At 33.1% G+C, this 60,948-nt stretch overlaps 4 protein-coding genes and 1 pseudogene across 14 annotated transcripts in view; 2 read left to right on the top strand and 3 right to left on the bottom strand.

The window, feature by feature from the left end:
- Positions 1-1,345: 1,345 nt before the first annotated feature.
- Positions 1,346-4,106, bottom strand: LOC123229280 (pentatricopeptide repeat-containing protein At1g12300, mitochondrial-like). 7 transcript variants are annotated; one of them, XM_044654976.1, is made up of 4 exons: positions 2,626-4,097; positions 2,416-2,445; positions 2,327-2,358; positions 1,346-2,239 (listed from the first exon to the last, which is right to left on the bottom strand). In XM_044654976.1, exons 1-4 carry the CDS (start codon positions 4,010-4,012, stop codon positions 2,066-2,068), a joined length of 1,623 nt encoding a protein of 540 aa, XP_044510911.1. In that variant the 5' UTR covers positions 4,013-4,097; the 3' UTR covers positions 1,346-2,065. The 7 variants fall into 7 exon arrangements, with proteins under 7 accessions (XP_044510911.1, XP_044510908.1, XP_044510910.1 ...); XM_044654973.1 differs by having other exon boundaries at positions 2,416-4,100; XM_044654975.1 differs by having other exon boundaries at positions 2,327-2,445; positions 2,626-4,099.
- A 17,064-nt stretch (positions 4,107-21,170) lies between these two features.
- LOC123229290 (chalcone synthase J-like) lies at positions 21,171-27,595 on the bottom strand. Its single transcript, XM_044654997.1, has 2 exons — positions 27,418-27,595; positions 21,171-22,165 (listed from the first exon to the last, which is right to left on the bottom strand). Exons 1-2 carry the CDS (start codon positions 27,593-27,595, stop codon positions 21,171-21,173), a joined length of 1,173 nt encoding a protein of 390 aa, XP_044510932.1.
- Positions 27,596-44,875: 17,280 nt separating this feature from the next.
- On the top strand, positions 44,876-48,802 carry LOC123229295. 2 transcript variants are annotated; one of them, XM_044655004.1, is made up of 7 exons: positions 44,876-45,011; positions 45,107-45,143; positions 45,228-45,301; positions 45,705-45,849; positions 47,390-47,512; positions 47,625-47,849; positions 48,400-48,802. In XM_044655004.1, the coding sequence occupies exons 1-7, from the start codon at positions 44,911-44,913 to the stop codon at positions 48,538-48,540; spliced, it is 846 nt and encodes a 281-aa protein (XP_044510939.1). In that variant the 5' UTR covers positions 44,876-44,910; the 3' UTR covers positions 48,541-48,802. The 2 variants fall into 2 exon arrangements, with proteins under 2 accessions (XP_044510939.1, XP_044510937.1); XM_044655002.1 differs by having other exon boundaries at positions 47,604-47,849.
- Positions 48,803-51,662: 2,860 nt separating this feature from the next.
- On the top strand, positions 51,663-56,939 carry LOC123228718 (annotated as a pseudogene).
- A 1,906-nt stretch (positions 56,940-58,845) lies between these two features.
- The window catches only part of LOC123229283 (pentatricopeptide repeat-containing protein At1g12300, mitochondrial-like), a 2,596-nt gene continuing 493 nt past the window's right edge, over positions 58,846-60,948 (bottom strand). The window contains exons 1-3 of one of the 4 annotated variants that reach the window (XM_044654980.1): positions 59,909-60,948; positions 59,699-59,728; positions 58,846-59,641 (exon numbers count right to left, since the gene is read on the bottom strand). The exon at positions 59,909-60,948 is cut by the window's right edge and continues 493 nt beyond it. In XM_044654980.1, coding sequence (XP_044510915.1) covers positions 59,349-59,641; positions 59,699-59,728; positions 59,909-60,948 — 1,363 coding nt within the window. In that variant the 3' untranslated portion in view covers positions 58,846-59,348. Of the gene's footprint in view, positions 59,729-59,908 lie in introns of all 4 variants that reach the window. The other 3 variants (XM_044654979.1, XM_044654982.1, XM_044654981.1) reach the window with 3 other exon arrangements.

The raw sequence follows: 60,948 nt of genomic DNA, 5'->3' as shown, positions 1-60,948 counted from the left end.
TCAATTACCCCCCAACATAAAATATCCATACCCCCATGCAGTACATAATGTAAAATATCTATAGGCCCCCACACATAACACATTATATACCCTATATTTTCAATTAGAGTTAGATTCGAAGCAAGTTTACAAGCTTTATTAATAAAACTTAATGATTAAATGCTTGTGCTGCTGAAATAAATCGAGTTGTTAATGTAATGGTGTCAACTTAATAATTAAATGGTTGTGCTCTTGAAATAAATCGAAGAAGAAAAGTATTGGAATAAATGGTTGTGAAAGTATTGTGGTATCCATTGTCAAACTTCACTTAACTGAGGAAGAAAAACCAAAAAACAGAAAAGGTGGATGCCTTATGGTTCACTGACAATGGAAACTAAGAGTGGTTCTGGTTTAGTTCATTAAAGTTAACATAGTAAGATGCAGCTTTTCTATTTGAGAAAAGTACCGCCTAGAAACAAAAAAACATACGCTACTAGTGATGTTACGAGCTCCAATGTCCAACTTGGATGAATTAGAAGTAGTTAGAACTATTGGAATCATAGGGACAAAAATTAATTTAATTGGATTATGTTTTTTTCTTGTTTTTTTGATAGGTTTATTTGAATTATGTTACTTTTAGGTGTTATATACATTTTAATAATGTTCTGTCGTTCTCTTCTTTCACTTTATTTTCTACTGCGTTTCAGGGTTATGGAGTATCATGTTATTCAAGTGGATGGATTCTGATTTAACCTTGCTACTTTGTCAGTATACTTTGTCGAGATTCTGATGGTGCTCTAGTTAGTGCTCCACCACTTAAGGGATTTGTATGCATCTTAAATTTTATGATTGCCATTAACATAATTAGTGTGAAATGCGGCTTTTTCTATTGGTGGATATATGTATAATTGAAGTCATTTTTATTATTTTGGAAATGTGAACTTTATAATTTCTTTTTTATTTTTCTTTTTGGTGTTTGGTGGGAAAAGTTAGTAAATACTTTATAACATCATGCAAAGTGAGAAACTACTTTATAATTTGTTGCACACAAGTGTTGTTGACACCATAATTAATAGTTCCTCATGTACATATCTAATTGTTGATGATGCTGAGAAGAGAGACTCTAATTTTGTCACAAGCCTCAAAGACAAGCCCTATTTTCAGTGCATGAATTAAAGCAGAAGGCTAATTTGTGTTGTGTGATAGCAGTAGTCTTCCTCTCGCAATTTGAAACTCCATTCTGCTAGCAAACTTTAAAAGCCCATTTTTGAGATAACTGAACTTAGGTACCAAAAAGAGCAAAGAAATCAAAGGATGTAGAAGAAAATCGCCAAATTAATCAGAAGAATTTTGTTGCCATATAGAATATCCAAAAAGCACCACAACTCTCTTAATCACTAACCAGACTTGAATCTTCGTGTACTTGTTTGGCAGTTACTATTAAGAATAATTATTCCACGTAAACAATAAATCGAGAAGTAAATGTATCGAAACCTCTCAAGGACCCTCTAGTGATGGATCACAAGAGAGATTCCCTTCTACCAGGAAGGCAGCACCATCATCGAGGTTCAACTTAGCATCAGCTACCACCAACTTCTTACTAGAGACTTCATCAAGGGGATTCATCTTTCCAAAGAAATAAAGATTCCTACTAACATTGATTGGTAAAAACGAACAAATGTAGAGACTATATTTATGTATGTATATTACAAGTAGCACTAAGAGTACACAGATGAGACATTCATGATCATACCATTTCTCAATAGCATCACTTTGATCAGTGGCCTTAGGTGCTAAACCATCAACACCCTTACGAGCATCTTTGTCAGTATTTTCCTTTGAAAACAAAAATAGGCAACTGTCAGAAACAAAGATGTATACTAATATAGCAACTTGGTAGTCAAGCCAAATCAACAGAGACGAAGACAAAATCTATAACTTCAATTATATGACTTCTTTATTAATGGATTCACATAAATACAATCACCACTACAATGGTGGCACACAACTTTACATGGAAACTTCAACGTTTGCCAGGGCTCTCTTGATAAGCTACACTCCCCTGGAAAATGCACTTACTCAACAATCAACATCCTGTTGGTTCTTGGGTTGAAAAGGATGGTAGCAAATTCAGGACTTCACGATAATCTTCATGCTTTCCCAGTAAATCTAATATTATTGAACCTATGGATGCATCTGGTTTCACATTTCTCTCTTTCATTTTGTGAAGAAGTTCCACCACTTTTAAAGTCTCATTATTCTGCAAGAAACCAGACATAAGCATATTGAAAGTGACCAAATCTGGCGCAACACCATTTTGCTCCATATCTGAGAAACATTTACTTGCCATTTCTAACTTTCCTTCCTTACAAAATCCATGCATTATAATGTTATATGTAATAACATCTGGAACAAAGCCATTACTATGTAATCTGTTGAACATTTCCCAAGCAATATTGAGTCTCCCTGTTTTGCACAACCCATTAATGAGACAATTGAAAGTTGTGATGTCAGGTTGAATGTTTCGATTTATTAAAGTGTAGTACAGTTCAACAGCCTCCAAAACACAACCATTTTTGCAATAACCATCAATAAGAATACTATACGTAAATAAGTCGGGAGGCAAATTACTAAGTTGCATCTTACCAAATAGCATTTTTGCATGTCTGACATTACCGTTCCTAAAAAGCCCAGATAGCAAGGTATTATAAGCAAAAACATTTGGCCTAACTCCCACGGAAGTCATTTCCTCATAAAGATTCAAGGCTTCATCAATTTTTCGATTCTTGCAATACCAATTGATCAGAGTATTGTAGCTAACTACATCAGGTGTGCATCCCATACTCAACATTGAGGCTAAAAGTTCCTTGGCATCATCAATTTTATTTGTCAAGCATAAACCCTCCATCAAAATATTGTAGCTAAAAACATCAGGCTTACACCCCACACTTGCCATGGAATCAAATAGCCTTCTAGCATCATCAATTTGACCTGCCAAGCAAAAACCACTCAAAAATCTGTTATAAGTTCTTGTGTTGGGACTAACACCTCTATTAATCATTAGTTGGAACAACCCATTGGCTTCGTCCATCTTTCCATTGATACAGAACTTATCAATTACCACGTTAAATGTCACCACATTAGGTTTTACACCTTCCTCCAACATCTCTATAAACAAAGTTTTAGCCTCCTCCCAATTAGATGTATTACACAAACCATAAATTAGAGTGGTGTAAGTAATCACGTCTGGATTAATGCCCTTGGTCTTCATTACTGAAAACAGTTTCTTTGCCTTGTCTACTAACCCATATTTGCAAAGACCATCAATAATTGTAGTATAGCAAACAATATCAGGCTTACAAATGACACCAAATTCACCATTCCCGTTATTCATTTCTTCAAACAACTGAAGGGCAACAGTGACATTACCAGTTCTACACAACCCAGTAATCAAAGTCCCAACTGTAACCACATCCGGTCTACAACCAACCGAAACCATTTTCCTAAAAAATTCAATGGCCTTCTTAATCTTGCCCGCCATACAAAGACCATTAATCAGATTGTTAAAAGTCAAAGCGTTTGGGTAAAAACCCCTCCTAAAAATACTCCCAAGAACTACAAAACCATCAGAATCGCGTGCCATTTTTCTTAAGCAATCAATTAAAATATTCAAAATAAAGAAATCCGGCAACAACCCAGCTGAAATGAATCTCGTGTACATCACAAGAAGTTGATCAAAATGTTTTTTCTTAACAAGTGCAGAAAACAAAATACTGAAGGAAGACATAGCAGGAATTGGGTGCATATGAATCATATAATTGAAGGAATCAAAAGCTTCATCAAGAGAAAAGTTACCTGACCTGCAGTTTACACGAAGGAAATTATAAAGTTGAGAATGGTGCTTAAGAGTGGAGATGTGTTTGGGTGGTGATTTTGTGTGTTGATTTTGGGAAACTGAAGAAAGAATAGATGAAGATGAAAATCTAACATTGAAAGATGATTTTGAAGAAACAAGTGAAGTTTTAAGAAACATTTTCAGAGGACTTTTGAGAATTGGGAAGAAGAGTGTTGAAAAAAAAAAACCCTAAATTCTTTTTTGAAACAAATCAGCTCGATTCGGGTTTATCAAACCATGAACTACATCTATAAGACATTTTACTGTCAAACATTTCTTTTTCAATATATAGTTTCACTTCAAATTTCCCTCTGAGCAGTTCTACAAATTTGCATATTTAAAAATTATAAATACATACACCAACACTATTTGTTCTTGTTCAACTTTAATTTTCATACATAAATATCACAACAAAATATAAGATAAGATAATTGTTATCAATGGAATGAAGGAAATATTTTCATTATTAATTAATAATATATTAATCAAAATTTAACATGTAAACTACCTCACTGTTAATCAAGAATCAAAATTTTTCTATTACATACATTAATAAGGCACTTCATTTTGCATATTCACAGTTAGTAATATATTTAAGGGAAAAATTACTATGTCCCACCCAACTTTTAGTCTAATTTCAAAATCATAACTATGACACATAGAAAACCCAAACACCCAGCCATGAACTAACTACCATCCAAATATTCAGTTAAGGACAGGGGTAAAATCATTATTTTACCTATAAATGTCAAAACTTTGAAATTGATATCATTTTTCCCCCAGGTTTTAAAAACTAACATTCAATTCATCCTCAAAGTGTGAAAAGTTTAAATTTCACCTCTAAAGTTTGTTTTCTTCTCCAGCCACCATCATTCTGACTGACGACTGATACTTTTCATCTTTCTTCGAGATCTGACTATGAAGGACGATGAAGTACAGTCATTTAGACTCGATGATAAAACATCATCCTTCTTTTTGAGTCTTCCCATTCTGGATGACAAGAGTTATCCTTTGTCAAAGAAAACTTTCGTTTCTTCCCATCATCTACGAGATCCCTAAGCCACCAAAAATGAAACCTGGAAAGGGGGAAAAAGTGAATTTTTCAAAGTTTAGTCATGAAGGGTGAATGTGAGTTTTCTAAACTAAAGGGTGAAAATGATATAAATTTTTTAGGTTTTAGGGTTTATGAGTAAAATAATGATTTTACCCTTACTTCTAAGTGAAAATTTGGACGATAGTTAGCCCATGAGTGGATGTTTAAGTTTTTCATCTATCGTGGATATAATTTTGAATTTGGACTGAAACTTGGGTAGAAAATTGTCCTTTTCCCTATATTTAATAAATAAAACTCTATGTACAAATAATTTTATTAATTTATTTATATATAATGATGTGATGTTATGTGATTAAATGATTAAATTGTTTATTTTTTATTTTATTTCAACTTTATTCAATAGGAAAAGGACAATTTTCCACCAAAGTTTTAGTCGAAATTCAAAATCATATTCATGGCAGATATAAAATCCAAATAGCTATTCATAGGCTAACTGTAATCTAAATTTTTAGTTAGAGGCAGGGGTAAAATCGTTATTTTATCCATAAATCCTAAAACCTAAAAGCTTTATATCATTCCACCCTCAGTTTAAAAAACTCACATTTACCCCCATAATTAAACTTTAAAAAATTCACTTTTCCCCCTTTTGAGGTTTAATCTCTAGTGGCTCAGGAAACCAACTGAAGATCAAGAAGAAGTGTAGGTCTTCTCTGGCTACAAAGGATAATGAAAAATGACCCTTCATTGTCCTAATCTGAACAACGAAGTGTCGTTTAGATCTGTAAGAAGAGACGAAGGACGAAGCTTCATCGTCCTTCGTCTCATTGTCTAAACATGACGAAAGATGATGCTTTGTCATCCTTCGTCTCTTCTTATAGATCTGGACGATGTTTCATTGTCCAGATCTGGATGATAAAAGGTCGTTCTTCATAAAAATTATATTATTGATTAATTATATTTAACCCCATAACTCTAATAAAAAATTTTAATAGAAGTTGAATGATGAATGAGCATTTGAATTTTTAAAACATTGTGAGTGAGAGTTTGAGGATGGACTAAATCTTAGGTGGGAATAAGTCTTTTGGCTTTTAATTTATTATGAATAATATTTTACTTTCTCTTGGTTTCTTAAGGGAAACAGAACAAACAAAGTGAGACAACCTTTAATGTAATCATACAAACTTCTAATAAATTTTCAATGTGTAAATATAAATAATTGAGAAAAAGAAAGTTAAAAAAAAATTATCGATTCTCAAATATTTAATGGTAATTAGTAGGCACACTTGTTAACAAATAATCATACTTTTCTTAAATTTTCTGCCACATAGATAAGAAAATTAAAGCATTGCATGAATTTCATCTTTGAGGAAATATAATTTTGATTTTTATTCATTATAAAAAACACCTACAATTTACAAGTCATACTTTTTTCTTTTCCCTCTTAAACACGCTTGAGCACTTTTTCCTTTAATTAAAAGGACACAAACAAATCATACTATTTAAAAAATTAAAATAAAGGCCAAAGGACTTTTTCCCACCAAAGTATACTAATTTCTCAAGTTTCCCCTCGTTAATTTTATAAAATCCTATTTACCTACTTACGGATGGTTAAATTTAAGGGTTTCAAAGGTAAAATCATCACTTTATCTGAAATATAAAAAAATAAACTTAAATTTTATTTTATTTTCTCCCCAAACCTAAAAAGTAACATTGTCCTCCAATCCATGTTTTCAAAAACAACATTTCCCCCAGTAGGATTTCCAAACTTTTAGATCTAATTTTTTCGATAATGGCCAAACATCTACTCTTTCTCTCTGGCGCCTTTTTCTTCCAGCCGTGCATCTTTTGACACTGTGTGGCGTCGTCGTCGTTAACAAAGACAATGCCACATGACGTCGGAAGATGCATGACCAGAAGGAGGAGGCACTAGAGAGGAAGAGTAGGTGTTTGGAGATCACCGGTCGTCGTCGAAAAAATTTGATTTGAAAGTTTGGAAATCCTAGGGGGGGAAATATTGTTTTTGAAAACTTGGGTTGGGGGACAATGTTAGTTTTTAAGGTTTGGGGGGGGGGGAATGATATAACTAACGAACTTAGTTAATTTTAATCGCCGATAAGTGGGTAAATAAGATTTTCAAAGTTAACAGAGGAAAACTTAGGAAATCAATATACTTTGGGCGGGGTGGGGGTGAATAAGTCTTTTGGCCTAAAATAAAAAAGAAAATAATGCAAAGTATATCAAGTATATGGAGGCTCAAGCAATGTAAACACTATGGAGAAGGGTGGATGACTTGTGCTCAACTTGCACCTATAGTGGTCAACTCATGATCGAGTGATGCCAAAAAGAAAAAAATGAAAAGAGAAATCGTCAAAGAAGAAAAAAGAATCAATACCGAAGAAAAAGAATATAAAAAACCATTAAAGAAGAAGAAGCATCGACATGGTGAGATTAAGTGTTACTACACTAGTCAGATATCAATCTTGGGTAGAACAACAATCTAAACTCAAACTAGCTCATATCACATCCACCTTAAACTATGAGAGACCATTTTCTCAATATTGCCAACACCAATCTCGAAAAGCATTCCCCATTCCAACCTTTCTTTTGTTGTCTTTAACTCAATTCTAGTAAATTTTTTCCTTAATTCATCCAAGACAAACTTTAGAATGATACTTGACATGTTACTATACTTAGTGAGCACACTCTATAGTCACATGTAGCTTTCTAAGGTTTAAAACCCAACTTCACTTCAACTTGGTTCAAAATCGTAGGCCCACTAAAATATGCAACTCAAAAGACTGAGTTCCAATTTGACATATCTAAACATTGGAATACCTATATTAGGTTGTTGTCAATATGATTCGAAATAAGGTTGGTATCTTGCTTTCTAATATGAAAGGTAAGCTCATGCTCATGAATACTCTAACTAATAGTTTCAAGAAAAATGACCATGTTGGTCATACATTGTTTGTATGTGGAGATGAATGATGATTAAGACATAATCTGTTGACTAAGAAAATGTTAAGTTTAGGATATCCACTGATTTGATCTAGATTTGATTTCGAAACAAATGTCAATAAATATTTGAAATTAAAATCTCTGGCCAAAGTATAATGTAAGTTATATGAAGGATGTTCATGATCAAGTGTTTTGAATATATCAATTGACGATCTGTATAGAATTAAAATTAGGGTTTTGATTAACCATGAACCTAAAATTGATCAGGATTAGATGATAGAAAGATCTTATCTACACGAAATGTACGATTGGAGATATTAAGTTCAATGGAGTGTTTCTTCATCTTGGTTTAAGGGCTACGACACATTGCTAGATGTTTACCATAATCGTTGAGTTTTCAAATGCACTTTTGGATTGTCCGAAAAAAGACTTAGGACTATGTCATGGTGAACTTAAAATGTCACACTAATAAACCAAACTTTTGAGAGTAAGGAGTAAATTATCTAGGGTTGGCTAGCACCTTCTGAAGAATAATTAAAATTAGTATTAGATAAAATGTTATATGGGTACAAAAGTAACATTTTAAAATTTAAAATATTTGTGAAGTGGAATTAGGGTAACTAATATATATAATTGATATACATATATGATCGTAGTTTAAATTAAAAATTTAAAGAAACTAATTAATAATTTCATAATTGTTAATTAGCCACCAACATAAAAATGGCTCATTAGTTTATCTTAAATGAACTAAGCTCATTTGAAACAAACTTTCTGTCACAAAAACAACATTCCTTTCTCTTCTCTCTACCCCACGGGTTTGGGTGTTTTTTGGCTTGGAAGTGAAACTTTTTTGAGATTCTTTAAAGTAAGAGACTCCTTCCATCATCCTACATCAAGATTAAAGCAAAGGAGTAGGTTATCTTCTAACCTTCTCATATATGTTTCTTTTCATGCTTTGATTCTTGCTTTTATGTACATGCATGTCCACTTTGCTTTATTCTTCTTCCCCATTTATTTCAAAAACTATGTCACTGCTGATCAAGAATTAAAATTTTCTCATCACATAGATTAACAAAACACTTCACTTTGCATATTTACAAATAGCAGTATATTTAATAAATAAAGTTGCGTGTATAAACAAATATTATCAACTTATTTTTACAAACTGATATAATAATTTGAAATTGAATAATGTGCTTGTTTATTTTATCTTGTTTTAAAATTATCCAATTACATATTGTTATATTTGATTATACGAATAAGTTAGTAAAATTTATTTGTATATATATTATTACTCATGTTTAATTACTAAAACTATAATGTGTATTTTAAATCTTCATACATTGAACTTGAAATAGTATTGATACTAAACATAGTTAAAATTCAAAAAATTTTAAAAATATATAGAAGAATAAATTGTTGAAAATGTTATTAGTAATACATCCTTAAACAAATTTAAACTACAACCTACAAGAAGAAACAAGCCAAAATTATCTAATTTAATTTATTATAAATGTTAAAATATGAATAAATTATATATTTAGTATATTAAAATGTTTAAATAATAGATAAGTTTATACCTATAATAAATCTTATATAAGATAATAAAAATTAATACAAGCAATATACAATAATATAAAAAAAGAAAACATATATTTAGAATATTTGTTAACTTAGGAAATAAATTATTTAGAATATATTCGAAATCTATTCAAATATATTATAACCGAAATAATATATTTGAAATATATTCTAACACCCTCCTCAAACTTAAATAAGCAAATAATATAAAAAATAATACATATTTTAGTTAGGCTCGCTCACGCCCTCGCTTTCATATATGAGAAAAGTGGAAAGATGAGTTTATTAGTTTGAATACGCTTATGTCTTCACTTATGTAGAAAGTGAAAAGATGAGTTTTTAGCTCGAACATGGTCACGCCTTCATCTGTGTAGAAAGTAGAAGGATAAGTTTAACAGATTCATGTATTCACTTATGTGGAAAATGGAAATATGAGTTTACAAACTTAATGTTTGTTTAATTGAGTTTGCAAACTCATCTTTCTACTTTCCACTTATGTGAAGGCATGAGTGAACTTGATAAACTCATCTTTCTACTTGCTACATAGATGAAGGCATAAGCGTACCCAAATCTTTCCACTTTCTATATAGGTGAAGGTATAAGTGTGTCTAAAGTAATAAATTCATTTTTTCACTTTCCACAGACATGAAGACGAAGACATAAGTGAGCCTAACTAAAATGTTAGGAGGATACTCATCTCTAATACCATGTAAAAATATGAATAAATTGTATTTTTTGTATATTAAACTATCTGAATAATACATAAATTTATACCTATCATAAATTCAATATAAAGAAATGCAAATCAATATACAATATAAAAATGGAAAACATATATTTAGAATATCTATTAACCTAGGAAATAATAATATATTTAGGATATATTCTAATATATAAAATAATATATTCGAAATCTATTCAAATATATTCTAACCAAAATAATATATTTAAAATATATTCTAACAATAAATAATATTTTCTTTTCTAGGTTTTCTAAGGGAAATAAAACAAACAATCATCTAATTTAATTTAATTTAATGTAATCACGCAAACTTCTAGTAAATTTTCAATGTATAAAATTAAAAAATAATTGAGAGGAAGAAAATTAAAAAAAAAAATTATATTGATTCCGAAATATTTAACGCTAATTGGTAAGCAAGCTTGTTAACAAAGAATCATACTTCGCTCAAAATTTCAACCACATAGAAGAGATAATTAAAGCATTGCCTAAATTTCAACTTAGAGTAAATATAGTTTTGATTTTTATTCATTATAAAGAACACCTACAATTTTCAAGGGGATATTAATTAAAAGGCCAAAAGACATATTCCCACCCAAGGTATAGTGAAATCCCAAAGTTATACCCTCAAACTTTCAAAAACCCAAATACCTACCAATGCAATAATTTCTATTAAAAATCTCAGTTAAAGTTAAGGGTAAAATTGTCATTTACTAATAACTTTAAAAAAATTAAAGTTTTATCACATTTTCCTCCCTCAAGTTTTAAAAACTTGCAATTTCCCTTTACCCAAAGTTTGAAAAATGACAATTTTTCTCTAAGGCTTTTTTCTCTTTTCCCTAAAGAGGATCCGCCGTCTTCGACCGTCGATCGTCTTCCCTCTTGGCCTTTCTCCAACCACCAATTGAAGAAAATTGTTTGGAAATCTATACGAAATTCGTCTAAAAATCCAAACGATTTCATTGTTCAGTGGTCAGAAAGGGGTTGAAAGGGAGGATGGTCAATAGTCGAATATGGTGGATCGTCACCAAAGAAAAGAGGCCACTTTCCAAACTTTGAAGGAAAATTTCAGGAGGGAATTGTGAGATTTTCAAATTGAGGGGGGAATTGTGATAAAAGTTTAGTTTTTTTAATTTTTTATTAAATAACAATTTTATCTTGAACTCTAACTAAAATTTTTAATAAAAATTACTTCATAGGTGGGTATGTGGGTTTTTGAAAGTTGGAGGGTATGATTTTGGGATTTTACAATACTTTAGATGGGAATAAGTCTTTTGGCCTAATTAAAATAGACACAAAAATTTATGCCTAAACCTTTTCAGGCAAACTTTTAATGAATTTACTCTTTTAAGAAAACTCAATTTTTATTCCAATAATACCCTTATTTGGTAATTATCTTTTTCTTCAATCATGTTTTTTCTCTGGCAACATTTTCTTCTATAGCATACTCTAGCATCATTACATTGATTGTAAGTTTGGTAACTTATGAATTGAAACATTCATAAACTTGTTTAGAAACAAGTCAATTTTTGGTTTGCTTATTGATTTGTCTAGATTAGAACAAAAAATAGAATAGATCTGAGTGTGAATGTAAGTGCAAATCGTACGGGTGTGAGTGTGAAGAGTGTGAGATTTCAGTATTTCAAAATTGTTTGAGTTTTGAATTAAAAAATTGAATGGAAACAATTGCTTGTCATTAATGTTTGGATAGGGTAGATCTGGAGGCGGATGAAATTATTTACTATAGTTTGGCTTGACCCCTTGATTTATAAACAAACCAACACTTGTTTGTTTCAAGAAGTTAATTGATTTAAACAAACCTGTGCACTTGTTAGTTTCAAAAAATTAATTAATTGATTAGAAAAATGGTAGGAGTGATATACATGCTTGGATTTGGTGGGCAATGACTTGATAAAAGTGATAATATTTTTAAATATATTGGTGGAGTTTAGACATTAGTTTCAGTTCATAAGAAAATCAATTATGATGGATATGTAAAAGTAGTGTCTTCTTATTTGAGTATTGATTAAAGTTATAATAAGAAAATCAGTTCATAAGAAAATCAATTACTACACTGGGTTCTTGGTGAAGAACTTTGTAAGGAAATACCTTTGAAAATATAATACTTATGTGTTAAACCTAGGTGTATGTTTATGTGTTGTGTGCGATAATTTGCTGCTTGTTTTCCTAGAGATTTTGGCCAGCTGTGATAGATGTTTTTGTTGGCTGTGTTACGGGATTTTGGTACATATTTATGGAAGGAATTGTGGCCAAAATCTTGATGCTTTGATACAGCTAATGCATGCAAAATTGTGGGATGATTTTTCATGGGTGAATGTGCTAGTGTGTAGGTTTTTTTTACTATGTAAGTGATGTTTATTAAATATGTTATAGGGTTGTTCCATGAGTGGGATGCATGGGCTCATTATGTGGCATGAATTATTGAAGTCGTAGCATTGGTAAAGTTTATGTATTTTGGGATTATTCATGAGGAAAATTGCTAATAGATGAAAGTGGCCATTCCGTGAAAATCATAGACATTTTGTGTATTGCATGCTTAAAAATTTTGAGAAATTTTCAAGTGTAACCCAAGAATTAATTAAGTAATGGGTATTTGGCTCTTGAATAGAAAATCCACCCAAGCATCGGCCTAGTTTAGGTCGTGAAGTTTTGTCTCCCGAGGACACCAACAGGATTTTGAAAGGTACTCCGTGGGATCACTTCATATGTTTTAAATGTAAGACATTCGTTCTAAGGTTGTAGGGTGAGTGAACATAAAAAGGGTTATTTGGCCAATTAAAGGTGTTACACTATATGAAAGGCAACATCAAACCTTATTGAGTCAGATCCAAATCAAAAATAACAAAAGTTTAGAAAAGCATATACAGTTAGATAACCACTAGTTGTATGCATAAGTGACAAACTATGTAAAAGCAACAAGGTTATATGAGAGATAGATATTCATGAGATGTATTATGCACTTGATGTCAAGGCGTATGTGATAAGGGAGGGAATATGATAAGGGGGTAGCTTTAAAGTTAGTTTTTCACGTGGTTAATAGGATGTATCACATATGTGTTCGTGGTTGGGGTCACTCGAGGGGGATTTTTAATTAGTGGTCTCGTAATTATGCGTATGTGACAAGGGAAGGAATATGATTAACTCCGCGTGTGATAAAGGTAAAGTTATAGCTAGTTGGTCTGATAGTTCGATCGATATATGCGCAAAACACAATAATTAATGGACACTCGAGATGTCAAATGCTTTCACAAGATGTCAGATAAATGAAGTTTAGGTTAGGTCTTATTAGACTATGTGAAATGACCTATCTTTAAGGCATGAGGGTGTCGAGTTATAAGCACATAGATTTTCTAGCATTGAATGCCAATTTCAATTACGTTTTGCTAGATGCCAAGAGACCACCTACTAACTGAGTGTTCTTTTACTTACACATTTCTTTTCTATGGTTTTACAAGTAGAGGTGAATAATGGTGCATGTAAAGGAGCCACTAGTTCAACTCAGTTGGTTACATGAGACAGATGGGCAAGATTTCTATTTTCATAATTTATGAATCAGACATGTTATTTTAGTATTGCAATTTGTGGTGGATTTATATTGAAGAAGCTATACTATGACTACTTTATAAGTCAAAGGATTCATTCTAATGGTGTAGTGCAGCTCAAGAGGCTTTTGATAAGCTTAAAGCAACCATGAATTTAGCTCTAATATTAGCCTTACCTGACCCTACAAAAACCTTCTTAGTGGAGACGAATGCGTGTGGTGATGGAATTAAAGTTGTCTTTATGTAAGTGGGGCACTTTGTAGCCTATATTAGCAAGGCTTTATCTCTAAAAAAGCAACTTCTCTCCATTTATGAGAAAGAGATGTTGGAAATGTTATTTACTATAAAAAAAAAAATAGGAGCCTTACTTGATGATTAAACACTTTGTAATTAAAATAGATCACCAAAGCTCTAAATTCTTATTCGAATAATATATTACCACTCCATCTCAGTAAGCTTGGGTTGTTGAACTCATGCAATATGAGTTCAACAATTCAATACAAAAAAAGGAAGGAGAATTTGATGGCAGATGCACTCTCTAGACTGCCAAGTAGCACCGAAAGAGAATTTAATAGTTTGCCTACTATTTTACTAACATCCAAATTATTATAGAGAATTGAAAATTCTTGGAGTGCAAATGCTCAACTTCAAGCAATCATACCAGCAAAGTAGTAAGGCCTCAACACATATAAAGATTACTTTTGGATACAAGGGAAATTAAAATAGAATAGGAAATATGTTTTTTGTAGAGACCCCACTCTGAGGCAAAACATCATTGCACTCGTCCATGACATTGTAGTTGGGAGCCATTCTAGAGTCTATGTGATCATCAAGAGGTTGGCATCTATGGTCAATTGGAAAGGTATTTAAAAGGATGAATGTAACTATGTTAGGGGGTGTCAAGTCTGTCAAAGGAACAAACCAGAAACATAGCATGTCTTGGTCTTCTATAATCCCTACTAGTTCCTACAGATGTGTTTGGTGATATCACAATGGGTTTTATGGAAAGGCTACCTAAGTCAGAGGGAAAATCAGTTATATTAGTGGTCGTGGATTGGCTAACTAAATACGCACACTTTGTTTGCCTTGGCCACCCTTTCTTAGTTTCAACTATAGCTCATACATTCGTGGACCATGTTTATAAGCTTCATGGAATGCCAAGTACCATTACTAGTGATACGGGATCTATCTTTGTGAGCTGAGTATGACAGGAGATGTTTTAAATATAAAGGGTAGGAATTCAAGTGTCCACTACCTACCATCCTCAAACAAATGGTTAGACAGATGTTGTGAATAAATGTATAGAGAACTATCTAAGGTGCATGACTAGAGATTTACCACATAAATGGAATCAGTAACTGTTGCTAGTAGAATTTTGGTACAATACTTCATACCATTCTAATATTCACATGATATCATTTGAAGCATTATATGTATACATCCCCCCCATCCATATTCTATACTTTCCAAATGATGCAAAAACAGAGGTAGTAGACACCTTCCTAAGGACAAAGGAAGTGACATTGCAAACTCTAAAGCATTATCTCATAAAAGCTTAGCAAAAGATGAAACTGATGATAAGTAAAAAAAGAACAAAAAGGAAATTTCAGATAGGTGACTAGGTATACCTCAAATTACAGCCTTATTGACAATTGTCAATATGTCAAGGGAGTCACAAGCTTCAAGCCAAATATTTTGGACCCTTCCAAATACAGGATACTATTGGTCTTGTAGCCTATAAGCTGAAACTACCACCAAATATAAAGATTCATAATGTTTTTCACGTATCACTCATTAAACCTATTCATACTCAAATTCACACTTCACCAGATATTCTTAGAATGTTGTCTTTTCCTAATTTAATTCCTATAGCAGTTCTTGACAAACAAATGGTAAAACGACAGAGTGTCATAGCTACCTAGCTCCTTATTTAGTGGCAAGGGTTAGCACTATTAGAAGCAACTTGGAAATATACAGATGAGTTACAATTTTCAAATTTTAGATTTGAAGACAAGTCTGTTGAAGGGGGGAAAACAGACATGCATTTAAATCAATAACAATAAAACAATGCACAAGAGTAGAAGTCAATATTGTCTTTTGGAAAGGAAATATACAAAATATATATGAATAAGTATTATGCTGTAGCCAATTGCCACCTTTTGATTGTTTTTGTTGGATAGTGAAAACATATATAGACATAATAAGGTTGTAATAAACATTACTATGAAATAAATAGTATTTTCCACCTCCTTCTTTTCATATCTATGTTAACTTTCCCTCTCTAGATTCTTTTTAATTATGAGTCTCTACAATCTTAATCTCAATCTCCCACAACACATCAATTGGTGATATTTTATGTTAGTTATTGATAATGGGTTTGTAAGGATAGGTGAAGATGAAATTGTAGTTTGATCCACTTTTTAGTTTCCATGGCTACAACTGGTACTTTGGATACATTGTGGAAATGGTTGAAGAATTAATAATGGAAATGATAGAAAATGAAGGAAATGTTAGAATGATACAACAAAACCTAAATGAATAGAGAGATATTGGTGAGGCCAAAAAACCATGTTCCATCCAAGTTTTAGCCTATTCTAAAAACATGTGTGATATTTCAAAAACCTAAATACCTACCCATAGGTTAACTTCTATTAGAAGTAGAGTTAAAATCATCATTTTACCTTTAAACCCTAAAATTCTTAAAATTTATATAATTTCCTCCTTTAGTTTAAAAAACTAGAAATTTTTTCATGATTAAACTTTGAAAAACTACATTTTTCTCTCAGGGTTTCAATTTTTCATGTGAACCTCTCCTTCTGATTGAAACCCTAAGGGAGAAAATGTAACTTTTTAAAGTTTAATCATGAGGAAAAATTGCTAGTTTCCTAAACTATGGGGGGAAATGATATAAATTTTTACAGTTTTAGGGTTTAACGATAAAATGATGATTTTACCCTTGCTTCTAATAGAAAATTTCAATAAAAGTTAACTCATAGGTGAGTGTTTAGGTTTTTGAAATACTATGGGTGTTTTTTTTAGAATAGGCTAAAACGTGGGTGGGAAATAGTACTTTGGCCTATTAGTGATTGGTTGTGATTTTGATTCAAAAGTAATAAATGAACCTGTAACACCCTAGCGAGAAATGGTGGTGATATTTAAGGAAGGTAAATAAAGAAAAAAAAAAGGTGAAAGGTATTGGATACATAGAACCATTTAGATAGATTTCAAGTAGGAATCTATCCATGTAGGTTTTAGTTCCATTCTTTTGATTCCTAAATCTTAAGAATTGGTTAGTTCAAGTTTGGGCTCCGATTTTTGCTTTTTCAATAGGATACCTAAACGTTTTCACATTTATGTGCGACACGTGAGATGTGTTTATGAACATTTTCCAATGTCCAAAGTATGAGGGGTTTGTTTTTATACCATGTGGAGGCCTTACTGAAATTTTATCATGCAGGGTGCACAAGGGTCTTATTGATATTATATTATGTGTGATGCATGAGTGGTTTTGATATTTTACAATGCAAAGGCCTAACTGAAATTTTATTATGCAAGGTATGTGGGGGCTTATTGATATTATATTGTGTGATATAAGGAGTTTGAAATTTTACCATGTAGGCACCTTTTGAAAAATTTTGCCATGTAAGACGTGAAGGGGCTTATTGATATCATATCAAATTTTACATCACATATTGTGCAAGGGTTTTATGAATATTTTATGATGGCATAATTGATTTTTTTAACATACATACCAAATTACACTATTGACTGTATGCAAGAAATGTCAAGTGAAATGAAAATTTTTGGCCCAGTGCAATTTTTTTTTTGAAATAATTAACTTATATGCCCATTTCAAGGTTGATTATAATATCAAATTTGATTATTTTGTTCTAGTTGGATATAGAGGGTGATGAGCAAATACAAAACATAATGGATTACAATGGCAACAAACAATAATTGATTAGAATTCAATCGGTTATGACTTATGAGGGATTTATTGGGTTATTGCATAAGAGTCTACATATTGATCATAGATGAAACTTTATCCATATAGCCATAAGACCAAAAATTATATCAATGAGATGTCTTATGACATGGAGGATCATGTGACCACTATTTCTTAGAAGATGTCCCAAATAGTTCTTGTATATTTGATTGTCGCTCTAAAACTAACAATTGTACCTCTATTAAGGATTGACATTAATGTTTAACAATTGCAATATAATGTGGATAAGGTTGTTTTTAACATGAATAAAACCCATCATGATATTGATGAGGATGATCTCACATATGTGCTCGATATTGAGTTATCATGTCAACTATAGAGTTGAGTATGAGGATCTATAGAAAACATTCCAACTTAGGATGCATTCAACTATGGTGATAAAGTGGATGATATATTGGTCAATGAACCTATATTTGAGGATACAATGAATGTTAATAATGATACCAATGGTATGAGTAGTATTCAACATGCAAATTTGATTAACTTTCATGTACCACCCTAGCCTATGACTAATCTGCCACAATTTGTTGTCATTGAGAATCAAATTGCCTGTGATTCATTTCATTCACTTACCTCACCGTACGAAGGACAAATCAATGAGTGCTCCTCTTATCATAGGATGTTAACCATCGCATATGTCTTGGTATCTTTGAATAAAAGTCAAGTTAATTTAGTTGAACCTACTAAACTAGATTAGCATACTCTAATCCCTAAATCGATTACATGGATAGTTGAGCTTACATAATATATACATTGCTTGTTTTAAAGATTTACTAGCGAATCTTGTAAAGGGGATACCAAAATCCTTATCCTTTTGATTTAGTTATTTGTTTACCTTATGAAAATGTCAAAATATGATAATACTAAATCATACACATTAGTAATCAATCTAGAATCCTCTCCTCAAACATACCCAATATGTGATATAAACCTGATTCAGTGACAACAAATGAGATAGAGTAGAAGGTCTGGGGGTTGTCTTTACCTCATATGTATGTGGCAAATCATCCTTACTATATGGACTACCTATGTTCAAAGACAACAGACCTAACCTAGGTGATCGTGGAACATAAAATGGGTTTTATGTCATGTCTATGCACTTCACGACGTCTTCATTCTAATGAACATTCTTTTCCAAGAGAGCTAGCACAAGTTTTGCATTAACATATGTCTATTGATAGGTATTCGTTAGTTAAAAATAAATGGTCGAGTAGGTGGCAACATGAGGTGATGGTTGTGGTGGTCGAAGGTTGGTCATGTGGGTGGCAACAATCAGTGATGGTTGACCTAGTGGCATTAGAGTGGTCAAGTGGATGGAAGGTTGACCATATGGGTGGCGACAGTTGGCTATGGACATAATGGTGGAAGGCTAGTCATGTGGGTGGTGGCATTTAGTGGTGCTCTTACTAGCATCAAAGTGGTTACGTGGGTGGCAATGGCCACGGTGATGAAAGGTTGGTTACAGGGGTGGTGACAATAAGTGGTGGTCATGTTGGTAGCAAGGTGATGGGTGGGAGTCAGTTGGTGGCAATAGTTATGGTGGTTAAAGGTTAGTCATATGGGTGGCGACTGTTAGTTGTGGTCATGTTGACAATAGGGTGATGTATAGGTGTTAGTAGGTAGCAATGGTCGTTACAATGAAAGGTTGGTCATGTGGGTGGTGGCAGTTAGTTGTGGTCTTGGTGGCATCAAGGTGGTTTGGTGGGTGGTGGCTAGTGGTTAATGGCAATAACTATGGTAGTGGTGGTGGAAGGTTGGCATACATGATCGTGTCATCCTCTTTTATGTATAACCATCCTTCTCCTGTCATGGTCAATTCTAATCTTAGGGGTAAAATTGTAATTTAGGTCAATAAACGACCGTGTATACCACATCCTAAGTTATGGAGTATGGATGGTCATACATGACCTCTACATGGGCTTGCATTGTTGGGTGCATGACTATACAAGGCGTACAAAAACGTATATTTCGGACATGTCACAACCATAGCTTGGAACAACTGTGCATGACATCTTGAAACCTATTTTTTTTTTCTATTTCAAGTTTGATTGAATGTTACTTAATTTCTAACAATTCAACACTTAATCTAACATGTTTCTACCATCATAAGTGCACTAAATTAAGGCTCAAACATCACAGATCGGAACCTCTTACATAATAGATAATTTTATACGCTTCTACTGATCATGTTCATCACACATCAATCCCAAATTAGCATGTTTTCTCTAATCATCAGCCTATATATTTTCATATATGCTTTAAATATCAGTGTATGGCATACCTAATAAACCAACCTTAACACACATACAATCATATAAAATTTCCTATATATTTGCATATCACCATGTTTCGATTAATCTCTCATAATTTCCCAAAACCATATTTTATATATATATATATATATCTCACAACAAGAATATATCATTTAACAAAAAACGTAGATTGGTCATCTTACTTGTGTGATTGTCGAAGCTGGACGATTTAATGCAGTCTTCTTCTTTTCTTCTCTTCCTCCTTTTCTACCCAAATTGCTTCCTGTTGTTGGCAACACACAAGTTTTAGAAGCAACTCTCTCTCTCTCTCTCTCTTCTAGGGTTAAAAACACAATCAAGAATTATGGATAACCTCCATAATTGTGGTAATGTGTTAGATTTAAAGGCAATTCCATAACAAGCTGCACGGGCGAGCACTTTTTGTGTGCACTATTGTGCATGTAGTTTTAAATTGTCTATGTGAGTTTTGTCTAAAATACTGATGTGGTACGGACGTGCATCTTTCATGCATGATAGTACATAGACTTAAAATCAAATACTTCATTTAATTTAACCACTATTTGAAGAAGTAATCCAAAATAATCATGCATATATGAGAAATGACCATTTTACCCCTGAGTATACTCATCCATGTTACAAGAAACTAACCAAAATTATATAATATAATTTATTTTGTTTCTCTCTATGTTTTTTAAGGGAAACAAAACATGAGAAACAACCCTTAATGTAACATGCAAAAATCTAATTTTTTATGGAGGTATAGCAATAAATATAACTGAGTTTAAGAAAATAAAAATAATTTCTTTTGGATTGATTATCAAGTATTTATTATTTAACGGTAATTGGTAAGCACGCCTGTTGACATATAATCATACTTTGCTCAATGTTTTTTAACTACAGATATAAGAGAATTAATGCTGGCACAGAATTCATCTCTATTGAAGAATAACTTCGATTTTTATTAATTCTAAAGCACAATCTCCAATTTTCAAATCATAATTTTTTTTTTTCGAACACACTTGAACATTTCTCCTTTAAGTAAAAGGTGTAGACATATAACCTTATTTTAAAAAAGAAAAAACTCACAAGAATGCAAAGTATTTCAAGTTCATCGAGTCCTTAAGCAATGTTATCACTGTGGAGGACTAAGGTCTCGATAGTAAGCCCTGGACCAAACCCGAAAAGCACTCCCCATTCTAAAGCCTCTCCTGTTGTCTTTAACCCAGCTTTAGTTGACTTTTTTCTTAATTCATCCAGAACAAACAATACAGTCGCACTTGGCATGTTGCCATACTTTGCAAGCACGTCTCTAGTAGCATGTAACTTCTCAGGTTTAAGACATAACTTGGCTTCAACTTGGTCTAAAATTGCAGGCCCACCAGGATGTGCAGCCCAAAAGATTGAGTTCCAGTCTGAGATACCTAGAGGTTGGAATGCCTCAATTAGTCTACTCTCTATATGATTTGCAATAATGTCAGGAACTTCCTTCCCAATATGAATGGTAAGTCCATGCTCACGAATACTCCCACAAATTGCCCCAGGACAATTAGGCACTAATGTTGGGGCTGCAGAGACTAATTCAAATATTGGCCTTTCAATATTTGGAATTGGATCAGCACCAACTATAAGAGCTGCTGCACCATCCGCAAACAAGGAATGACTCACAAGAATGTCAACATCAAATTCAGTAGGGCAATGGAAACCAGCAATAGTTATTTCAACACAAACAATGAGGACACGTGCATCTTTGGTGTTCTCGGCTAGGTTTTTAGCTATACGAAGTATAATGCCACCTCCATTACAACCTTGTTGATACAACATGACTCGCTTAATAGATAGGTCAAGGCCTAAGAGTTGCACAAATTGGTAGTCATAGCCAGGCATGAATGGTCCCATGGTGCTACAAAAGATTAAATGAGTGATTTTTGATTTGGGTTGGCCCCATTCCTCAATGGCCTTAACTGCAGCTTGCTTCCCTAGCTCTGGTATCAGTGTTGCTGCCATATCTTGTCTAGTATCCAGCGAAGGTGCCTTGTATGTAGCAATGTTTGGGTTTTCTTTGATAACTTCTTCTCTAGTATATGTGTGCCGATTTTTTATAGTGGTTCTATCACCTGAAATGTCGTTATTTTCTCTTTTTGAATCTCTTCTGAAACAATTAAACTGTTAGGTGCCACCATTTGTGGTAACTTACCACTTACTCAACTGGTAATATGGATTGACTCAGTCTACTTTAGTTGTTTGCTAGTTCCGCATCATAAGCCACACTCAACTGCACTAGCTGGAAGAAAAATATGGATAGTTGTTGTTTCCGTAAAATAAGCCATGAAAGCCATAAAGTGTTAGTGGATAGCTTTGTTTTCCTAATTCTTAGCACTATTTTATTCTTTACAGCATTTGTAAGACTATTATATATAGTCAGCAAAATCTGTAATAAAGGACAGTTTTTAAAGGCTAATAACTTCCTCTCTTATTTTCTTCCATCTCCTTTATCAAAATTCTCATATCAGTGGTATCAGAGCCAGGCTTCCACAGGTCTCAGCTTTCTACCATGGATACTCGTGGTAAAACAAATACAGAATTTCGCAATGAGGTCAACGAAATATTGGCCCGACATGAATCAAGTTTTGATCAGGTTAATACTACCCTGCAAACAGTGTTAACAGAGCTTTAAGCTTTACGAGCCTTGAGAAACTCACACACTAGCCATCCTGAAATCAACCCATTTTTCCAGGGAGAATCTTCACATTCCCTGAATGCTGCTCACACTAACACCAGTAATGGCCACCATCACCAAAACCTCAAATTATCCTTTCCAAAGTTTCATGGCGAGGACCCAACTGGATGGGTCTACAAGGCAGAACAATATTTTGATTTCCAAAATATTATACCTAACCAACAAGTTCAGCTAGCATCTTTCCATCTTGAAGGCATTGCCCTACAATGACACAGGTGGTTAACGAAATTTCGTGGGCCGCTTACATGGGATGAATTCACCAAGGCGATCATTCATCGTTTTAGTCCAACTGATTACGAAGACCCGTCGGAAGCTCTTACTAGACTTAAACAGACCTCAACTGTAGCAGCCTACCAAGAAGTTTTTGAAAAAATTTCCCACCAAGTTGATGACCTTCCTAAAAATTTTCTTATCGGTTGCTTTATTACGGGGCTTCGCGATGACATTCGTCTCGATGTAAAAATTAAACAATCTCACTCCTTGTCAGATGCAATTGGAGTTGCTAGGCTGATTGAGGAACGCCATCAATTACAAAAGAAACCAAGCCAACCATTTCGCTCCCAACCAACTTTACCGACTCCAAAGGTCAATCCCAACTCAACAGCTGGCGTACTAGGCCCCCTACTAAATCAGCGTGTGAATTCAAATTCAAATAATCCTCCAACAACATTCCATCGAATCACCAATCAAGAGGTACGAGAGCGACGAGAAAAGGGGTTATGTTACTATTGTGACGAGAAGTTCATTCCAGGCCATCGTTGCAAACGTCCGCAATTATTCATGATCGAAGACTCACTGCCTCTAGGTTCCGAGGATAATAATACTGCTCGAGAAGAGCCAGAGTGTCTAGATTCAATTCCTGAAATTTCCTTTCATGTGATTGCAGGAACCGGTCATCCACAAACAATACGTGTCTTAGACAAGCTGAAAAACAAAAATGTAACTGTGCTCATAGATGGCGGCAGTATCCATAATTTCATTGATCAAGCCTTAGTCAGCAAATATGGGTTACCTGTGATTCAAGACAAGAAATTCCAAGTTATGGTGGCTAATCAAGAGAAAATAGAATGTGTTGGGTAGTGTCAAGCACTCACCATCACTATCCAAGGTCATTCCCTCATTGCTGACTATTATGTTCTTCCCGTTGCAGCATGTCAATTGGTCTTAGGCGTACAATGGCTTGAGACTCTTGGCCCTATTGAGACAGATTACAAGCAACTGACCATGACCTTCAAAGTTGGAAAAGTTCCCTACACTTTCCAAGGATTGAAGCATGCCAACATGGAACCTTTAACTGACAAAGAACTCAATAGCCTAGAAGGTATTGGACTTTTCTTCCAAATCATTCCATCTGTTAATGGCCCTCAACATAACTCATACCTACTTGACCTGGATCGTCTTCTCACTGAGTTTCCCTAAGTATTTGAACCACCCACGAGCTTACCTCCAAAGCGACTGCATGACCATCGCATTCTATTATAGCCAAATGCAGAACCTGTGAGTGTGCGACCATACCGATACCCTTATTATCAGAAGACTGAAATAGAAAAAATGGTGAAGGAGCTTTTACAGTCTGGCTTGATAAGGCCCAGTAATAGCCCATTTTCATCACCGGTCTTATTAGTGAAAAAGGCAGACGACGATTGGCGATTTTACGTAGACTATCGGGCATTGAACAACATAACAATCAACGATAAATATCCAATTCCTATGATCAATGAGCTTTTAGACGAGCTTCATGGGGCTAAGTTCTTCTCTAAATTAGATTTACGAGCTGGCTATCATCAGATTCGAGTGCATGAGGACGACATTCTGAAAACAACTTTTTGAACACATGAAGGATATTATGAGTTCATTGTCATGCCATTTGGTCTCACCAATGCACCCGCAACCTTCCAAAGTCTCATGAATGACCTCTTTCGTCCTTATCTTCAAAAATTTATTTTGGTTTTCTTTGATGACATTCTGGTGTACTCTAAATCCTAGGAAGATCATCTTTTACAGTTGCGAACAGTTTTAACAATCTTATCAACTAACAAATTATTTACAAAGGAATCAAAATGCAGGTTTGGAGTTAAGCAGGTCGACTACTCAGGCCACATTATTTTAGAGCAAGGAGTGGCAGTTGATCCAACCAAAATACAAGCAGTCCTTGAATGGCCAACATCGACCACAGCAAAAGAAGTACGGGGATTCCTTGGCTTAGCAGGTTACTATCGAAAGTTTATCCATAATTTTGGATCTATGGTTGCTCCTCTAACTCAACTCTTGACCAAGGATGGGTTTCAATGGAATACAGATGTTGAGATAGCCTTCAAACAATTAAAGCAGGCATTGACTTCACCACCAGTTCTATGTCTTCCAGATTTTTCTCAAAAATTTGTGATTGAGAGTGATGCAAGTGGAATTGGAATCAGTGCAATCCTTTCTCAGAACAATCGACCAATAGCTTATTTCAGCGAAGCTTTAAAAGGATCGGCCTTGGCACTCTCTACTTATGAGAAAGAAATGTTGGCAATTGTCAAATTAATCTAAAAATGGCGTCCATATTTACTCAGAAAACCATTTACAGTCTGTACTGATCAAAAAAGTCTAAAATACCTTCTCGAGCAACGAATCACTACCCCGACACAGACTCGATGGCTCCCAAAAATACTTGGTTATGATTATGAAATTGAATACAGAAAGGGATCTGAAAATCAAGATGCAGATTCCTTATCACGTGTAGCTGAATTTCAATTTTTATCCATTTCAATGCCACAAGCAAATTAGTGGCAGATTCTCCAAAAAGAAGTTCAATAAGATCCTTTCTATAAGGAATTGATTACAGCCAACAAACACCACTAACTAGTCTTCCGAGATGGAGTGTGGTTTAAAAATAACAAAGTCTACTTGAGCCCCACTTCAACTTTGATCCAAGAAATAATTACAGACTGTCACTCATCACCCACTAGTGGGCATTTTGGGTTCCATAAGACTCTCTCTCGTATTAAACACAGCTTCCTCTAGTCTAATATGTGTTCGACGGTGAAGACATTTTTGCAACAATGTGATATATGTCAACGATACAAAAATGATTGTATGAAGTCTGCTGGATTGCTTCAGCCATTGCCAATCCCTACTCGAATATGGACTGATGTTTCAATGGACTTTATTGAGGGGTTACCACCCTCTAATGGACATACTGTTATCATGGTCATTGTTGATCGACTCACGAAGTATGCCCACTTTGTTGCCTTGAAACACCCATTTACTGCTATCATCGTCGCCAAGGCATTTGTCGCCAATGTTGTTCGTCTCCATGGCATCCTAATATCCATTGTTAGCTACCGAGACAAGGTGTTTATTAGCTCTTTTTGGCGAGCACTGTTCCAGTTGCAAGGAACCAAGCTTTGCATGAGTTCAAGTTACCACTCACAGTCCGATGGTCAAACTGAGGCCGTAAATCGCACCTTGGAGCAATATTTGAGATGTTTTTTCGGTGACCAACCACGAAAATGGCTGGAATGGATTCCCTGGGCTGAATTTAGTTATAACACATCAGTTCATTCTGCCACCAAGATAACACCCTTCAAAGTCGTTTATGGCATACCACCCCCAAGTGTTTTGGCTTATGTTCCAGGTACTTCTCGTATCCAAGCTGTTGATGAGTACCTCCGTGATCGTGACATCATTTTACGAGAGTTACACCACAATCTTTCACTGGCACGAGATCGAATGAAATGTCAAGCGGATCAAAATCGACACGAGGTTTCTTATGCCGTCAGAGACTATGTGTATTTGAAGCTTCAACCATATCGACAGACTTCCATTGCTTTTCGAGGTTCAATGAAGCTTGCGCCTCATTTTTTTGGTCCATATCAAATCATTGAAAAGGTAGGTTCGGTGGCATATAGATTGGCCCTTCCTCCTAATTCTCAAATTCATAATGTGTTTCATGTTAGTTTGTTACGGAAGTATTTGGGATCAGCCACTCCGAGCTCTATTGAACTTCCACCAATCACAGAGGATTCTACCATTCTGCCCCAACCTGAAACTATCCTAGACCGTCGTGTCGTTCATAAAGGCAAATATCGTCCAAGGTCTGAGATCTTAGTCAAATGGAAAGGAGCACCGGTAGAAGATGTGACCTGGGAAAATGCATGGCGCTTTGCTAAATCCTATTCTGATTTTATCCTTGCGGACAAGGATCTTTAAAAGGGGGAGGAATGTTAGGTGCCACCATTTGTGGTAACTTACCACTTACTCAACTGGTAACATAGATTGACTCAGTCTACTTTAGTTGTTTGCTAGTTCCGCATCATAAGTCACACTCAACTGCACTAGCTGGAAGAAGAATGTGGATAGCTGTTGTTTCCGTAAAATAAGCCATGAAAGCCATAAAGTGTTAGTGGATAGCTTTGTTTTCCTAATTCTTAGCACTATTTTATTCTCTACAGCATTTGTAAGACTGTTATATATAGTCAGCAAAATCTGCAATAAAGGACAGTTTTTAAAAGCCAATAACTTCCTCTCTTATTTTCTTCCATCTCCTTTATCAAAATTCTCATATCATAAACCTAATCAGAAAATTTACACCCAAAAATATTAAGAACAACATCACCTAAAGAAAAGAGAAATATTTCTTACACATGCGCTGCATTTTGTTTTTGACTTGCGTCAAGTGGTCAGAATTGGTCATACGAAAGTAGGCATCAGGATATGTGGTTTGGTCATAGGTAGTTGAAGGATTTGCGGTGGCAATGGCCATGATGGTGGCAGTGCCTTGAGCACGTTGAGCCCTGCGAACTTCCTCAACGGTAACCATTTTTTCTCTCGAAAATGATTATTAATTCTACTGTGTTGAAGTTGTTTGAACCTTGTTATTGTACTGATGACGATGATGAGGGGGGAAGGATTCATTTATATACACAAATAGATTGATTTTTAAAATATTTTTCATTTATCTTGACGTTTGTTTAATAACATCATGGACAATGTACCCAATTAAATTATCAGAAGATGCAGAACACTAGCATGTATTTTAGTTCAAGTTACAGATTTGGTCTACAAAATATGTATTTAAATAGTTGAAAATAGATCTTTGTTAAGAACTTGAGGTTTTTTTCTAATATCATGATTAACCTATTTTAAATTTGTTAAAGTCCTCCATAAACTAGTTTTTCCAATTCTCTAAACATGCATAGCAGTTAGCCACTGTTTCTCACCATTATGTACTTGTAGAAAATTGCCAGGAGTAATTTTAATAATAACCATGTGATAATAACCAGGCAAACAATTTCACCATCTGTAATTTTTATAAATTCATTGAACTATCTTTCGATCGAGATGATACAAAATTTTTAACTTGAAAGTTTTATTTAACATAATTTTTTAATGCTCCAATTCAAATGTATTGGAGTTGGTAAAGTCAAATACTCTTCTTAATACTAATTTTATTTTTAAAAAATATATGATTTAAAAAAATAAATTAAGATGATAGAAAAAGTAAAAAAAAAACAAAATCAACAAAATAAATTCAGTATAAATAAACTGGGGAGACAGAAGCTTGCCAAATGAGACACATCTTTAAGCAAATGAGAGCCAGTAACGATGGAAAGAAGGATAATGGCGACGGTTAAATCTAGTAAGCGGTTCCTTGTAATATGATTAAAAAATATTCATAAGTTAGTTAGGTTGTTATTTGACTAATAAAAGATTTGATTTGACTAAGGACATGGGCATGGATGCGATTTGTTAGAAAGCAGAATGATGATAAGTCTATCTTAAGATTTATGGTGTGAAAACATGCTAGGAGGCAGCAAAAGTAATGATTTAGCTTCCTAGGGTCTCATAGTTTTTCTGTAAGTTTCAATTAGGATTAAGTTACTTGCTTTCAATCCATATAATAATTTAGGGTAATTTTATTATTAATAGGATATATAAATATGAAAAATATATATATATATATATATTAGGGTTTTATAATTTAGGTAGTTAACCATAGTTGATGTAGGGAGATTTCCGATATCACAAATGGTTGAAAAATATGAGACCTTGAATTCTTAGAATTGTCTAGATAAGAGATTTTGAACTTCTTCAATTGTTTAATTTATTTTTATAATTTTTTTATTAATTAATTAAATAATTTTAATTATTATATTTTTATATTTTAATTTTCTTTTATAGATGAATAAAGGGTTAAGTTCCGAACAAATACTATCAGACCTATAAATCTTGTGAGAAGACTAATCAACAAACAGTAAATCGGTGGCAGAAGGTTGTTGGAAAGTTGAGAAGTTATAATCGGAGGAGAGATCAGCGTGGTGGGCAAAGGGAAGATCCATGTTTGAAAATGAGAGTGGAAAAGAGAACGGCAATCAGATATCTGAAAAGTCACTGCAGTCGACGCCGAGAAATGGCTGCAAAAAAAATAAACAGAAGAAAAAAAAGAAAAGGAAGCAGCAAAAACTGTGAAGAAAGAAGAAAAGAAAAGTCGAAGAGAAGAGAAGAAAAGAAATAAGAGAAGAAAGGAGGAGAGAGAAAAATTTTAAAAATCAGGACAGCAAAAGATAAGACAACTGTAGGAAAAGTTGGCCAAAAAAAAAGTTGGAAAAGAAGGTGTAGTGGCAGGTGGTAGGTGGCAAAATTTAAAAAAAAAAAAGTCACAGGGAAATGAAAAGTAAAGAGATAGAGAAAATGTTGTATTTTGTAACTACTGTCAAAAACATTTTTTAAAAAATTGTATAAAAATCCAGCAAAACAAATTTCAAAAACCCACCGTAAGAGCAAGGCGATTTTAAAAAGGAGTAAAATGTTAGAATTGAGACACTTATCCTTAATTATAAATAGGGTATGCAGTTTTCAAAAAGGAAGAGGAAGAAAAAAATATATTAAAATTTTATAATTTGGGAAGCCAACCTAGGTTGATTCAGGGAAGTTTTTGACATATCGAATGGTCAAACAAGAGAGGTTTGGACTACTCAAATTATCCAGAATAGGAGGTCTTAAACTCCTTGAATTATTTGGTTTATCCTTGTAACTTTTTTATTTATGAAATAATTTTTAGTTATTATATTTTTGCATTTTAATTTTATATTTTAGATGAATAAAGGATTAGGTTCTGAACAGATTTGCATCAGTTTAGTATCAGAGTTTGGCTCTAAATCATATTTGTTTATCCTTTAAATTGTTTCGTTTTGTTTTGTTTCTTGTTTTTCCCTTGTGTGCAATTCCATAATTACTTGTGTTAAATTTCTGTCATTCTATCCTTTGTGCTCAAGCTTTTAAGTCTACTTATTTACTTTTGTTTTTTACATTATTGATTAGTATAAAAAAAGGCAAATAAAAAAAATAAAAAACAACAATTGAAAAAAAAAAAGACAAGAAAAAGAAAGTAGCTAGTAAACTAAAATCAAAAAGAGCAACCTTATTTCCTTTTCATTCTATTAAATTCCTTTTCAGTTGGATAAAGAACTGAAAGGGAAAGTTCAATCAAGTGGAAAAAAGGCAAAAGTGTGAGCACATTAGAGTGAAAGTCAATTTAGAGTGTACAAACACGAGTAATTGAGTAATTTCCTTTTTAGAGAAGAGTGCAACAAGTGACAGAGTGTGTAAGGTTCTTTCTAACATATTTTACAGGTTACAATCATGTCATCAAGCCAAGTTCGCTTAGGGTGATGATTCGAGAACGAATTCTTTTAAGGAGATAGGGTATGATAGAAACCAAAGCCTAGGAGTGCGTGCTAGTTAAGGTGACAATTCAAGTGTGAGAGAGATCCATTGTATATACAAGAAGGCCTAATGACAAGAGCAAGATCCAAGAGGATGTGTGAGATACTTAAGGAGTCAATTCAAAACATTTTCACTTCAAATGCATAAAATATTATGAAACAAGAAAATTTTGGCTCAAAAGAGAATCAAGGACTTGTAAACCTTATCCAAGTTTGTGAAGAGTTTGAATGAGGCATGTGGGCTAACAACAAGGTTGGACCAGGCTTGTATAAGCATGAAGAGTGAAAGGCCTATACACACACATTGAGATTATATGGCTCATGCGTTACTTATTTTATTTAATGTAATAGGTTGAACTTATGTTAATTAATTTAAATAGTCTAACCTTTTATTTATTTTAGGATTAGTATTTTTCTTTATTATCTTATTTATATTAGGATTATTATTCAAATTAGGGTTGTTATTATCCTAAAAGCATGTGGGCTAACAACAAGGTTGGACCAGGCTTGTACATGCATAAAGAGTGAAAGGCTCATGCACACATATTGAGATTATATTGGCCATGCTTTACTTGTTTTATTTAATGTAATGGGCTAAACTTATGTTAATTAATTTAAACAGCCTAGCCTTTTATTTATTTTAGAATATTATTCTTCATTAATATTTTATTTAGATTAGGATTAGGATTATTATTCTGATTAGAATTATATATTATTCAAATTAAGGTTGTTATTATCCTAAATATTGGAATTGTTATTATTCTATCCAACCTTGCTATCAACCAACATGCCTCCTTTAGACTCTTCACAAACTTAGATAAAGTTTACAAGACCTTGATTCTCTTTCGAGCCTAAATTTGGTTGTTTCATAATATTTGATGCATTTGAAGTGAATATGTTTTGAATTAGCCCATTAAGTGCCTCACACATCCTCTTGGCTCTTACTCTTTTCATTGGGCCTTCTTGTATGTAATGTTTAAAAGAGAAGTTGACAAAACTGATAGAGTATTAGAATTTCTAAAGAGAAGATCTGGGTTTGAGTCTTTGTCGCGTTTGTGAAACCCTCTAATTAATTACTTACAAAAAAAAGTAATGTTTAAAAACTTAGTTGTAAAACAACATCATACAATATTGGCGATAAATCCTCATGCAAGATATATTTATAGAATATTATCATGCATACATGCTTAAACAGTCTAAGCAAACATAAGTTGTGAAAAATTATCATTCCAATATTGGTGGCTCCTTTATCTTTAACGAAGGTGTAGTTTTGCAAATTATATTTTTTTGTTCCAAGGACAAGAAGGTACTTTGTTATCTGCATAGAGAATGAGCTAAAAAAAGGCCAGAAATAAACATTTTGAAGCTTGCTAAGACTATAGTGAATGAGCGTGAGCGTGTTTAGACCAGAGTGAATGGAAGTACTTTTCAAAAGTCTCTAAATGTTGAAAATTCATCTTCTTTTATAGAAGACGATGTGTAATCATTCATCATTATGCACAACTGGACACTCGATCCTTATCATATCCCGTTGAATCATGATTATCTAGATTTTTGTATATATTAAAAGATCGATGCATAAACATGCATGGACCATGCACGCTTATGCATGTGACTTGACATTTATTCATTTTCAACTTATCATTATCCAATTTTGATAAAGTCAACACTTCTTAATTACACTCTTACTCACTCAAATACGGGTTATTTCATCTTGGTCCTCAAAGTACAAAAGTTCATACTTCAAATCCAACAATTTTATGAGACTCAAAACTGATAATCTAGACATCAAACCCAATTCATTCCAATCAACCCAATGCCTTTAAAACTTGATCTACCCTTCTTATGTATGACTCCTAGACTCTTTGTCATATTGGTAGTGTATAGATTTATACTGAATGTACAATCCGACAAGCTTTTGCTTACATACCAAGATTAGTATCTAATAATACATCATGACGACCTAACAAATAAAGTGTCGGTAATTGACTTTCACTTATCAATAATACGATTGTTGTAAAATTCAAACATTTCATAATACAATCTCTTGTTAAGACTAAGACATATAATTAGTGTCTACGTTAAAGAGTCCTTGATATGTTTTGATTAACGTTTATATCAATGACCAAAAGGCATTAAACTATGCAATGACTCAATCCTACTACAACCACATATTCAAGTTGTTATTGATGTTCATTAGGAAGTTTATCAAAGATATTAGTTTTTGTACTTAAAAGTGATGAATCTTCTTTTGATCCACAGTAGCCTTCGTTCATCTCTCAATATGACCAATCGCCATTATTTTGGTAATAATTTCTTAAAGACTAAACCATATTGATCCTTGTATAAAATAGTTTGATTACTTCAAGTCGAAGGATTATATGTACCACCGTTTGTTAAGGGATATATTCCATAGTACAAAGGTAACCATCCATATGTAATCCTTTTGCTGGCTCAGTTTAGTGGACACGTCTACATAACATGTACATATGTGTTAGAGTAAGTCATTTAAAACTATGATTGTCTCAACAGTATCACATGTGCCCTTGGACAAGATACTATTGAGATTGTAAATGTTTCTAGAACGATCACCTTATGTGGGCATAGGATTCCCATGATTAGTTGGCATACACTGATTCTTTCGTCACGATTCTACCACTCTAACAATATTTATTTACTTTGGAATATTAGATTCATAATAAGTAGAAAACAATTTTATTAATTAAAATCATGATTACAATCGTTATTATACAACTATTGCAATTGGCTTAATCAGATAATTTAATCATTCATTAGATGTAAAAATTGGTTGCAAGGAAAAAGATGTAATCGAAATGATATATCTATAAATTATCCTAATTTTTTTATTAGTGTTCTATGAGGGTACATATGTAATTGTTGCTAAATGGATAATTTTAATGAGATAATTTAATCATATCAAATTGTTAAAATTTCTAATAAATGGAGTGTTTGATTTAGGAGTACAATGTTTTTAGTATAGTGGAGTTGGACAACTTTAACAAGCTTAGAGTCTTATATTTATAAGATAAAGGGGTATGAATGGAATACATTGGTGCCTATTATTAAACATTCCCATAAATGTCCTCTAAGTAGCTGATAAAAATTACTCCAAATGATATGTGAAGAGAAGCTATAATCTAATTTAATTAGAATAATTTGTAAAAAGTTTCCTCACATTCTCTTGGTTTCTCTATTGTTTCAAATATTTTGAAAACCAAATCAAAGATTGTTCTCACGCATTCAAGTTTTAGAATTATTCCACAAGTGCAAACACCCATTCATTTTCATTCAGGAAGTTTTAGTCGTACTTGTAAAAATTATGTGGTGTAGAAACAAGCTTGGGAGGTAACATTATTAAGATAAAGTGGTATGAATGGAATACATTGGTGCCTGTTATTAAACATTCCCATAAAGGTCCTCTAAGTAGCTGATAAAAATTACTCCAAATGATATGTGAAGAGAAGCTATAATCTAATTTAATTAGAATAATTTGTAAAAAGTTTCCTCACATTCTCTTGGTTTCTCTATTATTTCAAATATTTTGAAAACCAAATCAAAGATAGTTCTCACACATTCAAGTTTTAGAATCATTCCACAAGTGCAAACACCCATTCATTTTCATTCAGGAAGTTTTAGTCATACTTGTAAAAATTATGTGGTGTAGAAACAAGCTTGGGAGGTAACATTTTTTCATATATAGTTATTATTATCTCATTTTACTTGATCTTGGGAAAATAAGGATGAACTTAATTCTTTCTCAATGAAAAAGTACTTCAAACTCTTGTTATCCATGTACACATTGCATTTGACTTCGCATAGATAATATCGCCAAATTTTCAAAATGAACACAATTGTGACTAACTTGAAGTCATGAGTGGGGTACCTAGTCTCATAATCCTTGAGTTGTTGAGAAGCATATGCAATTACCTTATTCAATTCTCTATAATTAATGCACATATGAGTCGACCTATCCTTCTTTTTCATAAAAAGAATTTGTGTACCCCAAGGTGAATGACTTAGTCTGATAAAGCCACTATCTAGAAGCTCATGCAATTACTTCTTCAATTCCTAAAGTTTGATTGAGGTCATCTTGTATGGTGCTTTGGAAATAGGCATTATCTCGAGAGCCAACTTAATACTGAACTCCACTTTTCTTTTAGGTACTAAGTCTAGTAGATTATTAGGAAACATATTTTGAAACTAATACATATAATGTGCACGCTCGAGACTGATTCATTAATCCTATTCATAACATGTAACAGATGACTTGTACATCCTTACTAAACATTTTTCTTGCTTTCGCACTGCTTATAATCATTCTCAGGATATGACCCTTACGAAAAGTGAATTCCTCACCATTATCTAGGTGGAATTGAACTTTCTTTTTCTTATAGTTAATCTTAATCCCATATTTTTTTTCAAGAAGTTTATACCCAAAATTACATCAAAATCAAATCAATAGCCTCTCAGAATCACTATCTCACTATCATCATCTAATTACTTAAAATTTTATTCTTATTAAGCATTTCAATGGATATATGCTTAACTCATGTAAGCTATAGTCCTAACCTCTCAACTATACCTTGTGCAATAAAACTAAGTGATATCAGAATCAATTATAACATATAATGGACATGAATGAAATATCAACTAACCCTGTCACTGTAAAAGGGTTAAACTCAACCTAAGTTTGAGTAATTGCATAAACTCTTGTATGTCTTTCCCTAAAACTCTACTTAACAGGGGTTGGTGTTATTGTAGTACACTTACAAGTAAAATATCCAGGTTGCTTGCACCTAACACACAACCTCAACCCTACACACTATCTAGCATGTTTGCACCCACACCTACAAAAATGAGGAAGGTTATCACACCCTAACTGGTCCTCTTAGTAGGATTGCTTATCACGTCTTGACCTCTTAACCTTTAGTTCTTTTTGTACCCACTGGACTGGAAACTCCTTCCATCGTTATAGTCACAACTACTATCATATAGAACCTTCTCATAGTCTATCATCTCAAATAAACACATAACATTCTTCATACCCTTAAGCCACTCTTTAATTGGCACTAATTTGATCCTTGTGCCACCTCAAAACTTCGGAGGCTAATGTCAACCAACCTAAATAAGATCAAGTTGTCCCTTATTACCTCCTAGAACAACAATCCTTGGAGCTTTCTCACCTATTCTATCCTATTGGGTTAGCAAATCTATAATCGATGGTTGCTTAGCAATAGAAAAGACCTCAATTAAGTGTCTGACACTCTCAAATGTCTCACAATTTTTCTAGAGAACCTTCTAAACTATCTACCAAATAATTGAACTATTAATCTGTGGCATTGCAGTTGCACCAAAAGCTTATCCTTTTTATCTCTCTTGGACTACCCTATAGGGTTGGGACATCTTAATTGTTATTAGTTAACCTTCTAGATTTCCTCATCCTAAAATAAAACATAAGCTTAGGCAAATAAACCACAATTCAAATATAGGTTAAAATAATAATTATAATGGTTGTCGTGTAGAAGCGTCAACATTGTATGAGGAGCTATATAAACACTTATGCATATTCAAACAATTTTTTTTAGTTCCTAAAACCATGTTTTAATGCCATAAATATAACACCCCTCTCCAAATACATACCTCTACACGAAATACACATTCGAAGAGATGTGTTAACTTAAAACTTTTCCCCTTAATAGACGCAACAAATAATAAAGCATGGTACATTTAAATTCCCACAATTACCAAAAAGTGCATTTATTAAATAACTTTATAATAAAAATCCAAATTCCAAATATCCATGTGTCTGAATAACAAAAACAAAATCTAGTATGCATAAACATCAAAACAAACTCAAAGAACATAAATAACAGCCTTGGTCTAAAAATGATCAAAATGCCCCCACCTTATGCTGCATCTCGAGCTAATTTGTTGGTTCCTTTGTTACCTCGATGGACCACAATCATACCTGTAAACCCACAAAAGGAACATGGTGAGTGAAACATACTCAGTAAGTAGGTGACCTTTCGACACCTTACACATAATATCATAAATATCCATAAATCATATCAGTGTTCATATACAAATTCATTGTGGTTTTTTTTAGATGTTTCTCCAACATAAATGTCCATCCAAATATATCAACATCCAATGCCTAATTCTCTAATGGTGGTGTCATCCCAGATAACGATTACCAAATGATATATATCAGTATCTCAGACATCTGATAAAAGTATATGACATCTCAAATGTTAATTATAAAGTACACATAGTACATTTACTTGTCAAGTTTCAGGCTAAGGATACCTTATCATAATAGGATTAAGACCTTAGTTCTCTCCCAATATCACACAAACATCTCAGATGCTAAGACACCCAACGTTAGTGTGTGCATAAGCATCTTAAATGTTAAGGCATCCAACACCTATGCAAATGCATAAAATGGGTATCAAGGTCACATAGATTAGACTCAATGCTTTCACAACCATATTGTACATAGCTCGATGACTAGGATAAGGTAATATATCATTTTCAGTTTTTGACTCAAAATCACTTTTATCAAAGTCTTTGTTATTGTCCACATAGTCAAGCCCCCTTAAATCTCCTTTCGTGATGTCAAACTTATAGTCGAGCACTTTCAAAATAATTTCTACCACATGTTGCCTTCGTTAGGGCCATTATATTCTTATTTGCCTTTGTTATATTCACATTTGTCTTCTTTAGGGTCTTATTATTCATATTCCCCATATTCATCTCTCATAGGGGTATAATAGTCATTTTTTCACCATACACGAGCATTACTAACTTTATGCATGTTTATTTTCAAATTTTCTAAATATATACATGGTGGTGTGTTTTCCATTCATAGGGGTGTACATGTGCTTCCAAATTAAAAACACATGTGCATGCATAAAATTCTACATGAGCATGCAACCTAAGGCATAACATATGACCATGTGTCTCACACCACACAATTGTGTGTCTGGTTCTAAATATACATGCTCATGAATTTCTCCTTACACAAGAAATATTTATTCTTGTAGATACATAGGCGTGTCTACTACTCCACACAATCGTGTATCACACTTCAATAGTTTGTAATTTCGCTTTAACAATGATTCCAACCACCAAAATCCAACTTCAAGCATCCTAGCACATACTATTCAGTCAAGTATCATGTCCATACACACTTTAACACATCATCCTATAAGCTCGCATAAAGATTATAATCGTTACATTAATTTACGTATGGACTAAACATATCTCATATTAAGTTCCCTAATCATAAACAAACATACAAGTATACTTATGAATATTTAGTCCTCTAAGTTCACACACTCTCTTACAAAGCTTGTGACCAATAATAAAACATCACAACAAAATCACCAATGTTTATAGATCAACCAAATCATTTCCCAAACAAAACATAAGTTCATATAAGAATTAACCTTAACCATACATGGATCGTAAGTAATTTAACGTTAATTATATCATCACAATACCATATAATAGTTCCTCCAATTGTGCACAATTACAACAATGACAATTCAACTAATGACATTCATAAAGTATAAGGACCACCATACTTATCTCTCCTCCAATGAATGCACAAACTTTACTTGGCTTTGGTAAATTCTAGTAACTCTTAGCTTTCTTGGCTTCCAAGCCTTCTTGGCTCTCTCTTAAACCATCTTATCTCTATGAATATGGTGAAAACAAATGAGCCAAACACATTTGAAATCTTTTATTTTTTATCTAGCATAGCCTTCATACATCTCTTAATATGGCCAATCATAATTGCTTCAAAAATCCCTTCTCAAAGACTACGTTGGGGTGGTGTTAAATTATATCAATCTGTCTACAAGACATTCTAATGACATTAAGTTAAAAGATCACACTTACCATCGTTTATTAGAGAATATGTTTCATTAAAACTGAAGTAACAATCCATATGAAATCCTTTTAGTGGTATAGTCTAATGGATATGTCTACACAACATGCACCCATGTGTTACATTAAGTTGTATTTGAACAACTTTAACATATAAGATCTGTCACCACTTTTTAATGGAGTTGTTCAATACTATGATAGTTCTAACCATATTATATGTATGTTTGGTCAAGATAATATCATAATTATAGATGTTTTTAAAATTACCACCTTATGTTAACATGGTAAGGGTGTATGGTCTAGTTTGGTGTAATTTAAGAATTTTTTCAAACCAAATTGAAAAAATGATTCAAAGATTTTTTAAACCAAACCAAACCAAACTAAAAAAGTACGATTTGGTCTAGTTTGGACTATAATTTGAACTTATTTAAATCATTCACTTCTAAATATATATTATTTAATAAATTTAATTGAATTATAGTTTTCTAGAATATAATATAAATATGTAAAATAAATATGAAATATATATAATATACAAATTAAGAAAATAGCAAAATAAATATGAAAAAAAAGTTATACATCTAATTGCTTATTGAAAATTTTTGTCTAATATGGTTATAAATATATGTATTTTAAAAAAATATAGTTTACAATTTGATTCAGTGTGAAAATTGTCAGAATCATAATCCAAACTAAAAACTGTTTTTTAAAAATTTATTAACTTGAATAAAAAAAATAAAACCGTAATTTTTAAATAGTTCGATTCTGTTTTATGATTTAAATTGAATTATGCACACCTCTAGAACATAAGATTGTTACGATCAGTTGACATGCATTGATCTCTTCGTCATGATTCTACCATTCTAAAGACAAATATCTATCTTTAAATAAAAGATTTACGATAAACAATAAGACCATTTTATTTAATTAAAATCATGCTCACAATAGTTTACACAACCATGATGATTGGCTTTCGAGTATTTACTCTAGCACTAACTCAAGTAAGTCAATGTTTAGACCAAAAAGACTAAAGACTTTTTGCAGCTCTTGAACAACAATAATATTGTCCCTTTTCTTTTGAAACATATCAAAGATGCAACAAAGACAAAAAGTGTTAAAGACTTGGGGATATGCAGAGACAAAATTATGAATATGAAGTCTTCCTACTTAAAGTCTTACTTAAACAATGAAGATAAGACTTATGGATGCACTAGTTACCCCTTCCTCCAGTCCCACTCCATCCAAGTTAGATCCATCCTATCCCATTTGCATGGCGTTGCCAAGGAGGTTGTTGACCACCGTGACCTATTTCCCCTTTGTCAATGTTTCCTTCAAAGATGTCATCACAATGTCATCGACATCTTGATCGCCTCATTCGTTTTTTCTTTATTGAGGAAGTTTTCAGGTTGATTGGGTGTTGAGCAAGGACAAACAAGAAGAGTTTTGCCTATTTGAGTGGTGTTTTAGGTAGAATGTTTTGTGGGGTTGTGTGATTTTGAATTGCATGAGTTGGTTTGGTTTGTGATAAGAATGAAAAGTTTGTTGGTTGATAAGTAACTAAGGGGAAAAAAAAAAAAGGAAAATGAAAGATGGTTTCGTCGTTATATAAAGTTTTTTATATTTTGGGAGAAAGAATTGAACATAATGAATTGATGATAAAAGTCCATTTTTGCTTTGATTGATGAGAAAATGTTGTAAATTTTGGATTTTAACTTTAATTAGGAACTTAAAGAAAATAAATTGATAATACATTAATTTTTCAGATCAATTTTTCAATTAAAAAATCAGGTAAATTATGATTTGTCAAATCAGGTACATGCATACTAAGTTGCTAAAAAAAGATTTGTGATTCTCTTCTCTCTAATGTGATATTATTTCCCCTTTTCCTAAAAATTTGTAGACCCCAATAATCTTGCTTTTGTTATTTGTTCCTTATTCTATCAATTAAGCTACAAATAGCTCCTGTGAGTCAATCTTAAAATGAGTTTTGAGTATTTTCATTATTTTAATAGAAAAATAATGATATATCGGTAATTGATATATGAAATAAGTATTAAAAACAATTTTGTAATTTTACTAAAATAGTGAATTAATAATTTATAGTAAAACAAAATAGTTTATACTAACAGAATTGACTAATAAGTAAATATAAATTTTTCAAATTTAAAAGTGAAGAATGTTATTTCATCATAGTTTAGGTAAAAAATAGTGATTTGACTGGTATGCCTGAATAATAAATCTGATTAACTAAATCATTTATATGTCATATTTTGCCATTTCATAATGTCTTAATTTTGATATACTAGACCAAAAAAAATCCAACTTTAAGGTTGGTTTGATTTATGATAAAAATTCAATATTTAAAAAGGAAGAATTCGATTTGAAATATGAATTATATTATGACATTTAATGTAAAATACACAAAGCAGTTTTTTAATTGAAAAACAATAAGAAATACAAACAATAAGTTTACAAAATTAAAAATTACTAACTTCTTGTAAGTTGTTAGTAGATGTATTATTATTTGACTGAATAATTTTGAATTGAAGATATAATAAATAATTAAATACTCTAATCTTATAATAACATATCAATTATTTTTGCTATAAATTAATAAATTTCATTGTTTTGTCATCCAATGGATTATTTTAACACTTAGAAAACTAAATACTAGAGAATTTTTTTATTATTTTTTAAATAATAGAGATGCATTTGATTTGAGTAATTTTTTATTATAAAAATAAAAATTATTATATTAATTATCTAAAAATATTCTTTATGTTATTTGTTATATTAATTAAACATAAGAGTATTTTTTGTCCTAAAAAATTAATAAGAAATGATAATGATAATCATATTATCTCTTATATTATCGGTCACATTATCATTGATAATGAAAATTTTTTAAAATTTTTTATTATTTGATAAACAAAAAAAAAATAATATTAATAATAAAAAACATTTTATCAAATTAATCTTCCGGTACTTGAACCAAAGTTACTTAAGGATTTTGTTATTTTATCAAGGCAAACTAATTATTATACCCAAAAGTTTCCCCACCTATCGTATTTAAGCACCAATTTTTTTTATTATACAATTATATCCAAAGTAGTGTAAAGTCCATAAAATACCCTTACTTTTGCAAACCCTTCTACGTCTACCTTCTTTTCCAAACCCCTTTACATGTGTGTTCTCCCCACATGGGTGCAATATTTCTTAGCTTCACAAATTTTTGTCTTGCCGATTTCGAAGACTTTTGTTCCAATCTTTCAATTTTCTTTGAAGTTTCAACAATAATCGTCTTAACAATAGTAGTGGAGGTAAGTAATTATTTGGTTTTCTCTTAGATTAATTGTTTAATGAAGATTACGTTAGGGTTAGGAATTGTTGACTCAAAAATCATTATTTGTTGAGGGAAAATGTTTAGTTGTTTGTTCAGTTCATGATTTAGGCTTATTTACCCATTTTAGTCATTGAAAAATAAAAAGGTGTACTTTTTCATCTGCTTCGATTGTGCGATTTGAATTTTGGTTATGTAAAATTGTGATTTTTTTAGTTAGAAATGATTAATATGTATTGGAAAGATGTTTCTGAACAATTATTTAATTGCAAATTGTGAAATATAGGTTATTTGCGTCAGATTCATCGTTATGGGCGTTGTTCAAGCAAAAATTTGCCAAGCACAAATGCCTTGGACCATTTAAGCAAAGAAAAGCCAGATGTGTCATGCCTAAAGCCCCCAAGTGCACCCAATCTGGCTATATTTAGGGTAAAATAATCAAACCAGTTGCGTCTAGGGCCTCGAGCATGCCCAATCTGACACTATTTAAGAACAATAATGCGTTACTATTCACAATAAACCAATTTTGTATATTTTTACAACCAATTTGCGTTATTTTATGTAATGGACTGGTTTTATTAACTAATTTAAAAATGTTTTTGTCTTGTTTCAAATAGTTGGTGTTAACCATTAGGAGGGAAAGTACAAATTTAACGAGACCCACAAATTTCGGGTCCAATTTGTGGTCCATAAGCATAAGGACATAGTGAGGATCATCCACGAAAAATTAATCATGACCCAAACAGACATTTTAAGGATGACATGTTTCAGACATTTCTTGGGCTTGGAAAAGACTTGGTTTAACATTGTACTTGTACACTCGGTGTTATTCCATTTAATAAACCGTGGGGACGTAGAAAGAAAACAGTGATTTAGATTAAATGGCGCCACTGTTTCAACTCTTTGGAGTTCGCAATGGTCACAGGGCATGACTATTACCATCTTTCCTAACAATAAAGAATAGCATCCCGAGTACTTCCCTTTTAAATATAAATCATCAATGCAAATCATCAAATGACAAAACTGTTGAAATGCCCTTATTAAGCACCTTAATGCCATAAAAAAAAACTTAAACTTATTACCCACATCGGTGTGAATATGTGTTATTGTTCTAGGCATTCGTAACTCTAGATTATGATAATACACCGATAAAAGTATGAAAGACTCCTTAGGTGATCCTCTTAATGCATCTAATGTCCATGTCTTGGTATGTCATGTTTGTGTGTTTGATTTATTGATTTTATACCTATCTACCATATCGAAGATAATTTCTTTTAGTCGATATATGTGGTCAATTGCAAACATTGATCTAAGGATTTCCCATAAGACTCAAACACCAACTTGTTTATGATATGACTAAATTTGATCTCATAGACAAGTGTATTCTTTTTCCATATGATGTAACACCTATATGTCAAAGATATCATTTTTGTTGCTCGTGCCTACCATTTGCATTACTCCTCTAAACACCTAATTTTCCATCGTTTTGTGTGGTACTTTGTATTGAAAATTTGTTTCTAAAGCTTGTTTTTCAAATAATTCTTGCAATTCTTCCCTAGAATTATAAAAACCTATTACTTTTGATACTCCTATTAGGTTGTGTTTCATTATTATCAATAACCACATTCTCAACATCCACGACAGCTTACAAAACCCACTAAAATGGATTGGGAACATGAATATTTCTTGTATATGCTCTATGATAAGTCAAACCATGATGTCCCGTGCTATACTATCGAGGTACCCTATATTGAAAACCTATTTTTAAAGCATGTCTTTCAAATAATTCTTGCAATTCTTCATTAGAACTATAATAATGCATTACTTTAATACTTCTATTAGATCATGTTTCAAAATTAGCAATGTTTGCATTCTTAACATCCATGATAGCTTGCAAAACCCACTGAAATGGATTGGGAACATAAATATTTCCTATATATGATCAACCAAACCATGACATCCTTCGCTACACTCAACCTTGACATTATGAATATTAATTGAACTTATCTCAACATCTTCGTTTGCATCCAACTCAAGGTCTTCAATCGGTATATCATACATCTCGTCAACCTCCACAAACCTCGCAAATTGATCATCATTATCATCATCATCATTACACTTAGCATCATAATCATTATCCTTGTTATTATTATTTTTTTTTTATGACCAAGGAACCCTACCCGATTTCATCAGACAAATAAACCTAGGGTATAGTAACTAAACTCATAATCACTATACCGAGTAAATCAGGTATTCGTTTTGTTATAGTATACTAGTAGTCAACCCCAAGCTATTCGTACCTTAGTCTTTCACATGTGGGAGGTCATGTTATTCAAACTCTGACATTTCACAAGGGAAACCTTTTTCTTCACCATTTAAGCTAACCCTTATGGTCTTTATTATCCTCATTATCATCATTCACATCATCCTCCTAGAAACTCTATGGTTGCATCTAGTTGTATGTCGGATCATTCTCCTTTGTTCTTCATCAACCTACTCTTCTTAAAGATGGGCATGCATGGCCTAAATGTCTAGGTCAGACATGCTTACCCCATGTTCTTTACCAATTACGTTTTCTATATCAAATTTATCACAAAACAGAATAAATGTGCATTTAACCTAATGTGGTAAATTTTTTCAATTAAAATATCAGTACTCGAAGTAATTTAACTAACAAGCAACAACATTCATCAAGAAATCATCATTTCTATAATAGTATATGTTACATGAAATTCTAAAGTTTTCAAACGTCTAACAATATAAATAGGATTATAAAGGTTTAGATCTATACTTATTTAGATTAAGATGAGTTAGATGCAAAATTTCTACGATTGTGCTTCAATTATGGCAAAATCGTTGCTTAATTTGTAGTAAGAAGCTGATTGAAGCATGTATCCTTAAAGTTGAAGATAAATCTGATATTATACTAGACTCTTGGTTATATGTGTACTGAAAAAATTTGTGGGTTAATAAATACGGAGAGTAAATTTTGGATATCATATTAATTTCACATAGTTGCATTAACCTAGCTAATTTTTTTAATTCACTTAGCCACGTTAGACTTCTATTACCAACGTGTCTGTTGACGTGTCAGCCCCATCTCCATCTCCATATCGTCTCCCGCAAACGTAAAAAGAAAACAGAGTTTACCCATTCGTAATGTGTATTAAATTTATGAAAGTGATGGAAATGAAGCTCAGCCGCAGACAAGGACGACCTCTTTCTCTCCCTAACCAGACCTCAACTTTCCCTTCTCACAGGTTTCTCTTTTTCTTCTTCTCTTCTTCTTTCTCTGTTCATTCTTGTTCTTTCCCACAAATCAACAAACTTTTTACCACTTCGTTCTGTTTTTTAGTTTCCATTTCAAGAGGCATTTGAGAGGTCTTGCAAAGGTACATTTTTTACCTCAAAATTTTTATGTTTTCTTAGTTTTCTGGAACAAATGGCAATAAATCATTGTGTTTTGTGGGTTGCAGAAGTGGAGAATTCAGCTTCATGAAGTAGCAAATGGGTTCAATCACAAGCACTTGTTGGGTCATGTGGTCAAAGGGTAAGCTTGGGCATGTTTTCTTTGATTATGTTCGTGATTTTAAGGAAACCTTTTCTGGGTTATTTTGTTTTCATAATTTTGTTGAATTTTGTTGAATTGATGTGTCTTTTCTGTGCATTTGAGAAGTTTAAAGATTCTTATAAGGAACGAAAATCCTTCGAAATCCAGGTAAGGTGGGGTTTTTAAGTTTCAGTATTTTGACTAGATGTGACTGAAATTTAAGCCCAACAATTTATAAGCATCATGAGGATGGGATCTCTCGCAAACTTTTGACTTTCTTTTGTTGACTTATATCTTACAATTTGCTTGAGTTAGTACTGCAATTTATTTTAGCTGTTGATATGGGGTTGATTCCGGTCTTAAATGGTGTTAATTCACTGAATTTGATAATTTTTGGTGGCAGGGGTGAAACTTTGACGTCGATTTTGAAGCAATATGGAGCGTCTGTATATTCACTGACTGCAGCAAATAAGAGTATTGTGGATGTTGATAATGTATTTGAAGGGCAGCACCTTAAAATTCCTTCTGCCAGGAAAGAAGTGCAACTGGTAAGCACATTTACATGGTCATTATTAAACAAGTCTTTTAATTGTCTATATGTTTCGTTGTTTATTGTAAAAGTACATGTTAAAAGTTGTAAGTTGCATAGCATTCTAAATTCTCTTCTTTTGATAGGTAGTTTCATTATAATTGAACTCTTGTTTACCAAAATAACTTACTTTCTTGCACATGTAATGTGCTCTCGGTTCAAGTATGCACATTGTCAATGACGTTTCTTGAGATTGTGGTTATGTATGCTCATTGATGTTGAATAATCTAGAGATTTTAGGAATTTAATTTCCTTAAGATTTACTCTTATGTGTTTCCCGATTAGTTGTTTAGATTTCCTATATTTAGAGGCCTACAATATTATTTTAGGGTGACCTAAGATATGAATGGATAAATAATAATGACTTCCTCTCCAATTTTATGTTGTTTCTCCCTTGATTCTTCTTGTTTTTGTTGTCTTTCTTTGCTTCCTCTGTCTGTCCTGATCACTATAACCCAATGTATAAGTTATGCTATGCTATTAATTATTATTTTATTTCTGTATATTGAAACTTTAAGAGGTTTGGGCAAAATATCCTGCAGTCTGCATGAAAAGACAGATTTTTTTGGTGTTAACATCTGCCAATTGCATGTATTAGGGCTTGAGCTTTAATGAAAAGAGTAGGAGTATATACACAAACAATGAATATAAACTTGTGTACAAACGATAATATGTCACTATGTGATTGGATGTTGTTTTATTTCTAATTTAAAATCATTGAATCACATGGTGAAATATCATTGTTTATGTACATGTTTGTGCTCGCTGATTGGCTTTATAATTTTTTTGTAATGAAAATATGACTAGAGGTGAAATGGAAACAAATGGCAGGTATTATAACCTTATGATAATATATATGTAAAAGGACTAATAATGTAGCTCATCTTCACATGGTTTTTATGTCCACACTGAAATGCAAACATTTTTTTATTATTAATTTCTTCAATTGATCAAACATCAACCAATAGATATTTAGCTGTTGGAGATTTTTCCAAAAAATAGTAGACAAACTTCAGAGTTGTTTAAATGCAACAAAAAAGTTGTGCCCATAGAAGGAAAAAAGCAGTTCTTCACTCTTTGTGAAAAACATATCTTTAGTTGAGTCATCGCTAATAAATAAATAGAAGTTTGTATCTAGTCTATTAATTGAACTGTGGGTGGTTATTAATTTGATACACTTAAAAATCAGTTTACAAAGCAACTTCATTGAGCCTTATCTCTAGGCATGGTTTTAGATTTAAGCTAGGGTGCTGTTTCAAATTATGCCACAGGAGCAGTTTCGTGCACATAAAATAAATAAATGATTTCAATTCAGTACCTTGTTAGACTATTAAACACATTGACAATTTGAAATATTTTTGACACAGTAGAATAATTTGTGGATCACAACTAAAATTTGGTTCACTTGTATTTCATGCTTGGGGTACATTAATTTTGTATATTGATGTTGACTTCTGGCTTCTAATGCGGCATTACTTCCATAACATGAACTATGACAGACTAAAAAGGATACTTTGTCCACTGTCAATCTCACAGAGACTCATCAAACTTCCCTGAACATCTTCAATGGACTTTTGGGCAAACAGAACCTCACCATGCAAATTTCCCATAGTTTGCCACATGTAAGATTATCTCTAAATATGCAGCATCATCCTCGATTTTATCTTCCTGTTGGTTATCTTATTTATTCGTCAATGGTAGTGACCTCAACAGGCTTATCCATTCTATTATCAGGCAAAAACCACTGCTTATTTTCTAGTTCTGGTTCCTCTTATAGCATTTTGCATCAGATGCATAATTGATTCCTTTAACACTAGAATTTCTGGAAAATTGAGACTCAAAGCTGTGAATGCATCCAAGGGACATCATCATGGGTCCAAAAGCATGCGGTGGAAGTCCGCTCTCAGAGACATAATGGAAGCAGATAATTCGGATTCTGAAACAAGACCAGAGTTGAGTGTAAGTATAATGCTACAGTTGTAACTCAATTGCCACTTCCCTCTAATGTTTCTTGGATTCAACTTGGCTTATGAATACCAGTTTCAATTGTGGCGGTTTCATGCATGTGACTGATCTCTATATTTTAAACGTTATGCTCATTGAAGCAATCAAAACCATGGGAAGACTACGTATTAGTTTCACTAGTATCTTGCCAACAAAGTAGAATTATGGAACATATTAAATGCTTATTTCCTTGGTTCAATAATCACAAATGGTAGTGTTGCTTTCCCTATTCTGTAAGGCCTACCTATCACGAACTTTTTTACATCCAAGATCACAAACATCCCAAATGTGTACTTTTTTTTTCTGGATATTAAGCTTGTCCAAAAGTTACAAGTTTGAAAGGAATTCATTTGGTGTAAAAAGTTTTTCATGCTTCCAATGTGGTGGTAAAGTTGAAGATTGAAATTTGTTTTCAGTTATGTCCATAAATCATAGTTGCTGTTTATCTTTATTTTTAATAGATAACGGTGGTGGATCATGCCATTGATTTATCAACTCTATGCAGGATCCGGAAGAAGATAAAACTCAAACTTCTTTTGAAGATATGTCTCATGCTTACGGCAAACTAGAAAATGATGATGAAAAATTTCTTGCTGAATGTGGAATGAGTCAGTGGGGATACTGGCGAGGAGGTTCTCCTGAATAAAGTGGGTTGTCGTGCAAACTTAAAACATTACACAACAATTTTGATGTCCATTTTTGGTGCTCTTGTGCATACCCAGTGTTGAATAACTTGATCATATGTTACATTGCTTCAAGGTCTTAGGATATGTAGAATGTAAATTGAGTCAAGGTGAAGACATCATAAGTAGGTCATTGTACATATGATATATCTTCAAGTTATTGATTTACTTCTGATATGATTTGTATGGGAATCACACAAGTATAGTTTACTTTCATTTTGATTAGTCAGTTTTAATTAAAACCTTAGTCTGGAGTTTTAGAATTACAATCACTCAAGTTTAGGGGTGATTCAAGCTAAACCAAGCTCGAATTTGGGCTTACTCGAGTTTGGCTTGGCTTAGGAAAATCAAGCTCAATAAGTGTTGATAAAGTTGAGTTCGAGCTCAATATGATGAGGTAGTATTGTATCATGGGAGTTAAATTATATTGAAAAGTTAAAAAGTAACCTTATTTATAAATGGTGAGGTGAGTTGTCAAGAGTTTTTTTCCTGGAATTTTGGAATTAATGGATAAAGTGACTTGCTAAAATGTAAAATTCCCACAATAGAAAGGTATATTTAACAACCTTACCTATTATAAGTTTACTCTTTTACCTTTTCAAGACTATTTAGCTTGCATGTTTTGATTTATCAGGATGCATAAATTTTTAAAAAATAAATTTTGAAGTTTGGCTCCCATGACCTTGATGAAATTTTAAAATTATGGCACAAACTTGAGCCATGGTTATACGTTTCACGCTCAATGAGCCGTGCTCATAATCAGGCTCAAATCAACTCAACTCAAATACAACCCTCCTAAGTTATTGATGTTACAAGTCATCTAGTTTTCACATCTAAAGTATAAATACCATCATTTTGCAGAAATTAATTAGTTCAAGCATAAAAACTGTTCCATTACTACTAGAAATACTATAACTTCAACTTTCTCCTAGGAAATTAGAACAAATATCTCATTTAAGTGGATTCGCCACAAGAATTTAGAAGATCTAAAAATAAATTCTCAAAACAGTATTAAGATTAAGCAAACTTGAGTTTGATTATAGTGCCTGTCAATTAAGAAATCAAAACTTATTGCTCTTAGGGAGGGTTTGGTTTGGATAATGTTTTATTATTAAAATAGAAATATTACTTAAATGCTTTTGAATATAATTATTTTTAAATATTATTTATATTATTTGTTATATTAATTAAAAATAAATTTATTTTTGTCTTAAAAAATTAATAAATAATAATATAATTATAATAAAATCAAGATTACCTTGGTAATCTTTAAATACCTAAGGTGAAGGTGATAATTAGATTATCATCTATATTATCTGTCACGTCAGTATTGGTAATAGAAGATTACTGTAATATTTTATTACTAACAAACTAAACAAAGGAATAAAAGATAGATTACCAATGTAATCTTAAAAAACTGGAACCAAACACCCCTTTAAGGTCATTCCATTCAGAATTCTTAGTTTGATTGGAAGCCAAAAGTCATAAAAATATGACAATCCAAATACTGTTAAAATTACAACCACATGGAATCAGTGCATCTCTAAATTCTATTCCTCAACGAACACGACGAGCTTTTTCTTCCTATCCTAACCCAAGGGATTTCTGTGCACCAGCAATGCCCTCAGGATCTGTGACATAAAAAGTTAGAATCAAAAAACATTGTAGAAAGAGCATATTTGAAGATAAACAGTCCATTCAATCATGGATTTAACTATTCTCATAATCAACAAAGTTTAGAGAACTCAACTAACAGGTTCATTGAATAGCCTAAATTTTCAACAAACTAGATTGCAAACTTGCAACAAAGATAATTTGATTGTACCACACAACAAACATGCAGTCAGTTTGCCTTTGTAAGTGGAAAAAATGTGACAAATTACACTCCTATATCAATCAAACATGTTTGATTTTTTATTGTTACAATATTTAAGCATAGAGAAAGATGTGACTGTTTTTTCTTTAGTTGAAGGCAAAAGTAAAAGAAAGGAACCCTTTAAAACAATTGGGTTGGAACTGTTAAAATGATGCATAACTTAGTTAAAATTTAATCCATGAAGCTACTGTAATCAAACTTACCAAAAAACTGTGTGAAAATCCTTGTGAAGAAATTCAAGTTGCGGGAAACATTGTATGCCATGGCAGGTGGAAGAGGCTTAACAATGGTGTCTATGCTGAATACTCTTTGAAGAAACTGAATGAAAATGGAAGAATCAAAATACAGCTCTACGAAATATGCAACCTTTTGTTAACGAAAGTTAAATAGAAAACATATCAATTGGGATCATATACATATAAAGGTCAAACTAAATCAACGATGGCAGATGTCTTAGCTTAAGCAGAGAACAAACAACTGTTAATATGTCAATTAGATAAACAGAGAGAATATGTGTTGTAACAACAGATAGCATGCAAACAATTTGAAGAAATTCAAACTAACTCCAGTAAACATGGCTTTCCTAATAAAGTAATATATGAATGTATAGTGCAATCCTAGATAATAGTATGGCTACTCCAATGTTTTCTATTTTCCTTCTTCCACTAGAAAATCAAATAGATTTTTGTGGTATTCTTTAAGATTTTTTTTAATAAAACTCTGAAAACTATTAAATAACAAGAAACATTAGAAAATAATGAGTCAGGTAAACTTGTTTATTCCCTGCAGTAGAATGATCCACGCTCACTCAGAAAACTTGTGTGTTTACTTTGCATAATGTTAGGATTGAGACACTTGTCATCAATCCAATGGTCTATTTTTATTATAAATGTATGTTTTGAGTTTTAAAAAGGGGAGGAGAAGAAAAACATTGGGGTTTTGGTTTGAGGGCAGCCAGCTTAGGCTGATTTAGGGAGGTCTCCGACGCCTCGAATGGCCGGAAAATGGGAGGTCTCCAGCGCCTCAAATGGCCGGAAAATGGGAGGTCCCGAACTCCTCAAATTGTTCGGTTTAACTTTGTAATGTTTTAGTTAATGAATAGTTTTAGTTTATTACGTTTTTGTGTTTTAATTTTGCGTTTTGGTTGAATAAGAGCTGAGTTCTTAACAAATGGTATCAGAACATTTGATCCAGCAGAGAAAATAGATGATGGCCGGAAAAGTAAAAAGCCGTCGGAAAATGCTCATGGAGGAGGCTGACTTGAAGAAAAATCATCACAGGGAATCCGATGTTTGGACGAAAGAATCCCCTGCTCTTGTTCGAGAATCTGCTCCACATGAATGCCCAGAATCTGCTGCTCTCTTTCCTGCTTACAAACCGAAGCTTTTTTCGCCTTCACCAGAGCTGCTAAAGCAACTGCAAATTTCCTGTTGATTTCGTAGGACAGACCGATATGGAATTAACAGAGAAGTCAGGTGACGGAAGGAAGAAAAGAGAAAGGAGAGAGAGAGAGAAAAAAAAAATGGTGAAGGCAGTAGGTGGGTTTATTGGGAAGAGAAAAAGAATGAGAAGTGTGGCCATTGGAAAGAAGAAAAGAAAAGTGAAGAAGCAACATGACAGAAAAAAATATATTAAAAAAGAGACAGTTGTAAATGAAAAAAAAAAAGTAAAAAAGTAAAAACAGTGGGCGGGAAACAGCTTTGGATAGACAAAGTAGCTGTGAAAAAAAAAAACTCATCTTGAAGACAAGATGATTTTGAAGGGGAGGGAAATGTTAGGATTGAGACACTTGTCATCAATCTAATGGTCTATTTTTATTATAAATGTATGTTTTGAGTTTTAAAAAGGGGAGGAGAAGAAAAATATTGAGGTTTTGGTTTGAAGACAGCCAGCTTAGGCTGATTTAGGGAGGTCTCCGGCGCCTCGAATGGCCGAAAAATGAGAGATCCCGAACTCTTCGAATTGTTCGGTTTATCTTTGTAATATTTTAGTTAATAAATAGTTTTAGTTTATTGCATTTTTGTGTTTTAATTTTTTGTTTTGGTTGAATAAGAGTTGGGTTCCTAACAAAGTTCCACCACTTTTAAAGTCTCATTATTCTGCAAGAAACCAGACATAAGCGTATTGAAAGTGACCAAGTCTGGCGCAACACCATTTTGCTCCATATCTGAGAAACATTTACTTGCCATTTCTAACTTTCCTTCCGTACAAAATCCATGCATTATAATGTTATATGTAATAACATCTGGAACGAAGCCATTACTATGTAATCTGTTGAACATTTCCCAAGCAATATTGAGGATCCCTGTTTTGCACAACCCATTAATGAGACAATTGAAAGTTCTGATGTCAGGTTGAATGTTTCGATTTATTAAGGTATGGAACAGTTCAACAGCCTCCAAAACACAACCATTTTTGGCCTAACTCCCTCTGAAGTCATTTCCTCATAAAGATTCAAGGCTTCATCAATTTTTCGATTCTTGCAATACCATTTGATCAGAGTATTGTAGCTAACTACATCAGGTGTGCATCCCATACTCAACATTGAGGCTAAAGTTCCTTGGCATCATCAATTTTATTTGTCAAGCATAAACCCTCTATCAAAATATTGTAGCTAAAAACATCAGGCTTACACCCCACACTTGCCATGGAATCAAATAGCCTTCTAGCATCATCAATTTGACCTGCCAAGCAAAAACCACTCAAAAGTGTGTTATAAGTTATTATGTCGGTACAAACACCTCTATTAATCATTAGTTGGAACAACCCATTGGCTTCGTCCATCTTTCCATTGATACAGAACTTATCAATTACCACGTTAAATGTCACCACATTAGGTTTTACACGTTCCTCCAACATCTCTATAAACAAAGTTTTAGCCTCCTCCCAATTAGATGTATTACACAAACCATATCGATTCGGGTTTATCAAAGCATGAACTACATCTATAAGACATTTTACTGTCAAACATTTTTTTTTCAATATATAGTTTCTCTTCAAATTTCCCTTTGAGCAGCTCTACAAATTTGCATATTTAAAAACAGAAGAACTAACTGATTAAAAGTTAAAAATTATAAATACATACACCAACACTATTTGTTCTTGTTCAACTTTAATTTTGATACATAAATATCACAACAAAATATAAGATAAGATAATTGTTATCAATGGAATGAAGGAAATATTTTCATTATTAATTAACAATACATTAATCAAAATTTAACATGTAAACTACCTCACTGTTAACCAAGAATCAAAAATTTTCTATTACATACATTAATAAGGCACTTCATTTTGCAAATTCACTATTAGTAATATATTTAAGGGAAAAAGGACTATTTCCCACCCAACTTTTAGTCCAATCTCAAAATCATACCTACGACACATAGAAAACCCAAACACCCACCCATGAACTAATTAATATATTAAAAGCCAAATTGGTTTTTTTTTTTTTCGGTTACAAATTAATGCTTTGGCGGTTGGTGTTTTCTTTAATTTCCTGGTACAAATTTTTGTTGCTAGCTTAACTTATTTCATAAATCACATGGAGTGTAAAGTGACTTTGGCGCAAAGTGAGCTTGCCGTGAGTTGTTTGAAGTATCTGTTCTGATATTATGGGATGAATCGACCATCATTTATTGATATTAATTAATTATCTCTTTCTCTTTTCTCTCTTCAGATAATTAGATATTTAATAATGCTACTAATTATGATTGATTAGTAATACGTACTAAGATTTTTTGAATTATTAGGGGGGTTCTTGTTTTGTTTGACCAATATCCAACATTTATTACATTTATGAGATCCAATCCAACCCCTTTCAACCTAACATTGTTTTGTCATTTAATCTTAGGGAGAAGGACTATTTCCCTCCCAACTTTTGATCCGTTCTTAAACTGCCACCCACGGTAAATGAAAATCCACTTTTCCCATCTATGAGCCATTAACATGGATGATATCTGTTTGCATAAGGGTAAAATGTCTATTTTACCCTTATTAGATGAAATGACAAAAATACTCCTCAATTTAATTTACAAAAATCATCCCAAAATTGATGTGAGGGTTTTACCTTCACCCCCCTTAGGTTTTAGAAACTAATATTTCACCTTACCTAAAGTTTTTAAACTTTGAAAACTAATATTTTCACCCCCAAACCTAGGGTTTCCATATTTTTCAAAAAACAGTCGCCCCCCATAACTTTCAAAACTAGCAGTTTCACCCCCATTCTTCAACTTCAGCTCTCGACGTCGTCTCCGGCATCTTCACCGATCTCCTCCTTCTCTTGGTGCGACGGCAGTGGTGTGACGAAGAGATCTTCATCCCCTCATTGTCGCACGGTGCGATGAAGAGACGGAGATCTGTTCGTCGCACAATGCGAAGAAGAGACAGAGATCTCTTCATTGCGCTACTGTGTGACAAAGAGGTCTCTCTTCGTCGCTCCACCCAGACGCTCGTCGCGTCGTCCAGACGTGACAATGGAGGACGACGAAGCGTCGTCCTTCGTCTATTCTTCCCGATCTGGACGACGCTTCGTCATCCAAATCTAGGCGACGAAGGGTCGTCCTTTGTAGTCGAAGATGGGAGATCGGTCAAATGCGTCGGCCATTGGTGGTTGCTGGAGAAGGAAGCGAACCCTAGGGGTGAAATTAAACTTTTCAAACTTTGAGGATGGGTTAGCTATTAGTTTTTAAAACCTGGAGGGGGGAAACGGTAAAATTTTAAAGTTTTAAGGTTTTAAATAGTAAGTGACGATTTTGCCCCTGTCCCTAACTGAAAAATTGGACAGCAGTTTGGTCATGGGTGAGAAAAGTGGATTTCCATCTGCCGTGGGTGGCAATTTAAAAACACATCAAAAGTTGGGTGGGAAATAATCCTTCTCCCTTTAATCTTATCTATTTTCACATTCTGACTAAATCACGAGGCGTTCAGTTTGGCATGCTCTTAATGGCAAAATTAAATGTCTTCATCATCTCTTAATAATTACCAATTTAAAGGTATTTTCCTCTTAGTAACTAGGATTAATTATAATAATAACCTCATTTGTTGTAATTGATGTGTTATGCATTTATTCAGCTGTGGAGCTGGGGCTTCCCTTGATCCCTACATACTCTGAAGCTTCTGGAGATCAAGTTCTTCATGGAGTCAACTATGCTTCTGCCGCCGCCGGCATCCTTGACATCACAGGAAGAAACGCCATAAGAAAACTTCATTTATAAGGAAGAATTCATATGCAGATAATAGAGGAGTTAAATTTTTATAAAGAGTTTGTCTGTATAATGTTTGATCAGGTGGGTCGTATACCATTTAGCCAAACAAATAAGGAACTTCCGAAATACTCTGGATCAAATTACTGGTAATCTTGGGGCAACTGATTTGTCCAAGGCTATCGCAAGATCTATATTCTTTGTAGGGATGGGGAGCAATGACTACTTGAACAACTATCTCATGCCAAATTACAATACCAAGAATGAATATAATGCTCAACAATATGCTGATCTTTTGGTTGAACAACCCGGCAACTCACTGTGAGATCTCTTAACCTGGTTTACACGCCATAAATCTTTACTTTTAAAACTTTTACCAATGTATATCATGTCTTTTTGATTGATTTTGATTCAACTATATATAGTACCCAACTGAGCTTAACTTATTGGTAAAATTGACGAACTTTTTAATCTAATTATGTGCATGATAAATACAGAGCCTGTACAATCTCGGCGCTCGGAAATTTGTACTGGCTGGATTAGGAAGAATGGGCTGCATACCAAGCATCTTGGCTCAAAACCAGCTTGGTACCTGCTCAGAAGAAGTTAACCAGCTTGTTTTACCTTTCTATACAAATGTGAAGACGATGATCAACAATCTTAATGCCAATCTTCCCAGTTCAAAATTCATTTACATCAATATCGCTAGAATGTTTGAAGATATGTTAGTCAACTACAGATCCTATGGTATGCATACACTACTTCTATACTTAATATTTTATCATTTAATAAAATTATATATACCTATTTTAAATATACAAAATTACTTTTTCTCGTTTTTTTTATATTATCTTCAGCTATTTAAAATAGTGATACAAATTTACGTCTTCCTCACTACTTTGAACTGTTTTATGCACACAGGGTTTAGTGTTATAGTTCGTGGATGTTGCAGAATCGGGCTAAACAGAGGACAAATTACGTGTCTTCCATTCCAAACACCATGTCCAAACAGAGATCAGTATGTGTTTTGGGATGCATTTCATCCAACAGAAGCTGTCAACATTTTATTTGGAAAGAAGGCCTTCTCGGGCGACTTAAGCATCGTTTATCCCATGAACATACAGCAACTTGCCAATCTTGACATTGGACCCAATTAATAAGAATTTAGAATGAGAGCCCTGCCCATGCATGTAGTTGTTTCAGTTTTTAGGGCTTGTTGTAATCAGAGGAAAGTTGGGATTGTGGTTTTTTCTTTCATAATGCAGCAACTTTAATTTGGTTACCCTTTGATGGATTTGTTTCCTTTGTCTTTTAGTATAAACGAATGTTTGGCTCTTAGATTGGACATATCCTTATTTATTTCTGCTGTAGTAGTTTAATATTTTAGGGAATTATGATGTTATGGCTACCAGCCTTTCATAATTCTATGTATAAAGCTCCACCAAATCTTCACTATTCATAGCGGCGTACCTGTACCTGTTGAGTGATGGGTTCCACGTCAAGTTAAAAAGGCCAAATGACCATGTTCCACCCAAGGTGTAATGAACTTTGTTTCTGATACTTGAAAAATAAATTAAAACATAAAAAAGTAACATAGTCTAAAAACCAACTATAACCTCAGTGTCTGGCTCTTTCTCTCAAAAACACAACTCAAATTAGGTGTCGTTGTTACTGTTAAGCCTCAACATTTCTCCAATGGGTTGCTATTGCTTTTCTTTATGTAACTAACTTTCATAGCTATATGTCTCCATTGTTATAGTTAAATAACCAAATTTAAATTTTAATCAACCCTGATTGCATAATTTAATAAATGAATTATTTCAAAATAAAAAATTAAATCGGTAAAAAACTTCATTCCACCCGAGATTTCTCACATATTGGTGTTTTGACATGTATATGAAAACTATCAATTACCCCCCAACATAAAATATCCATACCCCCATGCAGTACATAATGTAAAATATCTATAGGCCCCCACACATAACACATTATATACCCTATATTTTCAATTAGAGTTAGATTTGAAGCAAGTTTACAAGCTTTATTAATAAAACTTAATGATTAAATGCTTGTGCTGTTGAAATAAATCGAGTTGTTAATGTAATGGTGTCAACTTAATAATTAAATGGTTGTGCTCTTGAAATAAATCGAAGAAGAAAAGTATTGGAATAAATGGTTGTGAAAGTACTGTGGTATCCATTGTCAAACTTCACTTAACTGAGGAAGAAAAACCAAAAAACAAAAAAGGTGGATGCCTTATGGTTCACTGACAATGGAAACTAAGGGTGGTTCTGGTTTAGTTCATTAAAGTTAACATAGTAAGATGCAGTTTTTCTATTTAAGAAAAGTAGAGCCAAGAAACAAAAAAACATACGCTAATAGTGATGTTACGAGCTCCAATGTCCAACTTGGATGAATTAGAAGTAGTTTAGAACTGTTAGAGTCATAGGGACAAAGATTAGTTTAATTGAATATGTTTTTTTGATAAGTTTATTTGGATTATGTTACTTTTAGGTGTTATATACATTTTAATAACGTTTTGTTATTCTCTTTTTTCGCTTTATTTTCTATTGCGTTTCAAGGTTATGGAGTATCATGGAATTCAAGTGGATAGATTCTGATTTATGCTAGTATACTTTGTCGAGATTCTGATAGTGCTCCAGTTAGTGCTCCACCACGCTTAAGGGATTTGTATGATTGCCATTAACATAATTAGTGTGAAACGCAGCTTTTTCTATTGGCAGATATATGTATAATTGAAGTCATTTTTATTATTTTGTAAATGTGAACTTTATAATTTCTTTTTTATTTTTCTTTTTGGTGTTTGGTGGGAAAAGTTAGTAACTACTTTATAACATCATGCAAAGTGAGAAACTACTTTATAATTTGTTGCACACTAGTGTTGTTGACACCATAATTAATAGTTCCTCATGTACATTTATAATCTAATTGTTGATGATGCCGAGAAGAGACTCTAATTTTGACACAAGCCTCAAAGACAAGCCCTATTTTCAGTGCATGAATTAAAGCAGAAGGCTAATTTGTGTTGTGTGATAGCAGTAGTCTTCCACTCGCAATTTGAAACTCCATTCTGCTAGCAAACTTTAAAAGCCCATTTTTGAGATAACTGAACTTAGGTACCAAAAAGAGCAAAGAAATCAAAGGATGCAGAAGAAAATCGCCAAATCAATCAGAAGAATTTGGTTGCCATATAGAATATCCAAAAAGCACCACAACTCTCTTAATCACTAACCAGACTTGAATCTTCGTGTACTTGTTTGGCAGTTACTATTAAGAATAATTATTCCACGTAAACAATAAATCGAGAAGTAAATGTATCGAAACCTCTCAAGGACCCTCTAGTGATGGATCACAAGAGAGATTCCCTTCTACCAGGAAGGCATCATCATCATCCAAGTTCAACTTAGCATCAGCTACCACCAACTTCTTACTAGAGACTTCGTCAAGGGGATTCTCTCTCCAAAGAAATATAGCAACTTGGTAGTCAAGCCAAATCGACAGAGATGAAGACAAAATCTATAACTTCAATTATATGACTTCTTCATTAATGGATTCACATAAATACAATCACCACTACAATGTTGGCACACACCTTTACACGGAAACTTTAACGTTTGCCAGGGCTCTCTTGATAAGCTATACTCCCCTGGAAAATGCACGTACTCAACAATCAACATCCTGTTGGTTCTTGGGTTGAGAAGGATGGTAGCAAATTCAGGACTTCATGATAATCTTCATGCTTTCCCAGTAAATCTAATATTATTGAACCTGTGGATGCATCTGGTTTCACGTTTCTCTCTTTCATTTTGTGAAGAAGTTCCACCACTTTTAAAGTCTCATTATTCTGCAAGAAACCAGACATAAGCGTATTGAAAGTGACCAAATCTGGCGCAACACCATTTTGCTCCATATCTGAGAAACATTTACTTGCCATTTCTAACTTTCCTTCCTTACAAAATCCATGCATTATAATGCTATATGTAATAACATCTGGAACAAAGCCATTACTATGTAATCTGTTGAACATTTCCCAAGCAATATTGAGTCTCCCTGTTTTGCACAACCCATTAATGAGACAATTGAAAGTTGTGATGTTAGGTTGAATGTTTCGATTTATTAAAGTATAGAACAGTTCAACAGCCTCCAAAACACAACCATTTTTGCAATAACCATCAATAAGAATACTATACGTAAATAAGTCGGGAGGCAAATTACTAAGTTGCATCTTACCAAATAGCTTTTTTGCATGTCTGACATTACCGTTCATAAAAAGCCCAGATAGCAAGGTATTATAAGCAACAACATCTGGCCTAACTCCCTCTGAAGTCATTTCCTCATAAAGATTCAAGGCTTCATCAATTTTTCGATTCTTGCAATACCATTTGATCAGAGTATTGTAGCTAACTACATCAGGTGTGCATCCCATACTCAACATTGAGGCTAAAAGTTCCTTGGCATCATCAATTTTATTTGTCAAGCATAAACCATCCATCAAAATATTGTAGCTAAAAACATCAGGCTTACACCCCATACTTGCCATGGAATCAAATAGCCTTCTAGCATCATCAATTTGACCTGCCAAGCAAAAACCACTCAAAAGTGTGTTATAAGTTATTGTGTTGGGACAAACACCTCTATTAATCATTAGTTGGAACAACCCATTGGCTTCGTCCATCTTTCCATTGATACAGAGCTTATCAATTACCACGCTAAATGTCACCACATCAGGTTTTACACCTTCCTCCAACATCTCTATAAACAAAGTTTTAGCCTCCTCCCAATTAGATGTATTAGACAAACCATAAATTAGAGTGGTGTAAGTAATCACGTTTGGATTAATGCCCTTGGTCTTCATTTCTGAAAACAGTTTCTTTGCCTTGTCTACTAACCCATAGTTGCAGAGACCATCAATAATTGTAGTATAGCAAACAATATTAGGCTTACAAATGACACCAAATTCACCATTCCCGTTATTCATTTCTTCAAACAACTGAAGGGCAACAGTGACATTACCAGTTCTACACAACCCAGCAATCAAAGTCCCAACTGTAACCGCATCCGGTCTACAACCAACCGAAACCATTTTCCTAAAAAATTCAATGGCCTTCTTAATCTTGCCCGCCATACAAAGACCATTAATCAGATTGTTAAAAGTCAAAGCGTTTGGGTAAAAACCCCTCCTAAAAATACTCCCAAGAACTACAAAACCATAAGAATCGCGTGCCATTTTTCTTAAGCAATCAATTAAAATATTCAAAATAAAGAAATCC

This window comes from Mangifera indica, chromosome 11, assembly GCF_011075055.1.
Source record: "Mangifera indica cultivar Alphonso chromosome 11, CATAS_Mindica_2.1, whole genome shotgun sequence".
In the NCBI taxonomy this organism is placed as follows: domain Eukaryota; kingdom Viridiplantae; phylum Streptophyta; class Magnoliopsida; order Sapindales; family Anacardiaceae; genus Mangifera; species Mangifera indica.
The sequence above is the reverse complement of the archived record's forward strand: the minus strand, read 5'-3'. Positions and strand labels throughout refer to the sequence as shown.

What these genes read in the sequence shown, in the direction of transcription:
- LOC123229280 (XM_044654971.1), bottom strand. Translation starts at nt 4,012, where the DNA reads ATGTTTCTTAAAACTTCACTTGTTTCTTCAAAATCATCTTTCAATGTT. An exon ending in TATTGCTTGGGAAATGTTCA is followed by an intron (nt 2,359 to 2,415) that starts ACAGATTACATA and finishes ACATTATAATGC; the next exon opens with ATGGATTTTGTAAGGAAGGA.
- LOC123229295 (XM_044655002.1), top strand. Translation starts at nt 44,911, where the DNA reads ATGTGTATTAAATTTATGAAAGTGATGGAAATGAAGCTCAGCCGCAGA. An exon ending in TTGGGTCATGTGGTCAAAGG is followed by an intron (nt 45,302 to 45,704) that starts GTAAGCTTGGGC and finishes TTTTGGTGGCAG; the next exon opens with GGGTGAAACTTTGACGTCGA. An exon ending in CCAGGAAAGAAGTGCAACTG is followed by an intron (nt 45,850 to 47,389) that starts GTAAGCACATTT and finishes GAACTATGACAG; the next exon opens with ACTAAAAAGGATACTTTGTC.
- LOC123229290 (XM_044654997.1), bottom strand. Translation starts at nt 27,595, where the DNA reads ATGGTTACCGTTGAGGAAGTTCGCAGGGCTCAACGTGCTCAAGGCACT. An exon ending in AAACAAAATGCAGCGCATGT is followed by an intron (nt 22,166 to 27,417) that starts GTAAGAAATATT and finishes ACGACATTTCAG; the next exon opens with GTGATAGAACCACTATAAAA.